We start from the raw sequence: 72,089 nt of genomic DNA, 5'->3' as shown, positions 1-72,089 counted from the left end.
TGGAGGGGGAAACGAGGGTGGGGAGGAGATAAGGAAAAGAGGGGGGAGATGGGGAAAAGAGGGTGGGAAAAAGAGGTGGGGGGAAGAGGGTGGGAAAAAAGGTTTGGGTAGATGGAGGGGGAAAAGAGGGTGGTGAGAGGGAGGGTTGCCAGAGGGAGGGTCAGCAAGAGGGTGGAGAGGGGAAGGAGGGAAAATAGGGGAGTGGGGAAGAGAGTGGAAAATGGGAGGAGGGAATAGGCTGTGGGAAAGACAGTGGGGTAAAGATAGTAGGGAAAACGTTTTTGGGTGGATGGAGGCAGAAAAGAGGGCGAGAGGGAGCAGGGAGAAGATGGAGGGAGAAATGCATCTGGGTGGAAGGAGGGGGAAAAGAGGGTGGGGAAAGGGAGCGGGGTGAGGCGGGAAGAGGTGGTAGCTGGAGGGAGGAAAAGAGGGAGCAGGAAGAAGACCGTGGATACGTTTTTGGACAGATGGAGGGAGAAAGGGTGGCAGGAGGAAGTGGTTGAGGGAGGAGGGAATGAGGGTGGCCAGGAGGAATGGGGAGAAAGTTTGGGACAAAGACGGTGGCAAGAGGGAGGTGGGAGAAGGCAGTGGGGAAAAGAGGGTGGCAGAGTGGAGGGAGTAAAAATAATGAGTATAATAAAGACATTTTCAGATATGTGAATTCTCAGAAAATTGACCTGCCAAGTACCGTCTCTCAGGGAACTCTGGAATATGTCTTACCCTAAACTGAAAAGTGATCCAAAAGAGAGAGAAAGACACAGGACCAGGGAAACAGAATCGAAATCAGAGCAGATGTAAAGGAAATTCTCCTGGCAAAGGTCAAAAGAACCTTTGAGTGACTGTTGGCAGAACCAGAAAAAATGCCAGAGTTTTAGAATTAAAAAAAAACCAAACCAAAAACCAAAAAACAATAGGCCAGGCACGGTGGCTCACACCTGTAATCCCAGCACTTTGGGAGGCCGAGGCAGGTGGATCACGAGGTCAGCAGATTGAGACCATCCTGGCTAACACGGTGAAACCCCGTCTCTACTAAAAATACAAAAAATTAGCTGGGCGTGGTGGCAGGTGCCTGTAAGTCCCAGTTACTCGGGAGGTTGAGGCAGGAGAATGGTGTGAACCCGGGAAGCGGGGCTTGCAGGGAGCCGAGATTGTGCCACTGCACTCTGGCCTGGGCGACAGAGCGAGACTCCATCTCAAAAAAAAATAATAATAAAAGAACAATAACAAGAGTCTTACGAATTTGCAATTCAACAATTACTGAGGGCCTAATATAATCAATGGGCTGGATATAAGATGTTTTTACCTAGTAATAATTCCTAGGATGATGCTACTACCCTAGTTCTGTTGAGTTTTTCTTCTGTGCTCTCACAGTATTTTAACATTATATGAATTAGGATTAAAGACTCTGGCTGTATTTTCGTATTACATTTCTATCATGGATTTCTTAAAATCATATGAGAAAATGAAGTGAAATAATTTGTATAAATTTGGAAATAAAGCCCTATGCTTTTTTGTGTGCAGCTTCGGTAACTATCACTTAGGAGCTTTTTCCGTGTTCACTTGTATTTTTCAAATGTTCCTGTGATGTAAGTGATTTGGGGAGAGATAGTTCTGTTAAAAAAATGGCAGTAGGGATGTCATCGGCTGGTTCTCTGAACTCTGAAGCCTCTTGAGACCATGAAGCTGGAGCTCAGAGAGAGGGGACAGTGAGAGATGTAAAGAATCCAATCATGTGTCAGGGAACACTGTCTACTCTTCCAGTATTTTTAAGGTTGGAATGATCACACTGATTCCCCCCAACATTCATTCATGTTGACCTTTTCTATGATGACACCAAATTTAAATGGAAAAACAATGCAGCTCATAGTAGCTTTGATTGACTTTAATAATCACTTGACTCAGAAGTATGCACGCTCCATGTAGTACTCCAGACACTAGGGAGTCACTTGGTACGGTGCTAAAGTTAATCAACATGTCTCTATCAAGCTTGGATATTTTGAAGTCTAGAGTCCTATGCGTTCTACATGAAGGAAATGTTTTTCAAGACGTGACAACCTCTGAGCAGTAGTCATCAGATGTGCTGTCCTTCCTAAGCAAAACTGTAAGAAAGCAGGTTCTCAGTCCCAGAATGGAAATTTAAGTGTAAGAGTTATCAGAATTCTCTGCTAGGTTGCCAAGGATGCAGCAGTGATAATACTTCTTTCCTCAGGCTTAAATTCTTCTCAAACTAATTCGACTCTGCCTTTCTCAGAAACAATTTTTCTTAAAAAAATTTCTTTTAGCTACAATCAAAGTATTGTATTCATCAGTGGTCATGAAAATTCTTTACCACACTGAGAGGGTGGCATGGATTTTTTTCATTCGTGTATTTCATTAATCTGTACCTATACATTCCATCGCTGACTAGATGATGACCATCTTGCATTTTCAGAATAACTACAGAGAGCTTTTTGGCATTAGGATGAGGTTATTGGCTCATTAAAAATACTCCCTGGGCTCCATGATAGCTTCTGCAGTGAAAGGTAGGAGTAGCTGAATTCTTGAGTCTCTTCCTATGCTGAAATTCAATTAAGCTACATATGAGAGATAGGATACGGGAACGAACTATCTTAATGTCACAAAACAATTCCAAGAAAGTTGATTTTCTTTTTACAAAACCATTTGACACTAGGTATTTTGATCAGGCCACAGAATCAGATCAACTGTTTTGTTTTTGTTTTTTTTCCATTTTCTTATTTTTTTTTTTCCTCTTAAAAAAGGTCGTGATACCAAGGAAACTATGAGCTGTCCTTTGAAAACCGAACACAAATATTAGATAAATTCACATTAGCTTCCTATTCTTTGAGTCATACTTTGACTATCAGTCTTAAGTCACACCCACTTTGGAAGTCTAGGCAGACATTTTAAAAAGGGGAGATTTTTGCTACATTAAGTAAGACTAAAGATATTCATCTCTGTTCACTAACTGTCTAGACATGGGAAACATCTGGGAAATACACCAGAATTTTAATATAAATTTCCTTCCGTGCTTCTCTTGGGCCATTCTCAGGAAACTGCTCTACTGCTAGTCTCTGTGATAAAAATCCTTGTACTCACAACTCCTTTCTCATGTGCTCATCAGCTCCTTCCTTTTATCTTCCTAGTAAGTGCAAATGGGAAAGAATCACCTTTTCTCAAACTAATGATCTGTGCAAATGTTTTCCTTTTTTCAATGAACGTTTGCGTATAATCTGAGTAACAAAGTGTATTAGTCTGTTCTCACACTGCTCTGAAGAAATATTCGAGACTGGGTTAATTTATGAAGGAAAAATGTTTAATTGTCTCACACCTCCACATTGCTGGGAAGGCCTCAGGAAACTTAAATCATGGTGGAAGGGGAAGCAACTATGTCCTTCTTACAAGGCAGCAGGACAGAGAAATGCCAAGCAAAGGGGTAAAATCCCCTTATAAAACCATCAGCCCTAGTGAGAATTCAATCACTATCAAGAGAACAGCATGAGGGTAACTGCCCCCATGATTCAATTACGTTACACTGGGCCCTACCCAAGACATGTGGGGATTATGGGAACTACAATTCAAGATGAGATGTGGGTGGGAACACAGCCAAACCATATCACACAGGATCATCACTAATTAGTTGTCGCTTTCTAATGTAAATATCTTTAGCTGTCGCTCCTTCAGAATACACTAGTTCAAGCAAGAAAATGTGTTTTCTGCCCCTAAAAATTAGTTTGATTTTGCTCTCTGGAAAGAAATTTCCAGTCTGGAATGGTGGCCTCCCTCCCTCAGCCAATCTAAATCACAACCATTCTTCTTGTTGATTTGATTCAGACTTGTCCATGAAGGTTTCCCGAGACTCTTCAGAGGTCATAGCAGTCGCTATATAATTAATTGTCCCTGACAATTTGTTGTGCTGTATTATTAGGTTTTTAAAATGTGGCTATATCTCGTTTTATCAAATAGTTTGTAAGAAGACAGATAGTGAACTGCATATAACTTTGTATGTTACTCAGGGTGTGGCCTGAAGGTGTTCCATAAATAGGGCTCTTGCTGTGTTGTGTCAGAAGACAGGTACATTCTCCTTCAGTGTAGATTGCTGGCTCCTCATGTGGAAATTCAATACTACAACACTGCAGTGAACCCACTGGATGGGAGAACTACCTGAAAATCTGCATAGGATCCTTACTTGCTACAACTGATGGTGTAGCCTAAATATGTTTCATTTTTAAAGTTGACATGGCAGGATTATACTTTAAAGACATCATGATGCTTTGTCAACTTGCTTGTGAGTGATTGAATGATGCTTTATCAAGTGGTTGTGAGTGAAAGTATCTGAGATCGTCTGGTGAAATGGTTCCCAATATAAAATTGAAAAAAGGGATCTAAGCTTTGTTGGTGCTGATGTTCAGACTACTTTAAATATTAAGACTTTTTTCTTTTGACTAAAATTACATCAATTAAGAATGACAACAATGATTATTTCATTCTCACAGGAAACCCTAAATAGCTAGGCAACTAGACATGCATCTACTATTGATTAACCAAAAGGTAGACATGTATTATTAGTAACAGTTGACAACAATAATTATTTCATTCTCACAGGAAATCCTAAATAGTTAGCTAGGTAACTAGACATGCATCTACTATTGATTAATAAAAAGGTAGACATGTGTAATTAGTAGCAATAAGACTTTCAGCATAAAATATACTTAAAAATAGAGCTACCAATATGGATAAGAATATGTCAAAAATTGTAGGTGTTGAAAAGCTTTCAATTACACATCAAATCCAGCTCCATTTAGATGGGGCAGTGTTGGGGATAAGAAATCTGAAACCACTGGCCAGGCGCAGTGGCTCACATCTGGAATCCCAGCACTTTGGGAGGGGGAGGCGGGCAGATCACAAGGTCAGGAGATCAAGACCATCCTGGCTAACATGGTGAAACCCCGTCTCTACTAAAAATAAAAAAAAAAAATTAGCCGGGTGTGGTGGTGGGTGCCTGTAGTCCCAGCTACTTGGGAGGCTGAGGCAGGAGAATGGCATAAGCCCTGGGGGCGGAGCTTGCAGTGAGCTGAGATCGAGTCACTGCACTCCAGCCTGGGTGACAGAGTAAGACTCTGTCTCAAAAAAAAAAAAAAAAAATCTGAAACCACCAAAAATTAATTCTAGTGGGGCATAGAGGTGAACCTGGAAGAACTCACATCTTATAATTACAAATGCATTGCTTTTTAAATTTATTTTTCTGTAGACTTTCAGAAATTAACCAATGACCTAGTGAAGATGACAGAGAGTATTTAGCATCCTGTTAGGTGTTTAAATTGCTTAAGAATGGAGTAAAAGTCGTTGTGTTGAAAGAAAATTACCAAGAACAAACTTTCATCCATGGGCTTAAAGTATAATTCATATTAAACTATTTCTCTACATGGTGAATTATAACATTTGTCTTCATAATAATATTTCCTTATTCTGTAGAAAAGTTTATAATTCAAAAAATCTCAAGGAAGTAATTAGTGGGGAATAAATATATCACTGATGTATTGGGACAGTGGTGTTTGGTCAGGCACAGGCTTGGTGTTGAGAGTAGATTTCTTTATGAAAGTGATGGATTTCAGGAAATAGCTGTAATCTGGCACTTTGGGAGGCCGAGGCAGATGGATCACTTGAGGTTGGGAGTTTGAGACCAGTCTGACCAACATGGAGAAACTCCATCTCTATTAAAAATACAAAATTAGTGTGGTGGCACATGCCTGTAATCCCAGCTACTCAGGAGGTTGAGGCAGAAGAATTGCTTGAACCTGGGAGGCAGAGGTTGCAGTGAGCTGAGATTGCGCCAGTGCACTCCAGCCTGGGCAACAAGAGCAAAATTCTATCTCAAAAAAAAACACACAAAATTCCACACTTTTCATCTCATTTAACTTCAAAATTGAGACCGTGAGCCAGCATGCAATTTTGTCCAGTGAAACTGTTTAATCTCCATTGTCTTTCAGAGAATCCATGCTACAGCTGATAGGGTAGAAATTCATACTGAATTCTAAATATAATGCTCGTGAAGTTAGATTCATCACATGCATAACTGCAAACACATGAAAATTATTTTTTCTATTAGCACATAATGGGTTTTAATGACTTTTGGAAGGTTTCATAACATAATTCTGTCCCACAATATAGAATATTGGACACAGGTGGCCAGGGGCGGTGGCTCATGCCTGTAATCTCAGCACTTTGGGAGGCCGAGAAGGGTGGATCATGAAGTCAGGAGATGGAGACCATCCTGTCTAACACGGTGAAACCCCCTCTCTACAAAAAATACAAAAAATTAGCTGGGTCTGGTGGCAGGCGCCTGTAGTCCCAGCTACTGAGGGAGCTGAGGCGGGAGAATGGTGTGAACCCGGGAGGCGGAGCTTGCAGTGAGCGGAGATCGCACCACCGCACTCCAGCCTGGGCAACAGAGCGAGACTGTCTTTAAAAAAAAAAAAAATACACACACACACACACACACACACACACATATGTCACAGGTTTAGAGAAAATAAATATTTTCTCTCTTTAGAAATTCATACCTCTACATAGACACAGAAAATATAGATACAAGAGTGAAAACCAAATTAATGCTTCTATTTTACATAACTTAGGGGAAAATATATTTGCATGACACTATGTTAAAGTGAAAGAAGAATGAGTAAATAAAAAAAGTTGAAATGTCATTTCCCTTTCAAACTACAATCTGTACTTATTTCTTCAGGGGATATTTCTCTGTTGAGTCTAAGATTAAGTTGAAAATGATTATCACGGCAAGGTCTCTGAATCCCCATTAAGCATAAATATATGGGAAGGGAACTGCAAGGCCATTTGATATTTAGAGTCACCTCTTTAAAAGATCGCATTAACTGTTACTCATAGAGGAAACACATATTTTTTAAATAAAATTAAAAGTTGTGTTATTGGCATAATATTTTATTGAATACTTTTGCTGACTGGAGGATATTTTAATATTTCTCTTGAATGAGCCTAGTTTTTATTTTATTGTATTTTTAGCATCTTTCAACCAAAACATCAGATTAGAGTTTTTAAAGGCTCTTTTATTTAGAAGTCATTCTTTGTGATTCAAATTCTCCAATTAACACCTAACTGCCCAGGCTGATGATGGAAGTGATATGGAAAGGAAGTGCTGGGAAGGGAAGAGCTGGTCCCTTTAAATGATATGAAGTGGGGAAGGGAAGTGCTGGGGAGAGGAAGGCATGGTCCCCTGGGTGAGGACGGGCATTTTTGTTGCATTTTCCAAGATCACCTTGGCGGGCCACACATGTGCCTATAACCAGTCCCTCGACCCCTGCCCCCGCCCCGCCCCTGGCAGGCAGACACACACGCCCAGCAGGCCTGGAGAGGAGCACATAGGCAGAGGAGCAGAGGGGCGGCCGGATGTCCATAGGAACACAGCGACAGGCACTGGCATGCTGGCAGGCCAGGCCACCGACTGGCAGAAGCAGAACAACGTGGAGTTCGGCTGGGGCAGTCAGAGGAGAGAGCCTGGGCCCCGAAGCCGCCCGACTCCACGGGAAAACCTTCCCACTCCATTCCGTCTGGCTTCTGCCGTCTGCTGCCTCCACTCGATAAAACTTTGTACTCATTCTCCAAGCCCAGGTGTGATCCCATTCTGCTGGGGCAAGAACCTGGGGATACATAAATCCCTCTGTACTCGCAATAAGCAGGGGTCCGATTGAGCTGACTCACACGAGCCGCCTATGGGCGGTAAAACTGAAGCACACTGTAACACATGCCCACTGGGGCTTCAGGGGTTCGAGCCCCACAGCCTGCCCCTCTGTATGCTCCCCTGAAGGACTGAGCAGTGGGGCGCTGAAGAAGTGAGCCACACCCCCATCGCATGCCCTGCGAGGGGACAAGGGAACTTTTCCCATTTCAGAAGTAGTAAAAGAATTAAATGAAATCTACAGACAGGTCCTAAATTTTATTTTAGCCCTAGCTGCAGTATTCTACTACCCCCGAGTCTTTATACTAGAAATGCTAACAACTGGTAAAAAACAAAAAAAAAAACAAACAACCAAACAAACAAACTAATTGAATCTTTTTTGTAATTCTCCGGAAACCCTGGTTAAGCTTGATAAGCAGTGGGAACAGTCTACATTTGTGTAAAGATAATATGGGACTTTATTAGTACCCGCAATAGATAATCCTATAGACAGGGTTGGATACAATAGATGGGGACTAGCAGAAAATAATAAATAGTTCTAAAGATTGACAGGTTGATAGATAAATACGAAGAATGGATTGATTCGTAAACAAATAAGATCACTAGGTGGACTATCTGTAAAATGGAGCCTTCCGTTAATAGAAACTTGAGATCATAAATAAGTATGAAAGTATGTTTTACTTTATTTTGCTTTCGTGAAAAATTTCCTAATACGTTAACAATTCATGTGTATCTTATAGTTGTGTGAAGTTTAGCAAATAATCTAATTTGCTTGGCCTGTGATGATGCAGCAGCACCAAAGGTTTGGAATTTCAGTGGTCAATATATGGGGCTAAGGTTGTTAAAAAGTATAGGGGAATGGATAGCAATGACAAAACCGAATGGATGCTACTAATGAAATGAGTTCCAATGAGAAAATAACCGATATCCTCAACTTCACTATGGTTCTACTTAAGATTTTTCTACTTACAATGGGTTTATCAGGGAAGTAACTCCATGTAACCCGGTGAGCATCTTAACATGTCAGGGGTGGGAGGCATTACCAGGGCTGGTTGATAAAGGAAGGAATGAAGTTGAGGCTGAGTTGACCTGATAAATGAGCAGTGTATTAGGCCATTCTTGCGTTGCTATACAGAAATACCTGAAACTGGATGATTTATAAAGTCAAGAGGTTTCACTGACTCCTGGCTCTGCAGGTTGTACAGGAACATGGCACTAGCATCTGCTCAACTTCTGGGGAGGCCTCAGGGAGCTTTTACTCTTAGTAGAAGGTAAAGCAGGGGCAGGCATGTCACGTGGCAGAGGCAGGAGCAAGAGCCAATGGTGGAGGTGCCACACACCTAAACAACCATATCTTCTGAGAACCCGCTCACTATCACGAGGACAGCACCAAGGCAGGAGGGATCCTCCCTGTGACCCCAACACCTCCCACCAGGACCCACCTTCAACACTGGGGATTACATTTCAGCATGAGATTTGGGCGGGGACAAATACCCAAACTATATCAAGCAGCTTGAATGGATTGAAATTATTCTTCAATTCTAGGGTATTCTGTTTTCAAGAGCAGAGTGCTAATCTCATTCTGTAAAAATCCCTACCACAGTAATGAAAACAACAATAGTTATTGAATATTACCAAGTGTTGGTCACTATTCTAAACCTGTTAGGTTCGTGTCAACATTTAATCATCACAACAACTCTCTGTGATTGATTCTATTATTATCAGCATTTTGCCAAGAAGAAAAGGAGGAATGGAGAGATTGTGTGATTTACGTTACAGCCCTGGGATGTGGTTCAAACTCAGGAGCCCAGTTTAGGAATCTGGATTCAACCAGTACAGTCTATTAGTAAAGAAGCTAGTTTTCCAGTGTATGAAAATATGTACTGTTTTCTAAAAAGTTTAATTTTGTTTTTAGTTATATATAATATACATATTTATGGAATACGGTGATACGGTGTGATGTTTCAATACATGTATACATTGTGTAGTGATCAAATCAGAATATTTAGCACAGCCATCACCTTAAACTTGTACCGTTTCTTTGTGGTGGCAGCATTCAGTATCTTCTGTCCTGGGCATTTTGAAATATATGAAAGTTTATTATTTATTATGCTAACCTTACTGTGCAATAGAATACCAGAACTTATTCTTCCTTTCTAGTTGTAGCTTTGTAATTACTGACCAACCTCTCCCCATCCCCCACCTACCCCACCCTCCCATTCTCTGGTAACTAGCTCTATTCTACTTCTATAATATCAACTTTTTTTAGATTCCACATATGAGTGACAGCATGAGGTTATCTGTCTTTTTGTGTCTGACATCTCACATTAATAATGTCCTCCAGGTTCATTCATGTTGTTGCAAATGATAGAATTTCATTGTGTTTCATGGATGAATAGTATTCCATTGTGTGTAGATACCACATTTTAAAAATCTGTTCATTCCCTGATGGATACTTAGGTTGATTCTGTATCTTGGCTATTGGGAATAGTGCTTCAATAAACATGAGAGTGAAGATAATCTCTTCAATGTACTGATTCCATTTCTTTTGGATATATATCCAGTAGTTGCACTAGATTATATGGTAGTTTTATTTTTATTTTTGTAACCTCCCACCCCAAAATGATGTCTATTTAACACTTTGAAGGAAATTTAAACACACACAGAGATACACACACCCACCCACACACAGATATACCACACATCACACGTATTTATTAGTAACACCAGGTTTATGATTCTCTTTTCTTGTACTGTCTTTACCTGATTTTGGAATAAAGAGTTAAGCGGCTTTTCTTCTTTTCCTACTTTCTGGAAAAATTTCTTTTATTGACACAAAAATTAAAAATATTGGTGAGGTATATGTGATATTTTGTTACATGCACAGAATGTGTAATGATCAAATCAGGGTATTTAAGATATTCATTACCTCAAACATCTATCAATTATTTGGGGAATATTTAAATTCTTCTCTTCTGCTATTTTGAAATATACAATAAATTATTGTTAATTATAGTTATACTACTGTGCTGTCAAACAGTAGAATTTATTCTTTCTAACTGTATGTTTGTACCCATTAACCAATCTCTCCTCATTCCTTCCACTCCCATCCTTCCCAGCCTCTGACGACCATCATTCTACTCTGTACCTCCAGCCTTCCCAGCCTCTGACGACCATCATTCTACTCTGTACCTCCAGCCTTCCCAGCCTCTGACGACCATCATTTCTACTCTGTACCGCCAGCTTTTTAGCTCCTACAGAAGTGTCTTACTTACTTAACACAATAACCTCCGGTTCCATCCATGTTGGTGCAAATGAAAGAATTTCATTTTTTATGGCTGAATAGTATTCCATTGTGAATATATGCTACATTTTCTTTATCCAGTCATTCATTGATGGAAACTTAGGTTGAGTCCATATCTTGGCTATTGTGACTAATGCTGTAATAAACATGGAGGTGCAGGTATCCCTTTGATATACTGATTTCCTTTTCTTTGGATAAATACATAAGACTGTACTAATTTTACATTCCCACTAATGGCTATAAGAGTTTCCTTTTATCCACATTGTCAGCGGCATTTGTTATCTTCTGTCTTTTTTGATAATAGCCATCCTAACTGGGTAAAATAATATCTCATGGTGGTTTTGATTTTTATTTCCCTGATGATTGTTGATGTTGAGAATTTTTAATACACCTACTGGCACTGGAATGTCTTAACAAATGTGTATTCAGATCCTTTGCTCACTTCTTAATGGGATTATTTTTCTTTCTCCCTGTTGAGTTGAGTTCCCTGTATATTCCGGATAGTAGTCTTTTTCAGATGAATAGTTTTCAAGTATTTGCCTTGATTCTATAGATTGTATCTTCACCCTATTTATTGTTTCCTTTGCTGTACAGAAGCTTTTTAGTTTAATCTAGTCTCATTTGTCTATATTCAATTTTGTTGCATGTGCTTTTGAAGTCTTGAACATAAAATCTTTGCCTAGACCAATCTCCTGAAGCATTTGCCCTATTCTTTTTCTTCTAGTAGTATTTTAGTTTGGGGTCCTACACTTATGTTTTTAATTCATTTTGAGTTGATTTCTTATGGTGAAAGATAGGGGTCCAGTTTTATTTTTCTGCATATGGTTATCGAGTCTTCCTAGCATCATTTATTGAAGAGGGTGCCCTTTTCCCATTGCACATTCTTTGCACCTTTGTCAAAAACCAGTTGGCTGTAAATATGTGGATTTATTCCTGGGTTATCTATTCTGTTCCATTGGTCTATTCCAATACCATGCTGTTTTTGTTATTATAATTTTGTAGTTTATTTTGAAGTCAAGCAGTGTGATGCCTCCAGCTTTTTAAGTTTTCAGTCAGGATTGCTTTGGCTATTCAAGGTCTTTTGTAGTCCTATATAAATTTTAGAATTTTTTTTTTCTATTTTTGTAAAGAACATCATTGGTATTTTGAAATGGATTGCTTTGAATCTGTAGGTTGCTTTGGGTAATATGATCATTTTAACAAGATTAATTCTTCCAATCTATGAGCATGGGACATCTTCCCATTTGTTTGTGTTTTCTTCAGTATCTTTAATCAGTGTTTTGTAGTTTTCATTATAAAGTTATTTCACCTTCTTGATTCCCAATTTTATAATGATATACAATGGCAATTATTCTCAGTTCAATTGCCCCTCCTTTTCTTCTTTCTCCTCTTTCTAAAAAAAAAAAAAAAAAAAAAAAAAAAAAAAGAATCAATGGCTCTTTTTGGCCATCTATTATAGTTTACCTAAGTGATTTGACTTTGAGTTAGATTATTTTCATAGTGAGGTCATCATTTACATTTAAAGGATCAAAACTGCCAAATATTTATCCTTCAATTATATTTCAGAGCCAGGCACAAAAAAAATACTTATTGAGCATCTGCTATGTTCTTAAAACTATTCTAGAAGTAGACAGTAATAAATTAGAATATTTTCTGTCAAATAGTATCTAATTTGGTTGAAGGAACAAAACTGGACCATAATAGAAAGTCTAAATACTAAATAGTATAAAAATGGAAACACATTTGAAAAATACTTGCAATTGGCAGACAGGCAATATCTAATCTTAGTCTCACTACAAACTGCTAAGGATGGTAATCCATTTTATTGATACATAGATTTTCTAAGATTAAGAGATTTGCAAGAAGTCATCTGGTTAGAAGTACTAGGGTTGAAACTTATGACTTCTAAATTTAAATCCATACAATTCTTCATTTTATCATGGTACCCTTTAAATGACTTGAAAGTCTATAGTTTCCCTTTACATAATCTGAAAGTCCAATCGTGGGATTCTTTAGAAAATAATGAATACATTATTGGGGCTAGAAAATGAAAAGTTCATTAATTTAGACTAATTTATTAAAAGTGACAGAAAATACATAGTTAGGCAAAAAAAATGAGACTATTTTGGAGAATAGTCTGTGTTTAAACACATTTATCTCTGCATACTATTTCCAGCTTGGTAGGTTCCTACAACACATCGGTAAGAAATATGAAGTGGAGCATTTTTTGCAAAGCACATGTGGGTTTCTTAGAAATCAGGCCAGATGGGAGAAGTTGAGGCCAGTAGGGTGGCCAGGATAAGGTCAGTCATGTTCAGGAACTGGCTTAATATTTCAAATTAGGCATTGATCAGAGAGGTGCAAGATTAACAGTGTAAAAAGGCATGAGAATTTAGAAACCAGGAAGAAGATCAGGGATCTGGAAAATTGTGAAAATGAAAATTACAGGAGAGTATCAAGGAGAGTCTGGTCATACTATCGCCAAGAACCATCTTGCCCTATCCATGAGAAGTTGTATTGAAGTAAGAATGAGTAAACCACTGGGTCAGCCTGAGGGCTTGACTAGAGTTGACAGGAAGAGAGGTATGGTGGTCTATGCGCCCAATAGTTAGTACACTTTTGTTATAATTATCCTTGTAACTGAACATATTTTTTTGGTAAAAAACCAAACAAGCCCACTTTATGTGTTTGATATGCTTGACCTCCCTCCTTTTAGCCATAGACATGGCCATGTAATCTTAGTTTGGTTTCTCAAAGTTCTCTATCACCCTGGTCTCAGCAACTGGTTCAAACATGACCTGACTGGACCAAAAACAACCTTCCTAAACCTTTTGCTAGAATTTCCTGGAAAAAGATAATTTCTTCTCTCTAGATTTGTTAGCTTAAGTGATGTTGTAATCCTGGAACTCCAATGGGCAACTTTGCTCCCTACGTTACTTGAGAAGTTTTATTGAAATGAAGGAGGAAGCCCACCTAACAATGAAGCCAGAATATCTGAAAGCAGAGTCCAGAGACGGAGAAGAGAAAGATTCCTGAGGAAATCATTCGCGTTGCTGAATCCCACCATGCCCAAGGCAGATTTGCTCCCTTCTTGGTTAAGGAAGCCAATCTATTCTCTACTTAGTTTAAGCTGGTTTGCATTGAGTTTCTGTCACTTGTACCTTTAGTGTCTGCTAACACAGTTAGTAAACGCAGGCAGCTACACCGACCAGGTAGAGTTCTAGGCAGAGTTTAGATTCTACATGCTAGGTCATCGTAAGCCACTGAAATTTTGTCAAAGGTGAATTACATTAGAATTAGTAACTAGAATTCAGTAAACTAGGTTTTTATGGAGAATAGGACATAATCTTTTTTCTTTTTAAGTTTTTCCTTTTAGTTATGCATACATATTGGTTGTACGTATTTATGGGGTACATGTGTTGTTTTGTTACAAGCAATGTATAATGATTAAATCAGGGTAATTGGGGTGCCCATCACCTGAAGCATTTATCATTTCTTTGTGTTAGAAATATTCCAATCCTGCTCTTTTAGTTATTTTGAAATATGCAATAATTATTGTTAACTATATAGTTGCCCTATTGTGCTAATGAACACCAGATCTTATTCCTTCTAACTGTATTTTTGTACCCACTAATTCCTTTTATCTCTCTTTTGTCCAACCCTTCCCAGCCTCTAGTATCCATCGTTCTACTTTCTATCTTCATGAGTTCAATTTTTTAAAATAATATTTTATGTGGAAACAAATGAAGAATGGAAAAATAAATCTAAAGCTGAAATAGGAAATAAAATTCTTAAAGAAGTTGCTTATAATTTCTATCTCTTGGCTACTTGGTTGTTACAGTTACTTAATGATGTTTTCCTATTTTCTACAACACAGATATCTGTGAATTTGAAATAAATTGGATTGAATCTGTGTAGCTGTGAAAATGAAAAAGAAAGTGGCATTTAGGATCACCTACTGGTGCCAGACAGTGTAAAAAACTGGTTTCTAACTTTGTGCCATTGTTTTTCCCACAATCCAGTGGGAAAGGCATTTTCATTTTCATTTTGCAGGTAAGGAAATTAAAGATGAAGTAGGGGAAGTGATGACGGGCATCACACAGAGTTGGGATCTGAACCCAGTTCCTTTGACCTTTCTTTCTTGCTGCCTGTGTGTGCTCCTACCACCTTCCTAGGTATGGATTCCAAAAAGAAATAGCTCCGCATAGGGGATAATCCCTCTTGTTTCAGGATTAATTCTAAATTATGAGAATTTGTCTCTGATGGATCCACATTACTGGTGGTCCTTGTTAAGAAGTAAAACAGTAGTGGGTGCAATCACAGGTATTTAACCTCACCTCTCTGCTTGGGAAACCTGGTTGTGTTTGGCTCCCTGTCTCCTCCTGTAGGCTGTGGTATCAGAGCCCAAGGCATGCACAGAGCCAAGTTTCCCAGGTATGTGTTACTTTACAACCACTTCAAATAAGAGGCCATTCCAGCTGACAGCAGCCGAAAAAGAATGTGTTCCTGGTAAATTAAAGGAGGGCCACTGATCAGTGAAGGTAAACAGGTGATGAAATTCCTCATTAGTACCTCATTCGTAATTCTCTCCTGAAGTAGCTGACACAGAGTGAGGCCTGGAGACGCGGCTGCTCAGAAGTGCGGGCTGGGGGGTCACAGGGCGGCTTCATCATGGCCAGGGAGGGCGCCGAGAGCGGACAGCAGGCAGGGTCTGCTCTTCCTCAAGATGCAGCCACACATTTTGGAGTCACTGGGAGGTGAGCGCGAGCTCCTAGCCTCGGGGGTGCAGTGACAGCCCAAGTCCTCCGGCCCAGGAGGGCTTCAAGCCGTGCGCCCAGGGGCTGAAAGAGGGAAGAGGGTGCAGGACCCACACAGTCGGACGCCTGGACGCCTGGGTTTCTCTCCCTCTGGGGAAGTAAACTGCGATGTGCCCAAGAAGCCACTCAGGACAGGTGCAGCGAAGGGGCTGTGGGAGCCCAGTCATTGCTCCACTGCAGAAGGCCTGGCAGAGTCACCAGTCAGCAAAACCGGTGTCACCTTACCTGAGACGGTTCATTGAAATGAAGCTCTTTCTAATGGAGGCTTTCTCTACCAGGGCCTGGCAAGGCCCTGTTTCTTTTTCCCGTTCTTTCAAAACCACACGTGGCTTTCCAACAGCCTTTTCACATTTTGGTCTTTGCAAGAGCACTTTATGGCACAGACTGGCGTGGATTCGACCCACGGAACCCGCATCTGAAGGAGGCGTCAGCTCTTCCGATACAGACCCTGTTCTGGTGTAGAAACCTGTAAGTGCTGTAAATAGATGTGGGGATGCCACAATTCCTCATAAATACGGTAAAATGAAGACAAATCATTGCAAATATTTTATTAAGAATGGTTGAGGAAAAAGGGCACTCCCTCCTGAGACGGCTTCGTGTTCCTGTTTGGACTGCGTTTCAGGCGGTTTTGAAGCCCAGCACCCTGAACCCACACCCCACTGCAGGAGCCCTGCTGCCCAGCACGCACGCCTTCCCTGTGCAGAACGCCGCTTTGCATCAGCGCGAGCGCCCATATGCAACAGGGCCAGAATATTGAGTCCCTCTTGTCATCTGTACATAGGCCTCTACTGGAAATATCTCAGCTTTGGGCGCTCCCCTCTCGCCCCAACGTGCTGACCAGTCTGTGCTCTGGTAATCATACTGTGTGTTGAAATCTATCTCAGGATTTTCTCCATTTGCAAACAGGCAGTCAAGCGGAGGTGATGCTGTGAAGCTCGCATTTATCCCGCTGGATTTTTAAAAGTAGCCCTTTCCCTAGACCCAGCCTGTTTGTCATAAATCTTTCCAAGGAGCCAGCCACATGACAGAGAATTGCCGACATGAACCTACTGTTATCTCAGATTTATCACAAAGGAAAAAGATCCATTTCAGGATTAATAATAGGTGCTAATGCATTGAATTAAGTACAGATTTTGCTTTCTTAAAGAATCTTCAAAGCTACTTTTCACAAATCTAAGCACAAGGAAGATTTAACACATTCCTACTCCCTCCTGCAAGGTAGAATAAATCCAAACAATCCATACATGATAAACGACTCTGCGGGATAAGGGCATGAGCACCCCTGTTTCTGATTTATTCTTCCACTTGGTAGCTTTCTCAACAGATCTGATGAGCCTCTGCTCCTTGTGGCCTGTGTTTACGCACACACAGTTCCATTTGGTGATATAGAAAACATATTTCTTGGAATAAAGGAAAATTGCAGGCTCCTAATTTCTGTGAATTTTATGATGGTAAAATATTAACAACTCATATCATGAATTCCATTTTCCTCTTCATCATCCACAGCTCTGGTAGATATTTATTAATACATGAAACATTTTGGAAATGAATCATTTTCCACATGAATCATAGATAGAAGGCTCAGAGCCTCTCTTGTCATTTCTGATTCCTGTAATTATTCAGTTAGCAGAACATTGCGTTCTAAAAAGCAGTCCCTGGACCATCACTGACCTTGTGAAGCTATGGAGTTCCCTTTATCTGTAACGTGGTGATTGCCCTCCATTGTCAACTATTGGATACAATGGAGTAATCTCCAAAATGAGCTATTTCCACAGTACAAGGTCCCCCAGAAGAGACTATTTTGTATAATTCCTAAATTTGATCATCAACTACTTTAACAGCTCATAATGTTTTAAAACTTTGGTAAATTTTGTCAACTCGTTTTTACCTACATGCTTCATTAGTCACCTGAAAATAAGCTTAGGAAAATACACAATTTTACAAAATTAAATGTAGGACATATTTTGTCCAAGTTTCAGCTCTATCTCTTATTTGATGAGATTGCATACAAATCTTCATATTAATTCTAACATACTGAAAATGTTTCTGAGTAAAAATTATTCAATTAACAAGAGAAAGCATTTTTAATCCACTTCTTATTTTAGAATAGATTTATATTTACAGAAAAGTTATGAAGGTAGTGCAGAGAGTTCTCATATACCTCGTACTGTTTCCCCTATTATTATTTTTATTGACAAAGTGTGGTTATACCTATTTATGGGGTACAATTTGATGTTTTGATACACATATATGCTGTATAATGATTAAATCAGGGTATTTAGTGTAACCATAACCACGTGCAATTGTCTATCATTTCTTTGTTATAAGAACATTCAAAATCTTCTCTTCTAGCTGTTTTGTAATATGTAATACCTTATGGTTAATCATAGTTACCCGACCTCTCTACATCCTTCCTCCCTGTTCCTCTACCCAGTTTCTGGAGTTTTTGGTAACCACGGTTCTACTCTCTCCTTCCCTGAGATCAACAGTTGATATTTATTTATTTATTTAATTTTTTTTATTTTTTTGAGACAGAGTCTTGCTCTGTCACCCAGGCTGCAGTGCAGTGGCTCAGTCTTGGCTCACGGCAGCCTCTGCCTCCTGGGCTCAAGACATTCTGCCTCAGCCTCCCGAGAAGCTGGGATTAAAGATGTGTGCCACCACGCCTGGTTAATTTTGTATTTTTAGTAGAGATGGGCTTTACCAAGTTGGCCAGGTTGGTTTTGAACTCCTGACCTCAAGAGATCCCCCCACCTCAGCTTCCCAAAGTGCTGGGATTACAGGCGTCAGCGATTGTGCCAGGCCCAGTTCCTGTTTTTAGATTCCACATAAGTATGAGATCATGTGGATTAGGTGGTATTTGTCTTTCTGTGTCTGACTTATTTCACTTAACATGATGTTCTCCAGTTCCATCCCCCAAAAGACAGGATTTTATTTTCCTTTAAGGATGAATAGTATTCCATTGTATATATAGGCCACACTTTCTTTATTCATCCATCCATCAGTTTTCCCCATTATTTACATTTTATATTACTATGGTTCATTTGTCGTCGTTAATTAACCAATATAGATGCATTATTATTAACTAAAGTCCATAGTTTATTCAGATTTCCTTTGTTTTTAGCAAACATTCTTTTTTGTGTTCCAGGATCCAACATTATATTTAGTCATCATGTCTCTTTAGGCTGCTCCATAATGTGAGTTTCTCAGAATTAAGGACACATTCTTAAGTGTTTAGTCTTAGCTTTTCCTTTTGATTTTTGTTAGCTAGCATACATTTAGGTAGTTTTGTTTGTAGAAACAGAGTTGTTTGGGACAGAGATGGGAAGAGGTAATTAATTCAGTTTCACTGTGAAATTAGCCAGATGGATTAGCTAAACACCTTTTGGGAAAAACTTAAAAAAAAAAAGTCTCTAGCAGGAAACAATTAGAAATTCAAGCATACACTTGATGAAAAATTTCCATGTCGGAGAGCGTATCACCTTGCACCTCAATACCGATTTGACTCTCCATTATGGTGATGGAGATAAGAGTGTTTATTCACCGATGCATTGACATAGTTTCAAGGCAGTGTCTTACATGTCATTTTTCTGCCTTAAAAGATAAAAAGAAACACTTTGTGACCATTTTCTATTTAAACAGAGTAGTCTCAGATATAAGATAAACAAATACACCAAGGCAATGTATACTGCACACCACAAATGCATTTATCTAAGTGTTCAAGGCAATTTTGAGCCATCTAAACTAGTATCATTTCTTTTATTAAGTACAAGAAAGCTCAAGTAGGAGCTGCTAGAGAAATGGGACTAAAGAGGTTTGTTTTATTTTGTTCTTATAATCTTATTTTACAATTAAGGAAAAGTACCAGCATGTAAGATATTCAGGACATTTAAATGTTCTAATAAGCATTACAATTGAGCACCAAGGACTAAAAAATTCTCACTTTTATTTATAATCTTGCTTTTAATCTTCAGATAGTACCAAGTAAACTTGGCTATTTACTAAGTTTCATTCCTTTTTTGTAGATGGTTCAGATTTATAAGGACTATTCCCAAATCAAGTACAATAATATAAAAAATTTGGAGAGTTCCTTAATTTTACCGTGGGGAAATTTATTCTCAACATCACCTTATCCCATAGAATTATGGCTTTAGGGGTTTGCTATTCTTGAACTGAGAAAACTCATCCAGGCTCTCATAGAAGTTTTATGATGAGTGAATACATCAGCTGGGGAAGTGGGTGCAGGTCATTCCTGCGTATCCATTCATTCATTCAGTGAGTCACTGACTATTTAACAAGTACTAACTACATGCAGGATTCTGCGCTTGGGGATGGGAAAATAGTGATGAAATACATAATTTGTGCCTTGTGGTGACATATTCTAGCAGCGGGAGGCGGGGAGCCATGCATGTGTGGATGAATAGAAGGGAAATGTTAAGACATTAAAACCACGATAGTGCAGACAAGGGAACACATATGATGTAGCCATTATGTTCTCAGTGGATACTTCCAACACTGGCTTCTTGGGAAACTGGGAACAGAAACTCCCATCAGAGTTCAGGAAACAGGTCAGTCTGTGCACCACCACCAGGCTGGGAAATGGCTAAGATTCCTCCCTGGAAAGAAAATTCCATCAATATCCTTTGGAGGCAAGTCGACACACATGCTGTAGGTTTACGTATTACGTCAGACGATAGAACAGAAGGGTGTGGGAAGATGTTTGAATCAGTAAAGGAAGAAACTCAAGGAATCATGTTGATATTTATCTCTGTCTTTTCACATCATACTGTCTGAAAGAATCCAGCTTATACAAAAGCCAATTTAGGGTGATCTTTTTTAAAAAATGCAAACTCAGTATTTTTTTACTCTAATGAAATCAGCATTTCAAAGAGAATAATTCAAGGAGTTTGTTCAATATGGTAGTGGTTTAATTATTATAATATTTTTTGAGACAGAGTCTCTGTCGCCCAGGCTGGAGTGCAGTGGTGTGATCTCGGCTCACTGCAGCCTCCGCCTCCCAGGTTCGAGGGTTTCTCTTGCCTCAGCCCCCCAAGTAGCTGGGATTACAGCTACTTTCTTTAGAAAGATTTAGAAGAGATCCTGCCTTTCTTGTGAATCTATTTTCCTCTTTCAGTGATGTTTTCTAATTATCTCACATGCTATCTTGCTGATCTTCTCTTTTGCATATTCCATACCTATTAATCCTTTTTAAAGGATTAACTAAATCCTTTAAAAGTAGCTGGGCCCATCACCGTGCCCGCCACAATTGCCCAGCTAATTTTTTTTTTTTTATTTGTATTTTCAGTAGAGACGGGGTTTCATCATGTTGTCCAGGCTGGTCTTGAACTCCTGACCTCAAGTGATTTGCCTGCCTCGGCCTCCCAAAGTGCTGGGATTACAGGCATGAGCCACCGTGCCTGGCTAGTTTAATTATTTTTTATTTTTCTAGCAGTTCGAATACTATATATATGTAAGATTTTAAATTTTGTGATAGTGTCTTGGTTTCTTTAAATATACTTCTATTAGAGATTAAAATCAGTATCATAGCCATAACCCTAGATTAGTTGATTTTTTACTCAGATTCCTGATGACAAATACAATTCATAAATGATGGACACCTAATTCCTGATGCAAACCAATATTTACAATGATCAAATTCTGAAAATTTCACTTGTTGGAAATGAAATCTAGCTTACAATGTCTACATTAAGGCCTAGAATTTCCTACATGATTCAGCTCCAGGGTAGTTGTGGTGTCACCAACAGACTTCGTCTTAGGATCTGTTAGGGCTCAACGGCTGGATCAAACTTGAGGAAAATACTTCAGTAGGTTCTAGAATAACTCATTGAAAGTGACTCACTTCAGGAAGCAATGTGAATACAGAAAGAGCCACTCATGTAGCGCATGCTGACCGGTGGTCTGATAGACTGGATTTAGCAGCAATGGCTGGATTGTAAAGAGAGGCATGTTAGGCCCTCAGACTGATAAAACTAGGAAATGGGCAATACTTAACTGTTGATGAGATTCTGCCTTTCTTGTGAATCTATTTTCCTCTTTCAGTGATGTTTTCTAATTATCTCACATGCTCTCTTGCTGATTTTCTCTTTTGCATATTCCATTCCTATTAATCCTTTTTAAAGGATTAACTAAATCTAAAATATCAGACCATAATTTCTATTATAACTTCTTAGAGAATAGTAGATCATTTGTCTTAACCTAAACTCTCAGGAAAAATGCAAATTTTTTTCATACGTATTTCCTGTTATGGTCTATTCTTAAAATACATTTTTTACAGTTATCCTTTTTCTATTAAAAACTTCTTGATTGGGCCTGGCATGGTGGCTCACGCCTGTAACCCCAGCACCTTGGGAGGCCGAGGAGGGCGGATCACAAGGTCAGCAGATCGAGACCATCCTGGCTAACATGGTGAAACCCCCTCTCTACTAAAAATACAAAAAATTAGCCGGGCGTGTTGGCAGGCGCCTGTAGTCCCAGCTACTCAGGAGGCTGAGGCAGGAGAATGGCGTGAACCTGGGAGGTGGAGCTTGCAGTGAGCCAAGATCGCACCACTGCACTCCAGGCTGGGCGACAGAGTGAGACTCCGCCTCAAAAACCCCAAAACAACAAAAAAAACTTCTTGATGATATGGCTATGTTCTGACGGTGTTGTGATGTTCCAGCAGTATGGAAATGCTGTTACGGTTGGTAGTGCTGTAATGGTGTGATGATGTGTTGTGACTGGTGGTGCAGTGATGATTGGGGTTGCAGTGATGGTTGGTGATGGTGGTGTGAAAATCTATTCATTGCTGCCATAATCATTCAGTGCTGTGAATGACTATAAATGGCTGGCTATAAATGACTGGGTACCAGCCCTGTATGTAACATTCAGAATTGTGAGATAATAATAAATGGGTTAAATTAACTTTATTTTAAAATTAATCAATTTCATAGATATTTGCCATCAAGAGGAATATTTTGCACATGTACATAAATATAAACTAGGAAGAGAAAAGCATAGCAGTAGGAAGCTGATAGCATAGAGGAATATCTTCCATAGAGCTCTTTAATTCACTTTGGTTTCTGAAGATTCCGGTCCTGATGTCTGAATTTACCATAGCCCACCTGTATATCAAAATATTCACTGCTAACAAACAAAAGCCCATTTAAAAATTATTATTTTTTTATAAATATATTTACTGAAATGAGTGTCCAACGCAACTAGTGATTCCACTGCAATAATTGGCAATTAAAATCAATGAAACTATATTGGTTGTATATAGTCTCTGATTTATTGTATTAACTCATCCTATTAGATAAATCCAGATGTTTTCAAATGACTGAAAATGACATCTTGACATCTACTTAATAAATATATGTGGTCCTATGATATATTTATATTGAATTAAAGATTTTCTAACAGTTCAACTTTAAAAATTGCTTATTTCTTGTGGATTTTAAATTACATTTTTATACCAATCCTTACTAGGTAATTTTGTTTTGACTTTTTAGAAATTTTTATTTCCATAGGTTTTTGGGGAACAGGTGGTATTTGGTTGCATAAGTCAGTTCTTTAGTGGTGATTTGTGAGATTTTGGTGCACCCATCACCTGAGCAGCATACACTAAACCCAATTTGTAGTCTTTTATCCCTCACCCCTCTCCCACCCTTTCCCCCAAGTCTCCAAAGACCATTGTATCATTCTTATGCCTTTGCATTCTCGTAGCTTAGCTCCCACTTATGAGTGAGAACACACAATGTTTGGTTTTCTATTCCTGAGTTACTTCACTTAGAGTAATATTCTCCAGTTCCATCCGGGTTGCTGCGAATGCCATTCATTCATTCATTAGTATTCTATTTTGTGTGTGTGTGTGTGTGTATGTGTGTGTATACACAGAAATATACATATATATATATATATATATATACACACACACCACAATTCCTTTATCTGCTTGTTGATTGATGGGCATTTGGGCTGGTTCCATATTTTCGCAATGTGAATTGTGCTGCTATAAACATGCATGTACAAGTATCTTTTTCATATAATCACTTCTTTTCCTCCGGGTAGATACCCACCAGTGGGACTGTTGAACAAATTGTAGTTCTACTTTTAGTTATTTAAGGAATCTCCACACTGTTTTCCATAGTGGTTGTACTAGTTTACATTCCCACCATTAGGAAATTTGGTTTCCTAATCACCACATCCATGCCAACATCTACTGCTTTTTTTTTTATTATGGCCATTCTTGCAGGAGTAAGGCAGTATCCCAAGGCAGTTTTGATTTGCATTTTTAAAATTTTTATAAACTTTGAGGCTTGATGTATTCCAACTCTAGAAATGTCCTAAATTCAGAAAACATATGGCTTTCAAAACTGTCTCCCTTTCTGTCTGTGTGTGTAGGGTTAGGTACACACACACACACACACACACACAAATATGTATTTACTATATCCATATTCCATCAGAAGCTATCTGCAGCTCATACGAGGGTCAGGTGAAAATGTGGCATATAGCTTCTGAATTTCAGTCTCCCCTTGGTATAAATCTTGTGTCCCAGAACTTAACATTCTAGGTAATCCCAATTATTGTCATTAAAACAAAGAGCAAACACACACTCCTGAGATTTTAATATAGCAATGCACACACTATTGTTCATGTCTCTTCAATTCAATAGGAGGCCAGATACGGAGAAAGAACATTGCCAGATTTCCTTGGACCCAAGCCCTGACAGTAGTTACTGGAGCTAGTCCAACTCATCCCACACGGACCCTGCCTCTTCCCATGTTCCCTCAGCTCCATTTCTCGTTTCCACCTCACTGACTCCTTGTCTTTTGGCTTTTCCCTTTAGAGTTCGAAATTCAAGCTGTCAGGTCTAATCATGACATCTGCCTACTGTGTATACAAAGGAAAAGGAAATGCCAGTGGGGACTGCCATTTCAGTTTACCACCATGATACCTCCTCTTGGAATCTGCAGAATTTATGCACAATAGAGCAAAAAATGCAAAGCAAAGCATTCATTTTATGTTATAAGTTCACTCTGTATGTGCATGACATTTTGTCTTAGCTTTTAAGGGGATGAAGAAGTTAGTGCAGTCATTATCATATATTTTTGCTCATCCTAGAAACTTAAGGGATGCTTGATGCATTGAATTATTAAATAGAACTTTAAAGGGCATTAGCTGATCAAAAGGATGAACATATTCAGAATGAGCCACTTTAGCCAAAAATAGGAACTAAGGTGATGAGATAGATTTTATAGTGACCTACAGATACATGTAAGACAGACTATTAATGTAATAAATATAAATCATGCGATATGATACTGAAATTAAATTTGAGCTATAGAAATGTAGCGTGACAATATCTTAGTAGAGTGACAATATCTTAGTAGAGTGAATGTGGCTCAAGGGACATAAGAATTCAAAATGAAACATTACAAAATACCTCTGGAAAGTTTATTAAAAACATTTCGAGTGTGATTCTTTGTCTCATGAGTTCAGGGATGGTTTCTTTCACTCAGATCAAACGTTGGGAAGAATCGAACTGTAGTTTGCTAATAGACGTGGCATTTATAGTTTTGCACTGGTAACTTGTGTTTCATGGGATCATCCTTTTTGTGCCACTTCTAATAAACTGCATGAGTATATTTTATGGTGAATGTTGGTTGTCTTCATGTAAGTTATTTTCTGTTAAAAAATTGGGCTGGGCACAGTGGCTTATGCCTATAATCCCAATACTTCGGGAGGCCGAGGAGGGCAGATCACGAGGTCAGGAGATCGAGACCATCCTGGCTAACACGGTGAAAGCCTGTCTCTACTAAAAATACAAAAAATTAGCCGGGCGAGGTGGTGTGCGCCTGTAATCCCTTTTTTTTTTTTTTTTTTTTTTTTACCTATACAAGAATAGCAATTGTTCTAATAGACTTCTCGACATCAACGATCTAGGGCAATAATCTAGGAAGTGGAGTGACAATACCTTTCGGATTACTGAGGGACAAAAAAAGTCAAGCTCCAGTCCATACTTAGCTATATTATCATTCAACAAAGAACACAAAATAAATATATATTCAGACATGTAGGGCCAATAGAGTTTCCAAACCACAGATTCTCGCTAAAAGTACTACAAAAGGTAAACTTCAGTAAAAAGCAAATAAATACAGACAGAAGATTTTGGATTGAATGTCTGTTCCATGCCAGAGAAGAAAGTGAACTGAAAAATGATTTTTAAAATGTTTACCAAATTTAATTAATTTGTGATCATGAAAATACTAATGTTTCACATAAAAATGAGAAGAAATTAAAAGACAAAGAGCAAAGTTGAAATATACCAAGATCCTGGCTGGGCGTGGTGGCTCACATCTGTAATTCTAGGACTTTGGGAGGCAGAGGCAGGTGGATCACTTGAGCTCAGGAGTTTGAGACTAGCCTGGGCAATGTGGGCAAAACCCTGTCTCTACCAAAAATACAAAAACTTAGCTGGGTGTGGTGGCACGCCATCTGTGGTCCCAGTTACTTGAGAGGCTGGGGTGGGAGGACTGCTTGAGCCTAGGAGTTCAAGGCTGCTGTGAGCATGAGCGCAGGAGGCAGAGGCTGCAGTGAGTCCTGAAGGTGACCGCACCACTGCACTCCAGCCTGGGTGACAGAATAAGACTCGTCTGAGAAACAAACAAAACCCCCCCTCCAAGATCCTTGTAGTTTTGGCAGAAGGTTAGAGATACTGAATATTGTCATACTTTGTTAGCAAAATATACAATTAATACATATTTATATAAATTATAAAATTATAAATTATGTTTAACTATAAATATTATAAATATATAATTATAAATATTATAATTATATAATAAAATTATATAATTTCATTCAACAAATTATAAATTATATAATTATAAAATTTATATAAATTATAAAAATATATAATTAATACATATTTATCTTAGAGAAAAGCTCAAATTTTTCTCTGAGAGGTTGAATAAACTATCCTATGAACAGAATGACCAGGAGGAAATCAGTAACAGGAAATGAACAAATGAACAATGGTGAGAATTATAAAGTAGGCATAACTATAATGAGCAGAGAGATGTTTTAAAACAAGAAAAGTTTGAAACTACCAATGAAATAAGAGATATGTAGAAAAACATACCTTCCATGCATTATCTTAAGAAAAAGCTATCTTTTTTTTTTTTTAAAAAAAACTTAAACCAACAACTTTTAAAGCAAATAAATTTTTATTTTAGTCTCTCATTAAATTCCTCCAGATGACAAGACTAGATATTTTTACAGGTAACTTCTAACAAAACATTAAGGCAAATTATTCAGAGAACATAGCAAAAAAATACTAATGCAATCTATTTTATAAAGTGAATGCAATTCTATTAACAACTTTAGACAAGGAAAATTAAAATGTAGATCAATTTTACTTATGAATACGTTTTAAACTCACCAGAAACACAGAAAAGAATAGCAATATAGTAGTATTTAAAGGAAATACAGCATGGGCAGGTGAAAGTTATCACAGGAATGCAAAATTGGTATAGCAATAGAAAAAACATCCTTGAGATTGTTCACTTTAGTAGGGTGAACGACAATATGCTCAGCACAATAAATGCAGAAAAAGCATTCCAAAATTTGGCTCATATTTATGGTAATAATCCTTAGTAAAGTGGAAATTTTTTTTTAACTTTAATATCTATTAAAAGTGGTTATTTTGTGGTAAAAAACTAGATGCATTCTCATTCTATTTAGTAATCATCCCTAGCACTTAGTATTGCTCTAGAGGTTTTAATCAGATCTAAGACATTTGAATTGGAAAGGAAGATGTAAAACGTTTGGTATTTGAAAATAGTAGAGAATTTTTGTAAGATGGAGAAAAATAATATAGTAAAACAATAGATACCATTCATATTAACAAAAACCCTATACGATATTGGGAATACATTTAACATAAGTTGTTCAAGATCTTTTTAGGAAAAAGCTATACAAAGGTTATAAAAAGGACAAAATCAGAATAAATGGAGATGTATATCCTTTTGCTAAATGGGAAAAGCAAATACAAAAATGTCAATTGTACTCAGATTAATTTAAAGATTCAATGTCATTCTACTCCAGTTAGCAATGGGCATTTGAAAATAAAAGGTGACCCTACTTCACATGGAAGAGAAAAATATCCAAGAGAATTCTAAATAAGATAAAAGAGGAGGAAAAGGAGAAAATAGAGCAGATGAAGTCACCTTACCATATCTAATAGTTTTTATAATGCTAAAAGCATAAGTGGTAATTAAAATAATATTTTCCGGGGATAGAAAATTGATAAGGAGAGGATCAGAAGCCATGTAAATTTGGAGCATAATATGTAATACTGGTGACACTATTAATCATTCAGGGAATCATTCAGGGAATAATGGACTAGTCAATAAATAAGAGCTTATATCAGGACCTTATAAAATTAATTCTATATGGTTAAAGTTTAAGTAAGAAAAGCAAATCCTCAAATATTTAGATGATAGTGTAGAATTACATTTCTATGACCTTGGATTAGGAAAAGTTATTTTTTCACTGTTTTTTGTTTGTTTGTTTGTTTTGTTATATTAAGACACAAAAGCAAACACCTACAAGAAAAAATTAATATATTTTACAAGAATAAGTTATTAAAATTGTGTACAACCAAAGATACTATAAAGTGCAAAAACAAATATCTAGAACAATGTATTTGCAATATATATAATTGAAAATGCATATATAATTATATAATATACATATAGTTGTAAAAGAATATGTAGTACATACATAGTACACAGATTATCTATCTATCTATCTACCTACCTACCTACCTACCTACGTACCTATCTACATTTACTGTAGCGTTATCTACGATGGCAAATATTGGAAAACACCTAAGTGTCTATAATTTAGAGAACATATTTTAGTGTGTCTATAAGATGTGATACTATATAACAGTCAAAAAGTGGAAAATAGAGTTATTTATTTTGCATTGGTTGCAAGAAAACTCACAACCAAATACCTCGCCTGAAAAAAATTTAAAAGATTCTGTGGTTTGTCTTTTATATACTAATCTTACAAATAGCTTTACATTTTCCTGCACCTATTTTATTTCTTGGGATCACATTGGAAGGAAGTAACAGTAGAAACAGGGGCCTAGGTAAAACACTGCTACAGCCATCTTAGCAGTGGATGAAGATGGCCAATCAGAGGGGTAGTAGGCAAGGAGAATGACGTTGAATCCACAGCCTGTAGGCAAGCTTGGGTACATAAGTTGCAGGGCTTAGTGCAAAAATAAAAATGTGAGGCCCCTTGTTCAAGAATTTAAAAGTTTAGGGTACAAAAAAATAGAAAGAATGAATAAAGCCTGTGATTTGATAGCATAATAGGGTGACAATAGTCAATAATAATTTAATTGCAAATTTAAAAATAACTAGAAGAGCATAATTGGATTGTTTGTAATACAAAGGATAAACGCTTGAGGGGAGGGGTAGCCCATTCTCTGTGATGTGATTATTATACATTGCATGCCTCTATCAAAGATCTTATGTACCTCATAATATATATATACCTCCTAGGTACCCACAAGGATAAAAAATAAAAAAGTCAATCTCTCTCTCAAAAAAAAAAAATTAAAAGTTGAAAATGGCAATAGCCAAGCATTAAATGAAGCATGAGGGCTTTGTAAGCAAGGATTGTCCCTGTGTGACTCCATGGGTCACGTGCTTGTGAAGCCAGCCTTGGTGCAGAAGACAGAAGGGATATGATGGTACTTGGTTTGTGTCTTGGAAAGTAGGTGAATTGTGGTGCAAATATTGCCCTGGAACAGAGGGGGTCGAGCAGAGCGCCTACAGTGGGAAACTTGAGAACATTGACATTTCAGGGGTCGGCAGAGGAAGAGAACCGTAAGGTAACAGGTAATGACACTCACTATGGAAAGAAGACAACCAAGAGAGCATGGTACCATGGATGCCAAGAGAAGAGAATTGTTCTCTGAGGAAGACCTGGTCAACAGTCTTCAGAGATGGCTAAGCCATGCAGTGAATGATTAAGTCATTAGATTAACATTTAAAAGGTATGTGGGAACTTTGAGGAATAACTGTTTTAGTGGAGCACTGGAAACCAAAGCAAAATTGCATCAGATCGAGGAGTCAGCTGGAGGTGTGAATGTAATAGGAGGAGAGAACAACTGAGAATGCATTTAAATTGGCTTGGCTGTGAAGGAAAGGACAGAGATAGGCCAATGGTGGGAGGGGAATGTTGGGCCAAAGAAAAGTTTGTTTTTGTTTTTCAAGATGACAGAGGCATACAACATACTAACATGTGCACAGGACATGGTGAGTGGAGAGGGAGAGCTGAAAATCCAGAGGCAGTGGAGGAAATACTTGGTAGAGGGAGAGTCCTGAAGGAGGCAGGAGAGTCCAATGCAGAGCAGGTAGAGGAGTCGTGTTTAGAAGAAGTCTCTTCTCCTGCATTTTTGGAGGAACAAAGCAAGAGAGCACTGGTGTGGGCCAAGTCTGTTTGTTAATTTACAAACAGGAAGCTGCAATGGTTCCCATCTCACTTCCGTTTTCTCTGTGAAGAGGTAAGGCCATTTGTGGGAATGATAAGGGAAGAGGAATGGTCACAGGCTTATAGGTGTGGAGAGTTTCCCTTGAGCATGGGAGGAAATGACGACTAGGAATTCCAAATGGAATCAAGGGCCCAGGGGAGGAATAGGACTGTGGATCTGAAAAAATATCTTCCTGTGTGTTTGTGTGATTTTTCTCCAATCACGCTCCCATACCAAGTGTGTGCAGGGAAGAGGTACAGCTGAACTGATCCCAAAATATGGATTCACCATGTGGAGGGAAAGAGATGGACAATGGCTTCAGGATTTGGGTATTGGCATGCGTATGGTTGAAGTAGTAAGACTTGGAGTTCGAGCTGAATAGGAAAAAAAGTGAATACAGTAAGAAACACATGGGAGTGAGGCAGAGGCTTATGGAGTCATTGAGAGATGGAAGATTTCACATAGTCAGAATTGGTGTGAAAATGCAGAAGGGAGGAATAGAAAGTGGGAGGGAAAAGAAACTGTGGCCACAGGGACTTTGGTGGAGTTGGACCATCAGGGTGATGGCCAGAGCCAGACCAGGCCATGGTTTCCATGAGTAGGATGAACACCAGGCCAAGAGGCTCAAGCCTCTCACAAAGCCTGGAGCGGAAGGAGGGGAGGCCATGACCCGGGTGGCCATGTATTTGAGGAATGAAAGACGTAGCCAGGAGACTGGTCACTCCCAGAAGCAAGGGGAGGGATTTGATAACACAGTTGAGTAGTAGAAGCATCGAAAAAGAAATGATTTGTGCAAGAGAGCAGAAGAATAACAGCTTGGAAACAAACATTAAGGACGTGTTGTCCTGAAGGGTGCAGTGTGGCGGGACATGCAACCTCTGCAAAAAGAACCATCAGAGCATCTAGCAGAGCCTCACTGAACAGAGGAAAGCCTGTGCTCGCTAGCACAGTTACAGTACACCCCGGACTGAGGATCAGTGGCAGGAGGGGTGAGCACAACTTCTCTGATAGTCTGGCTGAATGCAGAACTCATATGGAAAGTAGGCTCAGGAACGTAAATAAGAACTCTTCTTGAGATAAGCCGATATAAATATCCTTTTTCTGAAATGAGAGTGTGATAGCCACAGTGGTTTTGATATTATTCTACACAGTCCCCCTCTGGAGTTTTGGTATGGTAGTTACACGTTGAGTTAATTTAAGAAGCTGCCGAATTGTTTGCCAGAGTGACTGTCCCATTCTACTTGCCCACTAGCAATGTCCACATGACCCACTTTCTCTGCATCCTCACTAGTATTTGGCAATGTCACAATTTTTTATTTTAGACGTTTTAATAGGTGTGTAGTGGAAAGGCAAAGGAGCTAGAAGGGCTAAAGCAATTTTGAAAGAGAAAAAATAAAAAGGCATCAGGCTGCCTGGTTTCAAAATTTATTATTCAATGAGAGTAATCAAGACTGTGTGGTATTGGCAGAGTTAGATGCATAGACTAATGGAACAGAGGGGGGACCTCAGAAAGACCTACACAGATATGCCTGACCGGTCTTCGACAAAGATGCAAAAGCAATTCATTGGAGGAAAGATAGTCCTTCATCAAATGACGCTGGGACAATCAAACATTCCAGACCCAATCTTCACACCTCATACAAAAAATTAGCTCTAACTAATCATTTCATTTGAAACTTTTAGAAAAAAAAGGGAGAAAATCTTTGAGACCTAAAGCGAGGCAAAGAATTCTTGGAGGAAAAACTGACAAACTAGTCTTCGTTAAAATCAAAAAGTTTTGCTTTGCAAAGGATCCTTTAAGAGGGTGAAAAGACAAGTTACAGATTTGGGAGAAAAAATTTGCAAACTAAAAATCTGACAAAGGACAGGTGTCTATAATATATACAGAAATCTCAAAACTGAACAGCAAAAACAGAAACAATTCCATTAGAAAATAGCGAAGGCTGGGAATTGGTGGCTCCGATGTCTCCCCATAGTCAGAAGTGTGGTGCTATCCACCTTAGCTTAGTACACAGGACAAAGGGATTGCTTTTACCCATCCACTGATTAATCCCAAACTTTGTAATGTGGAACACCCACAGAGACACTGCTTTGGAGAAAAGGTCTGGAAGGATAGAAGGAACTCCAGTATGAGGGAACACAACTGCTAAACTAATTAGAACTTAGAATTCTAATTCTAAATTCAAATTAACAGTTGAGGAAACACCAGAATCTTTTAATTTTGCATTTCGGATCCTCAAGCATTTCTAGATAGTGCAGAAGCTAAAGATACCAATGAGAGGCTAGCAGACCACTAAGGGGCCACTGTTCGTGCACCAAGGGGCTGCTAAGATGTGCCTCTTTTGGACCCCATTTCCCAGGGGCCTGGTGTCCAGTGGTGAACTACACATTGTAAACATCCGAATTGAGCTTGATTATTATTGCGTTATAAAGCAAGATGCAGGAGTATTTTTGGTCACTTGAGGCTTGCGCTTTCTTAAACATGCAGTTAAGAACAATATTGTCCTTGGTCCACCTTCTGTTATTTCTTTTATGTTGATGATTCTATAGAGGTGAAGAGTGTTTAGAAACTTTATGGAATAAAATCTTGGCTGTCTAAAACGAAGACTTCCCCAAATTTAACATTATTTCAAAATCTCTTGAGGAAGAATATAGCTATACATTTCTCGAGTATGAGAGTACCCTTTATCTTTGCTTATTTACCAGTGTGGAGGCTTCATAAATGAACTCCTAACAATGACCTTGCTATTCAGCTTAATATTCTGCTTTAATTCTTGAGTCAATTGCTAACAGATAAATACATTTTATTGTCACAGACCAATGAACTTATTGTTAAACTCTTGAGTAAAAACAAGATTTTGTTTTGTTTTTATTTTTCAACACAGCTTTTATCGGTAGTCATGATACCGCATTAGATATTTAAAATATATGTGCTTATGTTTCTCTTGTTTGAAAGCAGAATGAGTTTTTGAAACATAGAAATAAACCCCTACATTACAGATAAAACCACTCAATTTGATGAGAGTTTATCCCAGGTGAAAAACCAGAAGATTGGATGCATTAAAAGTAACTTTAAAAGGAGTCAAAACTTTTACATAGTGAGGTTTAAAAGAGAAGCTATAACTGATGTTAGCAGGCTTTTCTACTTCTGAAACACAGCTCATTCCATCAACCCTATTTATGTCTACATTTTGTCAAACACACCTTACAGTTACTAAGTCCAGGCAGTCATGGAGTTGAGCTATTGTCAGCTTCCTTGGTCTCCCTTGTAGTCACCAGTAATTGTAAAACATAGAAAATGCTTCTGTTGGCTGCGATTCTTACCAAGGAAGAGACTGTGAAGACAGCTGTACATAGCAGATGAATTGGTAACTTAATGAGACCAGAATGTTATAACAAGTTTAGAAGTGAACATTCTTGAGAGGAAAAGTAGCTCAAGTTTGTGATAGGAATCCCCCAATTAGTAATTTAAACAGAAGCTCAGTTAATTATAGTATATTAATAAAACTATGAGGTAATCTTTAAATTCTGAACTCACTTTCCTGCAATATTATGGAAGAATGTGTCTTATCCTTTCTTGTGTGTTTTTATAAGAACTAGTTTGAACTAATCCTGTACAGAAAATCCACCTCCATCTGAAAAGCAAGGTTCTTTCTGTTGCTGAACATATCAGATTTCTGACAATGAATCCATTGTTCAAGATAGAAAATATTTTCATAATAAACCTGCAAGAAGTATTCAAGATGTATAAACTTGTTCACATATACGAGAACAAAGTGATCTTTTATCAGTACTTCTGATGGCACTATTACACATTTAAAATATCTGCATTGTGCTTATACCATATTCACCTGTCTAATTATGTGTTGTAAGCAATTTTTAAAACAGTAATTGTCATTGTAAAAGCTGTGCACTTCATTTTCTAAGAATTAAATCAGCCTAAAAACCTATGACCCGTGGATTATCCAGTAAAATGCAAGAGAGAAGCAGAGAAATTTGAACCTGTCATTCCAATTAAAAAGGAATTTATAGTCCAAACTAGCATTCATAATTTCAGAGAAAATATAAAAAAATAGGGCCAGGCAAATAGGCTCACTTATTTTGTCCAGTTGTTCAGGGACAGTTCAGTTTAATGATCATTTCATTTATTTATTCAGCTCTTCTATCATTCATTCATAAGTTACTTATTCCTTGGGGGACAGTAATGAAGACAGTAGCGAGTAAAGAGTAGGGAAAACTGCCCTAGAGTACCTTGAGTAATTTGGTGGAGGAAGCACAAGGAAGTGCCTTGTGCACTTCCACGGGAACTCATGAATTAAGCCAATTCAGAAGGTCAGGGAGAGAGGTCTCTGAGGAAAATGTGTTTAAGTATAAATGGATGAGATTGTTTCGCATTTGAAATGGAATCGATTATGGATTTCCATGTGAAATGTCTTGGTGTAAATCTGAAGATACTGATGTGACCAGAGTAATTTAACAACCGACTAGCCCAGATCCCTTGAGGACAGGACCATGTGCTGTGCGTCTTTGTGTTTTTGGCACCCAGCAGTCTGTTAAGAGTGTGGTGCACACATAGTACATGCTATTGAAATAATTAATAAATAAACAAAAGTACTGCCCAGTTTGTTGCTTTTGGAAAACATGCCAATTTAGGTAACATATATTTTCAATTATCGATAAATTTTTTTTTTTTTTTTTTAAGATGGAGTCTGGCTCTGTCACCCAGGCTGGAGTGCAGTGGCCCCATCTTGGCTCACTGCAAGCCCTACCTCCTGGGTTCACCCATTCTCCTGCCTCAGCCTTCCAAGTAGCTGGGACTATAGGTACCCACCACCACACCTGGCTAATTTTTTTTTTTTTTTTTTTTTTTTAGTATGGCTTACCATGTTAGCCAGGATGGTCTTGACCTCCTGATCCGCCTGCCTCAGCCTCCCAAAGTGCTGGGATTACAGGCGTGAGCCACCACGCCCGGCCAAAGAGCATGACTTTTGAAAAATCTTATTTTTAAATTTTGTTTTACACTGTATTTCTGATTTACTGGATTTGTTGAAACTTAACGTGTCTGTAGACTGATTTGTATTTCCTCAAAGCTAAGCTGGATTTTGATATAAGCCGTTTTGCTACTATCATTGGGTAATACTGGCTTAATCTAGGCAAATACAAACGGATCTGGTTTCTAGAATTGCCTGGACTCCATTTTAAATGTGAAAGTTCTTCTATGCCTTTTTATAATCCTTTTCTTGAATGTTATTTATTTTGATCATGATGCTTAATTCTTACTCAGAACTTGCTAAGTAGAAAAAAATTAAAATTTCTTTTACTTTATGAAAAAGTCAAATATTTCCACTTTTTATGTTTTCTTCTTATGTTTCCCCTTTTCTCTCCAATATTACCATCTGCTTGTTTTATTCCTGTTCCCAGTGATACCCGCAGTGAAATTTCCATCCACAGTCTCTGTTGATTTATGCTCGGCTGTGTTTATTTCTGGCATTGCTAACTTTCTTGATATGTCTGGGACTTGGGCTTATTACACTAACTCTAGGTTCAGGTTTCCTTCTCACAACATTTACTCCACACCTACTTTGAACTTTTCTTAAGATGAGAGCTTAAATTACTAAATACGTTTCTTTCCCACTACAGATTTCAGGGCGGAAAAGAAGTGGTTACAGGGGAGAAAGAGAGTTCAAAATGTTCAAAAATGCCCAACTGTTTTCAAAACTTGGAAGTGAGGACAAGCATTTTTCTTTAATTGAACTTCAGATAGATCAGTCACCCTAGCAGTGGTTACCCTGGGGCATGTTCCCAGCATCCATTAGGCTGGTTGGCATTTGAATTGGTGACGCACTTCTCTCCAAACCCCGATAGATACCTGATGTTTAAATGGGCTTGTGGATTGCAAACCTTGCAAATGTCCTTAGAAGTCACAGAGTGTGCCTGGGTGAAAAGGAGGATCTGCTCATGGGTGGCCAATGTTTGTTTACAACAAAGGCCTGGGCTGGGAGTTTTAGTGGTGGCCAACCACTCACTTTGCAACAGATCACTGATGAAATTTGACTGTGGAACTTTCTTTTTGAATCCAGCTGTTAGTTTACATCCTGAAGGATAAGACTTGATCACTCTGCTAATTTTATCCTCCCTGATATAACCGCAGATGTTATTCAGATTTATAGGCAACTGACTGTCCTAAAATTTTACAGTTAATTGTCTCCAGAGATGTCATCTACATATGTGGATATCAGGGACAAGGTGCAGGTGATCACTGTCGAGAATTCTCGTCCAGGCCTTTGCAGCAAGCAAGTATTTGCTATAGAAGAGCAGGTTGCCTTATGACTCAGGTGAACCCTATGGTTTATAAGGAAGATGACTTGTTTAACCACACAAGTCTTCGCTTCAGGAATATTTACAATGCCTCCACAAGGTGGAAAACCTTCAGGTATTATCCCCATATACCTCCGTTCGAGAGAACGATTATCCACATCCTATGATTAAAGGATGTGGATAAGCTTCATACAACGCAGCAGCGGCCAAAACAGCAGCAGCAGCAGCAGCAAAACTTTGACAGTGGAAAAAGCTCCAAGTCTGCGGTTTTATTTTTGTTTAGTTAGAGATGGAACGCCACACAGTAAATCTATCAGTTCCAAGTGCCAAATTAATAGAAGTGTTAGTGTGGCATTGAATTAGCAAAATGAGAAGCAGGGAATTGACAAAGAAAATGAATTATCATGCATCTTCTTATAAATTCAATAAGGAGATGCAAGAAATAAATCACCTGAACGGAACAAGGGCCAGATGGTGAATATGCATGTGCACGCGCATGTGTATTTATCATCCTCTGACATGGAGACTTAGCATAAGGTAGGGCTGGGGTACAGTGGGCCAGGAAATAAGCTTGCAGTTCTTCTCGGTGTCCTTGAGCTTGAGGTAGTACTGCTGCGGTGTGGACAGCGTGCACTTGGTCTCATCATCCACACACACCTCCATGGGATCCTACGTGGACTCCCTGCACACAGGCCAGATCTCCTTGCTGGAAGTGGCGAGGCTGAGGTGGTGGCTACAGTGATGTTTTGTGAATAAAGGAGAATGACCTAAAATGTGAAACGTTGTAATTACTAGTCACCATCTTGACAGGATTTACTTCTAGCTATAGCGCTCCAAAACTGGAAGGAGGGAAGAGAGAGATACGAAGATTTTTTCTTCCCTTGGAATACTTGGGTAAAATGACACATTCCAGATACACCAAGGGCCACCTATGTTCACAGAATAGCATCTACTCAAAGCCCATCTATTGTAGGATTGAGGCTGCTGCTAACGCAAGTTACTTGTGAAATGGGATAACATTTTAGGGTATGTATATAGGCTTTGGGGTCTAAATTTTCTTCCTTTATTCCATAAGTGGTGGTTTTAAAGTCTACCCGTTGCCTGAGTCAATTTCAAGATGTAGCAAGACACAGTCCCTTCCTTCACAAGATGAATATACTATCCAGTGTGACATATTTGTAATACCACTTGATAAATGCTATGGTGGACAAGCACAGACTTCTGTAGCATCACAGTCTAACTCAGGATTAGGGAAATGCTGAGGTCAGGAAAACCACTCAGAGAACATCATGTCTGACTCAGTCCCCCTGTGGATTCCTACTCTTCTTTCTGACCTTGAAATGTCAGAGCACTGTGGCACCCAGTCTTTGGTTCTCTTCCCTTTTCTATCTTTATAACCTAAGGCTGAATGAAGACCTATCATTTTAAATTGCATTAATGCACCAAACTCACGTCTCAGCTCTGCCATTGCCCTTGGTGTGGAGCCTCAGAGTTTCACCCGCTCACGCCCTCTGTAGGTGTCTGCAGGTAACACAGATTAAGCCTGCGCCAAACTGACCTTTGGTTTTGTTTTTTTACTTATATTCTTGTTCCTCCTCTTGTATTCCCAAGTTCACACCATTTATAGTGCTGCGTAGGCCAGAATGCCTAGAAAACACTCTTAACTCTTTGCCCTGCTTATGTTTTAAACAGATCACTTCTCACTATGTCCGTCAGCACCACCCCAATTCAGACACCCAGTCCCCAGAGTCAAATACCTAAATCGTCTTTTAAAGTCTCCCTGTGTGATGTTGTTGCCACAGGGTTCAAGCTTTGTCCTCTAACTCCTGCAGAGCTAGTAGCAAGATTCCATCTGTACCCTCTACTCATTGGTATGGCAATGACCTTGGGAATTGCATCCTCTCAATTCACAAAGTAGGAGGGCTTGCAGGATGGTTCCTGTTGACGGGGGCTGCTTTCTGAGAAGTCTCGCCAGCTCCATCCCTGCTTAACTTCTCAGTTTGGCTGTGTATTCTATTTTATTTTATTTTATTTTATTTTATTTTGAGGCAGAGTCTTGGTCTGTAGCCCAGGCTGGAGTGCAGTGGCGCAATCTCAGCTCACTGCAAGCTCCGCCCCCCGGGTTCACGCCATTCTCCTGCCTCAGCTTCCCGAGTAGCTGGGACTACAGGCGCCGCCACCACGTCCGGCTAATTTTTTGTATTTTTCGTAGAGACGGGGTTTCACCGTGTTAGCCAGGATGGTCTCGATCTCCCAACCTTGTGATCCGCCAGCCTCAGCCTCCCAAAGTGCTTGGATTACAGGTGTGAGCCACAGTGCCTGGCCATTAGCTGGTAATTCTTATAATAGATGTAAATAATTAGCAACTGCATCCCCTCGGCGGCATGCGGAGGAGAAGGAGGAACCAGGGCCCTGCCTCTCTGCTCTCAGCAACACGGCAGAACAGGATGTGGAAAATGAGCTTTTGAATTATGAAGAAGAGCCCCAGGTCTCTCCAGGGAGCGCTCTGGTTCCCCGTAAGAAAGATGTCAAGGGATCCTACGTTTCCATCCACAGCTCTGGTTTCTGGGACTTTCTGCTGAAGCTGGAGCTCCTGAGGTCCAGCATGAGTGTATTCTCCAGGCCACCCTGGGCATGGACGTCCTGTGCCAGACCAAGTCTGGGACGGGTAAGACGGTGGTCTTTGTGCTGGCCACAGTGCAGCAGATCCGGCCCGTCAACTGACAGGTGACAGTCCTGATCACGTGCCACACAGGGGCACTGGCCTTCCAGATCAGCAGGGAGTACGAATGAGCACTTCTCCAAGTAGATGCCCAGTGTCAAGGTGTCTGTGTTTTTCGGAGGCCTCTTCATCAAGAAGAATGAAGAACTGTTGACGAACTGTCCCCATGTCATGGTGGGGACCCCGGGTCAGATCGTAGCACTTGTGCAGAACAGGAGCCTCAGCCTGAAGAATGTGAAGCACTTTGGGCTGCATGAGATGCTGGGGGGGCTGGACCTGTGGCAGGACATGCCGGTGGCCTCCCACCTGATGTTCCGGCAGAAGCAGTGAGTCGTGTTCAGTGCCACCATGAGCAAGGAGATCTGGCCTGTGTGCAGGGAGTCCATGCAGGATCCCATGGAGGTGTTTGTGGATGATGAGTGCACGCTGCCTGCACTGCAGCAGTACTACCTCAAGCTCAAGGACACTGAGAAGAACCGCAAGCTTTTCGATCTCCTGGACATGCTGGAATTTAAGCACGTGGCAATCTTCATCAAGCCGGTGCAGCCCTGCAGTCCCCAGCCCAGCTCCTCATGGAGCAGAACTTCCTGGCCATGGCCCACGAGGAATGACTGTCACACTATCAGCAGTCCAGGGATTTCCAGTGGTGGATCCTGGTGGATCAATCTGTTTGCAGTCAGTTGCAACATCCACAAGGATATGGAGGCTTGGGAAGATATTTGGCATAAACCATTGGCTGCAGACATTTTTCTTTATAAAATCTTCGACGGACTCTGTGCATATCTGTCGATAACTTCTCTTCTACTCTTTTGTCATCGTCCACACCATGATCCCATCCACTTCACTGGAGGAATTTACCGAGGCGGCTCCAAGCCTATGTCTCTGCAGGTTTGCTCAAAGTCCCCGTATTCACTTTCAATCACTTCCTAACCATTGTAGGAACTGAGTGATTCAACATCTTCTTAACTATGACATGCCTGAAGACTCAGACACCTACCTCCACCCAGTGGCTCGTGCAGGTTTTTTTGGCACTAAAGGCCTGTCCATCACTTTTGTGTCTGAGGAGAATGACGCCAAAATCCTCCAGGACATCCAAGACCGGTTTGAAGGTCATGTGACAGAGCTGCTGGAGGAAAGCAGCATCTCCACACATGGTGAGTAGAGTCCTGACCATGGGCCTCGATGGCCTGGAGCGGCCCTGCTGCCCGTGTGTGGCTTCCTGTGTGCCAGCTGGGTCTCTCTTTGGACTGTCCAAAAGCTGCAGATTCGTGTAAGAATATTACTATGAAAAAAAAAAAAAGAAAGATATTTTATAGACATCTCCCCCTTCCCTTTAGGATGTGAGGTTATAAGGGAGGTGAGGAAAGTTTGTTTTGATTGTGCTAAGAAAGAAGCCAATCTTTTGGTTTACCCGAATTTACAAGGATATTATATCATTTTTCCTTTTGAAATGGGTCTTTTTAATACAATGCAGGCACTTAGTCCATGTCTACACAAATGCCAAACATCTGGATGAGAATAAAAATTTAGTCAAAAATAGATATTTCCAAATAACTGGATGTTTGATCTAAAATAAATCAAATAACCTCTTTTTTTTTTTTTTTTTGCTGTATTTTTCACACTGAAATTGGATGCTTTGTACTTACTTGTTGGATCTGACTGTGAAAGCCTTTTAAAAAAAATGAATAACTGAAAATTAGGACGAAGCTCTCAGAAATACAATGGGAGTGGCTCTAGGTGACGTGAGGAAAGCTTCTAGAAACATCTTTCCAGTTTTGAGAAGCTCTCTGCCAGTCCTCCAGGCTGACAAAACTGAGTCAGCCAGGGAGGTTTGAGAGGTTTACTCACCAGTTTCCTAAGCCTCCAACAGGTGCAGGATCACTCTCCTAGTTCTTACTGGAACACACAGAAGATCTCCTTTAATCAGCGAGGAGAAAGCACCTACAAAGCGGCCTCCGAGGAAGCCTGGAGGCTTCAGGGAACAAAAGGGTTATGTTGTCCCAGGGATAGCGTTATCCTTTGTTATGTGTATTAATTAATATGGCGGGAAAGGCAGGACTACATTTGTTAAAACGGTTTGTGGTAAGTAAGTCAGCCGCTGTGCTGAGTGATTTACAGTGGGCAGAAAGCACAGTGGCCTATGACTAACATCCAGGGCTCGGTGTGATTAGATCATAAAACTTTATTGTATGGTTATTTATTTATATTTCTATAAATTAAACAGGCATTTGACCTGAGTGGTATACAGATTTTTAAAAGAAAAAAGAAAAATTACTTATTTTGATAGTGTTTGATCCAGAGGCACAAATTTGATGACCATCACCATGAAATTTGAAGCAGCACAAATTGATTTCTTGCTTGCTCAACTACTTATCTTATTTTTTGTTTGATTTCAGGAAATGGATCAAAGCACACACAATACTTAATTGTTAATACACTTCTTAAAATATGCTAAATGTTCTTGTTTGTTTAATTCGCTGGTGGGGCAGCAAAGATGATAACACTTTTTCTAATCTTGCTTCTATATTGTTTGACATCTACCAATACATTGTGAGAAACATTGTAGTGGTAGGTAAAATGGTTTTGTACAAAAGTAAGGTTTTTTCCTTATTGTGGATAAGCATTTCTAAGAAATATGATTATTTATACATACTATATACCAGAATTAACTGCCTGAATATTTTATATTTGGGATTTTGCTGGTATCCTGGGAGCCCCAGCCCTTATTTTCTCCAGGTGAGTTAGATCCAGGAGGTGAGGAGATAGTGTTCCCATTACCAGGGATTGGTGTGGGGATCCGGCTGTCTGATAGGGCCCCAAATCATTCCCATCAGTCACTTGACAGCAAGAGGGAGACAACTTCACTCCTGGTTGCCTTGAAGGTATCCTAGTCTGCCCTAAAGGCAAAACCTATTCTGGCACCAGCCAGGTTGACCTAGGGCAGCCATCCTCAGCTCTCAAGTGCTGCCAAAACCACGGAACGCTCTCCTGAGTGTTCTATTTACCCAGAAAGATGAATCTGGTGACCATTCAGACCTTGCAACTCTGGCTGCTTTGAGGAAGGGTGCCCTCAGTTTCCCTGAGCGCAGGGTGTTCTATTGTGACTGAAAGTTAGTGCTGAAGGAGAAGGATGCCAGTGTAAATGTTCCCTCATGCCCCTCCACTGCCCCCCTGCAGTCTGCAATGTCCATTATACCACTCTGTATGTATTATACCACTCTGTTTGCCTTTGCCTACCCATAGCTTAACTCTCACTTATGAGAACATATTTGGTTTTTCTCTTACTGAGTTACTTCACTTAGAATAATGGCCTACAGCTCCATCTAAGTTGCTGCAAAAGACATTATTTTATTCTTTTTTATGGCTGTGTGGTATTCCATGGTAATATATATATATCACATTTTCTTTATTCAAAAATCAATTGATGTACACTTATGTTGGTCCCACATCTTTGCAATTGTGTACTGTGCTGTAATGAACATATGCATGCAGGTGTTCTTTTGATATGATGATATATTTTTCTTTGGGTAGATACTCACTAGTAAGATTGCTAGATTGAATGGTAGATCTACTTTTAGTTCTTGGAGAAGAAAAACAATTTAGTTATAATGATTCAAAATAATAGTCAAAGGAAAATCATGGTCGAGGAAAACAGAATGACCCTCAGTTTCCTTTTGTCCTCTGGCCCCCCAAAGGTGTTGCTTGTTGGGAAAATAAAATTGCCACAGAGAATCAAACATCTAAACTTCCAGGAAGTCAAACAGTAGTTTGTTAAATAAAGGACTTTCCTGCTCTAAGTAAATATGGTACGAAAAAGCTAACCACCTTTCTTTGGAAGGGCCTTTTGGAATTGACTTTGCTTTTATTAATTTGGACTCGGGCTTGGGTTGAGGCAGCTAAAAGTAGTTGTTATTCTCAATGTTGTTTCTACATGAATCTCTAGTGGAAAAAAAAACTTTGCATGAATTGATTAAAACAACTGCAAAGGCATTTAAGGCAGGTGGTTTAAAACACAGACCGAGTGGCTTTGCAACAGATTATTCCTGTATGCATGTGCAAAATGGTCACTCCATTGCTAGAAGTACAACAGTGTAGATGGAAAACATCAGTGTATGTGGGGAATCTGAAGACCACCTTCTTTGCTGGCTGTGGCTGAAGGCAGAAATAACTATAATCACTTTTTACTGCCTAAAGATTTTATAGAAGCAAACTCCAGCCATAAGCCTTGAAAGTGGGATTGTTTTCTCAGCCTTTTCTCCAACCGCCCTGGACCACTTCTTCTTATGCTTTTTTGCCAAGTTTTCATAGGTTTTGGTAGTTTGGTCTTTGCAGCTCACCAACTAGCATTAGGGAAACACCCTTTACTTTTTAGTGTGGCCTCTGTTGATTATGATTTTGGTGGCAAGGTAGAAAATGAGCATGTATTAACAAATAATAAAAGCACATCTCTCAAGTTCATTTGCACTCTGAAGATGAGATTGTGAAAGGTTAAGCTGTCAAATAAATGGGAATGCACTGAGATGGCTGGACCTTGTCCAACGGTACCTGTAGCAGCTGTCAACCTAATTAAGCCAGATGTGTGTTCAATGTAAACGGACCTCCCAAGAGGAATAATAACAGATTTCAGGCTCTGGAAAGAGACAAAAGATGGGGGAGGGGATGGGTAGAAGAGAGGTGAGGCTGAGATCTATAGAATGTTTCTGATGTCAGTGTGACTCCTACCTGGAAGACTCTTAGCTCATTAGTGTCACCTGGATTGAACTTGGTTGAAACAGTTCTATGGGTGGGTGAGAAAAGAGGTTTAAGTGAAGTCTGAGTACATTTTCATAGTCAACAAACTGATATTTGCTAAACTCTTTCATCTTCAACACATACACACATGCATGCACACACACACACACACACAAAACCTTAGCCTGACTTTAAATCCTTAGTAATTTAAAAAATGACATTTAAGCCATGCCAACTTTGACAGCCCTTCAAGGGAGTATGTGAGCCATGAGCCAAGAAAAGGACACCAACAGGCTTTCAGATGCTCTCAGATTACATGCGATTCACAAATCAGGATGCATGTTGGTTATACTTTCTGCAACCCTACTGACGACTTAAAACAAACATTCTGTAAACCATAAAATGTGAGGTACAATAGTGTTATGTTAAAAAAACACTATAACTTCCAGACAATTTTTTCCATTCATGCTATAAAATGTCATATCTCCAAAACAGAAGTGTTTGAGAAGCAGACCTTTAAGCTTAGCCAGGAAAATGCTTCTCAGAAAATTTTCCTTCACGTTGCTGAATTTAGTAACTACCTTGATGAAACCAGTTCTAAGTTGCTATGTCTCTAAGAAAACAGCCAGCCCCTTTTGAGAACTTGGTAGCTGCTTAATACTTTGTTTATAGAGAAACTTCATTGATTTTGATTGATTGACATTAAATACTATTTATTAAACAAACATGTATTTACTCTGTGCCAGACACAGTTTTGAGTACTTTGTGAAATTATTTCATGCTTATAGCAACCGTACAAAGTAGGTACCATTAATAACCCCATTTTACAAAACAACAGAGCCCAAGAAAGATTAAGTGGCTTACTGAGGTCGCACAGTTACATGCCTAATATACAGAAATGTTGATGATCTAGTAGGATCCTCTCTTGTAGGAGGGACCAGAGTAAAGAATGTTGATACAAATCTTTCCAGAATAGCATAGATTCAACTGCAAATGGCAACCTTCTGTCTCAGTAGATGGAGATTTTGAGAACAATCAAACAAGTGAGATTAGACCCCAGTGTGATGTGCAACGCTTCTGTGGCACACAAGAGAACTGAAAGTCAAGGCTGAGTCTTAAATCTTGCTCAAATAAAGTGGGCATTATTTAACGTATCCACCTCAACTTGACACTTACCTCTTCTTATTTGACAGAGTTAGTGATGGAGGAAAGTCACTAAATCATTCATTCATTCTAGGTGCCAGGCACTGTGTTGACTTCTAGAAGAACCACACATGGTACAGACCTTAAGGAACACAGAAGCTACAGAGTGGACTGAACAGCGTCCTTCCCAAATTCACATCTACCTGGAACCTCAGAGTGTGACCTTATTTGGAAATAAGGTCTCTGCAGATATAATTAATTCAGATGAGGTCATACTGGATTACATGGGCCTCACATTCAATGATTTGTGTTCTTTTAAGAGGAGACATTCGCAGAGACAAAGACACACAGGGAAGAAGGCCGTGAAGGCAGAAATTGGAGCGATACATTTGCAAACCAAGGCACGCCTTGGAACAGAGGCATTGTAACCCAAAAGGCATGGAACAGATTCTCCCTCAGAGTCTCCAGATGGAAAATGACCCTGCCAACGCCCTGGCTTCAGACTTCTGGCCTCCAGAACTGTGAAAGAGTAAGTTCCTGTTGCTTTAAGCCGCCCCGTTTGTGGTACTCAGCTATGGCAGCCCCAAGAAACGACAGGTTTGGGTACCAGGAAATGAGGTGCTGCTGTAACAAATGCCTAAAAATATGGAAGTGGGTTTGAGACTGAGTAATGGGCAGAGGCTGGAAGAATTTTGGGGACCATGATAGAGAAAACCCAGATTGCCTCAAGGAAAGGATTTGTGGCAATGTGGAGTGAAAAGCAATTCTGGTGAGAATTCAGATGGCTGTGAGGAACAGGGTAGAGAAAGCTTACGGCATCTGAGAGAAAACATGACAGCTTGGCAGAAATATGAATGTTAAACATGCTCCTGGTGAGGTCTCAGAAGGAAATGATGAACATATTATTAGGCACAGAAGGAAAAGCCAGCCTTGTGACAGGAAATTTAGCTTGATTTAAGATCTTGAACCATGGGTCCTATCTCCTTTATTATTGCTAGTTAGAGAAATGATTGTACAGCAGACATTTTTTGAGCTAAATACTATGATATAATAAAATTATACATATTATCTTTTTTCCAATTTCAATCCTTCCCCCAAATCGTAAAAGAGGCAAATCAGTTCAATGTTTGATGTTCCACAAAAATAAATTTTAAGTTATTAAATGAGAAAGAAAAGCAGAGATCTGACTTTATACAACATTGTTTAATCTCAGAGTTTTAGAATTGGAAGAAATCTTAGAAATCACCTAGATTTTTCTTGGTAGGATGTGTTTAACCCCTTGATACCATCTCTATGAAATCATCAAATAGTTTTGTTTATACATTTTTTACTTTGTATATTAATTTGTCTGTGACAGTACAATTCCAATTATTAAAATGTTTTTCATTCATATGTTGACCAGTTGGGATTCTTTCCTCCATAATGACCCAGGATGTCTCTTAAGCCTGTGTGTTATAGACTTCTAAATATTAGAAAATGTGTTACCTGACAAATCTTGTCTTCATTTCAGTCCTGTGAATTATTCTTCGCAAACAGTGTTTAAGAGCCTTTTGCTATCCTAGTGACACTGTGTGCAATGTTATAATTGATGTTTCCTTTAATGTATGATGTTTAAAGCACAGTACCAAAATTGAAGTAAGTCCTGATCACAACAGAATATAGCAGGATGTGCACATCTCTTGTTCTGGCACTCTACTTCTATTAATTCATATTAAAACTACATTTTACTAAACCAGCCACTTCACATAGTTGCATCACATTATAGTTTAAAGCAATTGATTTCACTCAGTGATATTTACATACATTCTCAAGATGACAAAAAATTGTCACAATGAAAAGTTTTGGATATTATATAAATATACATGCTAGGTAAAATATAATATGGAAAATATATTTCTATAATATATTGCATATGTTAATCACTGATGAAATATAACTATTTTTATACCCAAAAGTATTCTGGCACATGAACTAAAGGGCAAAAAGTTTTCTCTATAAATCTGTGAAAAAATAAAGTTTTAATTAAAAATTATGTATTTCATATTGATAAATATAGGATAAAATGTTTTTGGGATGTGCAAAGATTACACATTTGACTATTATAGATAGCCAAATATTAGCTACATTAAAAAAAAAAAGTTGAATTTTTTAGATTTTATAGTGCTACTGGTGACTGGTGATGAGGTATTCACAGGAAGCTATTGCATTTGAGATACGCTGCATGCCATACTAAAAGCTAATGCCCACCTCAAATACCAGAACACCTGTAACAGATAAGGGTTTTCAACTTTTGGTAGTCAGTTGCCACTTTTGCCTAGTGAAAACAGTGTAGAAGCTTTGGTTCTATGGAATTAATGCATCAACGACAGTAATAATTGCAACAATTATACAACATTTTTATTTATCAACTATTCCTTGAAACTTCTGCTTCCATTCATTATGGGGTAGCTTACAGAAGACCAATAAGCCAACTTGAAAACAGAGAAAAATTTGACTAAATCATTTGTCTGAATACAACAGAGAGCTGCCAAACCAACTAGAAATTGAAAGATGAGGAGTTTGCAGGGAAAAAAAAAACCTCAGAGACTTACAAGGTCACTCTAAGAGTCACTCTTCTTTGGGCTTTTTAAAATTGGTCCACAAATTAGAAGCCATGGTTATAAGTAGAGAAATACAAATAAGAAGCAAAGAAATCAGCAGACTATTTGGTAATCTCACAGGACTAAAGAAGAATAAGCTAAAGTTTGTGACTTCAAAACAGCTGAGATGTGAAATCAAGTTATTGGTGAGAAAAAGAGAGATAAAGAATTAGGACATTTTTTTTTTCTCCCCTAGAGGCGTTTGCTGAATTCTAAAGAGGGATAAGAAGCTCATCAGAAAGCCACTGAAAAACATAATGGAATTTTCTGGAAATATTTAGAGACAATAATCATACTCAAGAACCATGACAGAAGAAACCTCAGGATTTCAGGTTGACCAACTGGAGGGCAGTGTCCTAGAAATGAGTGTAAACTACAAGGAGACAGAGCCTTAAACACATTCTAACCTAGCTTCCAGTTAGCCTTGTCCTAAATTAGATTAAGATGATATGCCTTGACTGAATCTCACCATCAGAGGACATGTTGTAACGTTTCTGGAGAACAATCCAGAGTCTCCCTGATTTTTTATAGATAATATTTAATACTCAATAAAAAAATTAGCAAACTTCTTACCAATGATCCAGTTAATAGAAGTATGAAAAACAGATACAAAAATAACCAAGATTAGTGTGCTCCAAAATGTAGAATTCGTAAAATAATAAAAATCTTAGAATTGAAAAATGTAATAAATTGAAACTAAGAAGTTAAAAGATGAGCTCATAGTAGCTAGGATATAGTAGAAAACAGAATTGGTGAACTGAAAAATAATCACTGAAACATTTCCAGACTAAAAAATGAGTGGAAAATAAAAACAAAAAACAAAAAAAAGGGATATGGTTAAGAAAAATCAAAATAATTTTTCTCATTAAGATTTGTTTTAGGATATTTACAGGGCAGAGCAAGATGGCCGAATAGGAACAGCTCCATTCTCCAGCTCCCAGCGCGAGCAACACAGAAGACAGGTGATTTCTGCATTTTCAACTGAGGATACTAGGTTCATCTCACTGGGGAGTGCCAGACAATCAGTGCTGGTCAGCTGCTGCAGCCGGACCAGCGAGAGCTGAAGCAGGGCGAGGCATCCCCTCACCTGGAAAGCACAACAGGGAAGGGAATCCCTTTTCCTAGCCAGGGGAACTGAGACACACAACACCTGGAAAATTGGGTAACTCTCACCCCAATACTGCCCTTTACCAAGGGTTTTAGCAAACGGGTACATGAGGAGATTATATCCCACACCTGGCCGGGAGGGTACCAAGCCCACAGAGCTTCCCTCATTGCTAGCACAGCAGTCTGAGATCTAACTGCAAGGCAGCAGCGAGGCTGGGGGAGGGGCACCCACCATTGCTGAGGCTTAAGTAGGTAAACAAAGCCACTGGGAAGCTCGAACTGGGTGGAGCCCACAGCAGCTCAAGGAGGCCTGCCTGTCTCTGTAGACTCCACCTCTGGGGACAGGGCACAGCTAAACAACAACAGAAAAAAAAAAAAAAAGCAGAAACCTCTGCAGATGCAAACGACTCTGTCTGACAGCTTTGAAGAGAGCAGTGGATCTCCCAACACGGAGGTTGAGATCTGAGAAGGGACAGACTCCCTGCTCAAGTGGGTCCCTGACCCCTGAGTAGCCTAACTGGGAGACATCCCCCACTAGGGGCAGACCGACATGCCACACCTCACACGGTGGAGTACACCCCTGAGAGGAAGCTTCCAAAGCAAGAATCAGACAGGTATACTCGCTGTTCAGCAATATTCTATCTTCTGCAGCCTCTGCTGCTGACACCCAGGCAAACAGGCTCTGGAGTGGACCTCAAGCAATCTAACGAGCAAAATAACCAGTTAATATCATAATGGCAGGATCAAGTTCACACATAACAATATTAACCTTAAATGTAAATGGACTAAATAGTCCAATGAAAAGACACAGACTGGAAAACTGGATAAAAAGTCAAGACCCATCAGTTTGCTGTATTCAGGAGACCCATCTCACATGCAGAGACATACATAGGCTCAAAATAAAGGGATGGAGGAAGATCTACCAAGCAAATGGAGAACAAAAAAAAGCAGGGGTTGCAATACTAGTCTCTGATAAAACAGACTTTAAACCATCAAAGATCAAAAGAGACAAAGAAGGCCATTACATAATGGTAAAGGGATCAATTCAATAGGAAGAGCTAACTATCCTAAATATATATGCAACCAACACAGGAGCACCCAGATTCAAAAGCAAGTCCTTAGAGACTTACAAAGAGACTTAGACTCCCATACAATAATAATAGGAGACTTCAACACCCCACTGTCAACATTAGACAGATCAACGAAACAGAAAGTTAACAAGGATATCCAGGAATTGAACTCAGCTCTGCAGCAAGCAGACCTAATAGACATCTATAGAACTCTCCACCCCAAATCAACAGAATATACATTCTCAGCACCACATCACTTATTCCAAAATTGATCACATAATTGGAAGTAAAGCACTCCTCAGCAAATGTACAAGAACAGAAATTATAACAAACTGTCTCTCAGACCATAGTGCAATCAAACTAGAACTCAGGACTAAGAAACTCAATCAAAACCACTCAACTACATGGAAACTGAATAACCTGCTCCTGAATGACTACTGGGTACATAATGAAATGAAGGCAGAAATAAAGATGTTCTTTGAAACCAATGAGAAAAAGATACAACATACCAGAATCTCTGGGACACATTTAAAGCAGTGTGTAGAGGGAAATTTATAGCACTAAATGCCCACAAGAGAAAGCAGGAAAGATCTAAAATTGATACTCTAACATCACAATTAAAAGAACTACAGAAGCAAGAGCAAACACATTCAAAACCTAGCAGAAGGCAAGAAATAACTAAGATCAGAGCAGAACTGAAGGAGATAGAGACACAAAAAACCCTCCAAAAAATCAATGAATCCAGGAGTTGGTTTTTTGAAAAGATCAACAAAATTGACAGACCACTAGCAAGACTAATAAAGAAGAAAAGAGAGAAGAATCAAATAGACGCAATAAAAAATGATAAAAGGGATATCACCACTGACCCCACAGAAATACAAACTACCATCAGAGAACACTATAAACACCTCTACGCAAATAAACTAGAAAATCTAGAAGAAATGGATAATTTCCTGGACACTCACACTCTCCCAAGACTAAACCAGGAAGAAGCTGAATCCCTGAATAGACCAATAGTAGGCTCTGAAATTGAGGCAATAATTAATAGCCTACCAACCAAAAAAAGTCCAGGACCAGATGGATTCACAGCTGAATTCTACCAGAGGTACAAGGAGGAGCTGGTACCATTCCTTCTGAAGCTATTCCAATCAATAGAAAAAGAGGGAATCCTCCCTAACTCATTTTATGAGGCCAACATCATCCTGATACCAAAGCCTGGCAGAGACACAACAAAAAAAGAGAATTTTAGACCAATATCCCTGATGAATATCGCTGTAAAAATCCTCAATAAAATACTGGCAAACCAGATCCAGCAGCACATCAAAAAGCTTATCCACCATGATCAAGTGGGCTTCATCCCTGGGATGCAAGGCTGGTTCAACATACGCAAATCAATAAACGTAATCCAGCATATAAACAGAACCAAAGACAAAAACCACATGATTATCTCAATAGATGCAGAAAAGGCCTTTGACAAAATTCAACAGCCCTTCATGCTAAAAACGCTCAATAAATTCGGTATTGACGGAACGTATCTCAAAATAAGAGCTATTTATGACAAACCCACAGCCAATATCATACTGAATGGGCAAAAACTGGAAAAATTCCCTTTGAAAACTGGCACAAGACAGGGATGCCCTCTCTCACCACTCCTATTCAACATAGTGTTGGAAGTTCTGGCTAGGGCAATCAGGCAAGAGAAAGAAATAAAGGGTATTCAGTTAGGAAAAGAAGAAGTCAAATTGTCCCTGTTAGCAGATGACATGATTGTATATTTAGAAAACCCCATTGTCTCAGCCCAAAATCTCTTTAAGCTGATAAGAAACTTCAGCAAAGTCTCAGGATACAAAATTAATGTGCAAAAATCACAAGCATTCTTATACACTAGTAACAGACAAACAGAGAGCCAAATCATGAATGAACTTCCATTCACAATTGCTTCAAAGAGAATAAAATACCTAGGAATCCAACTTATAAGGGATGTAAAGGACCTCTTCAAGGAGAACTACAAACCACTGCTCAGTGAAATAAAAGAGGACACAAACACATGGAAGAATATACCATGCTCATGGCTAGGAAGAATCAATATCGTGAAAATGGCCATACTGCCCAAGGTAATTTATAGATTCAATGCCATCCCCATCAAGCTACCAATGAGTTTCTTCACAGAATTGGAAAAACCTGCTTTAAAGTTCATATGGAACCAAAAAAGAGCCCACATCTCCAAGACAATCCTAAGTCAAAAGAACAAAGCTGGAGGCATCACGCTACCTGACTTCAAACTATACTACAAGGCTACAGTAACCAAAACAGCATGGTACTGGTACCAAAACAGAGATATAGACCAATGGAACAGAACAGAGTCCTCAGAAATAACACCACACATCTACAGCCATCTGATCTGTGATAACCTGAGAAAAACAAGAAATGGGGAAAGGATTCCCTATTTAATAAATGGTGCTGGGAAAATTGGCTAGCCATAAGTAGAAAGCTGAAACTGGATCCTTTCCTTACTCCTTATACGAAAATTAATTCAAGATGGATTAGAGACTTAAAATGTTAGACCTAATACCATAAAAACCCTAGAAGAAAACCTAGGTAATACCATTCAGGACATAGGCATGGGCAAGGACTTCATGTCTAAAACACCAAAAGCAACGGCAACAAAAGCCAAAATTGACAAATGGGATCTAATAAACTAAAGAGCTTCTGCACAGCAAAAGAAACTACCATCAGAGTGAACAGGCAACCTACAGAATGGGAGAAAATTTTTGCAATCTACTCATCAGACAAAGGGCTAATATCCAGAACCTACAAAGAACTCAAACAAATTTGCAAGAAAAAAACAACCCCATCAAAAAGTGGGCAAAGGATATGAACAGACATTTCTCAAAAGAAGACATGCATACAGCCAACAGACACATGAAAAATGCTCATCATTACTGGCCATCAGAGAAATGCAAATCAAAACCACAATGAGATACCATCTCACACCAGTTAGAATGGCAATCATTAAAAAGTCAGGAAACAACAGGTGCTAGAGAGGATGTGGAGAAATAGGAACACTTTTACACTGTTGGTGGGATTGTAAACCAGTTCAACCATTATGGAAAACAGTATAGCGATTCCTCAAGGTTCTAGAACTAGAAGTACCATATGACCCAGCCATCCCATTACTGGGTATATACCCAAAGGATTAGAAATCATGCTGCTATAAAGACACATGCACACGTATGTTTATTGCGGCACTATTCACAATAGCAAAGACTTGGAATCAACCCCAATGTCCATCAGTGACAGACTGGATTAAGAAAATGTGGCACATATACACCATGGAATATTATGCAGCCATAAAAAAGGATGAGTTTGTGTCCTTTGTAGGGACATGGATGCAGCTGGAAACCATCATTCTCAGCTAACTATCGCAAGAACAGAAAACCAAACCCCGCATGTTCTCACTCATAGGTGGGAACTGAAAAATGAGATCACTTGGACTCGGGAAGGGGAACATCACACACTGGGGCCTATTATGGGGAGGGGGGAGGGATGGCATTGGGAGTTATACCTGATGTAAATGACGAGTTGATGGGTGCTGACGAGTTGATGGGTGCAGCACACCAACATGGCACAAGTATACATATGTAACAAACCTGCACGTTATGCACATGTACGCTAGAACTTAAAGTATAATAAGAAGAAGAAGAAAAAAAAGAATTCAAAGCCAAACAAAGAGGAGAAAACAAGTCCCCAAATACCAAAAGTAGGCAAGTAAATGGAGTAATTGATATTCTCATTCACTGTTGCTAAAAGGGTAAATTACAACCAGTGTGCTGCTGATATCTATTAAAGCGAAACATTCACATACTCTATGACCTAGAATTCTACTACTATGTGTTTATCCAGTAAAACGTTCATCTGTGTGCAAAAAGTGAAAAGTAAAAACAGAGGGAAGTTCATCATAGCACTATTTGCAATATCCCCAAATGGAAAAATAACCCTAAATAGCTTTATCAACAATAGAATTAAGAAAATAATATTTTTATAGTCATATGATAGAATACTATATAGTAAGGATAATAAATACACGACAGCTAAAAGCAGTAACACTGATAAATGCCAAAAGCGTAATAATGACTGACTAAAAGAAGCCAGGCATGAAAGAAAATATATGCTATATAATTTCTATTTATACAAACTTTAAAAATAAAATTAGTCTTCGGTATTAGAAATCACAATGGTGGTCACTGCTGTGAGACACGTCAGAAGTCACAACAGTGGTGGTTCCTGTGTGAGGTTGTAGGAACCGTAAGTCTGTGTGTGTTTCCAGGATTCCTACTACAAGGGAGGAACTATTTGTCTTATCAAGGAATTAAATTGTTATGAAAACAGAAATGTAGCAAAAAATGGAGAGAGTGCCTTGGCAGCATTTAAGTCCTTGGTTCTAGAGTAACTGCATCTGGGATGCACCCTTGCCCTTCTTGAATCTTCGTTGTTCATTTTTTCCCTAGATCTTTTATCCAGTCTATTCTCTCATTTGCTTAATCTGCTTTAAGACAGTTTCCTGTCACGTGAAATAGAGACAATCTTGGTTAATACAATTACGGACGCTGGCACGTACTTTGGTGGATTTCCACCCCCTCCACCCCCATCTATTGCACAACAATCTTGCTCAGTCCAGAGACCAGTATGTTACACAGAATCCTCACTCAAAATTGTGTTCAAGTCATTGGGATGGCTGTTGTATTTTTTCTTTCTTTTTCTTTTCTTTTTTTTTTTTTTGAGCCGGAGTCTCGCTCCGTCGCCCGGGCTGGAGTGCAGTGGCCAGATCTCAGCTCACTGCAAGCTCTGCACCCCGGGTTCACGCCATTCTCCTGCCTCAGCCTCCCGAGTAGCTGGGACCACAGGCGCCGCCACCTCGCCCGGCTAATTTTTTGTGTTTTTAGTAGAGACGGGGTTTCACCATGTTAGCCAGGATGGTCTCGATCTCCTGACCTCATGATCCGCCCGTCTCGGCCTCCCAAAGTACCGGGATTACAGGCCTGAGCCACCGCGCCCGGCCAGCTCTTGTCTTTTCAAACCCTAACAGATAAAAGTGTCATCTAAAGCCGACTGAAGTACTGAAAATAAAAGCCAGTGCAAGAGAGGAGGAGAGATGAAAATATCCCTGGAACTATCACTGGGGCACTTGGACTAAGGCTACCAAATCGACCCCAGAATATAAATACAGTTAAGAAAAGTCAACTTGTGTAGTTCTACCAATAATAGCTTTTCCATGGCTACCTTGTTTTAATTTTAAAGTCGTTAAGCTTCCTGGAGATGAGCATTTTAAACGATCATATATATATTTCTTTCTTAAACAAGTATTAACGCCTATTATGTAATAGTCCAATTGCCCGGTGGAGATAGGCAATACTGGCCTTGAGAAAACTGACCAAAAGGGCCAGAGGGTGGAGATTGTGAGATGAGAAGTTGGTTGTTTGACTTTGCTGCTTCACTGCTTTACTAATCATGGTAGTGGTTATATTTTTTCATCATATGTAGAGGAAGGTTTCTCTCCTGAGTATCAAATGGAAAGCTAAGGTTACAATGGCTGTCCAGTTGTTACTTTACTCAGTGCAGCTGTTTTCTGTTATGTGATAGCAGTGACCAATCATGGAAGTATTTTCAAATATGTACGTGCGTGTGTGCACACGCGAGCGCATGTGTGTGTGTAAGGGTGTGTAAAATCTTCCATCCCAGACCCAGGGTACATGAACTTCCACTTTTAACTCTGGCAATTATTTCCTTACTGAATATTTTTGATGATTTTACCTAATGGTCTCTGAAGTTATTTTTGGAAACAATTTAAAATCAAAATAAAGCATTTCAATGAATCCCAAATAACGGTGCCAGACAATGTGTTAAGCCTCCCCAGCTCAGTTCCACTCAAGGCAAGACAATTTTAGCTACAATAAGAATGGCAGATTCAGAAAGAGTTATGACAAAATTCAATCCTTGAGTCTCATGGAAAGATTTGATCCAGCAATTCTGTATTCCCCATATAGAAATTCTACTTCACACATTAGAGTGAGGACTCATATCTAAAGGCAGTATGTATTTGTACAATGAAAATTATTCCCTGATTTTATGGACTGATGAGGTCCCAGTACCATTTCTTAGTAGTAAACATCTATGTCTATTTTTACTTATAGATACAGAGATATAAAGAAAACTAACCCTCATTTGTCTGAGTAACTGTTCTGTTATCTAAACACATCGAGTTTAACATGAAACAACTTAAAATACTCATTAAATAGTGAAAAAAATCAAGGTACATAGAATGCAATAACCAGTTGATACTGTGATATTGGAGAAATGCTTAAATAAATAGCTTAAGCTCAGGAGTTCTTTGGAATAAAAACCCCATGCAATGTGAAAACAGAGATGTAAGTGTTCCTTTATGTTGGCCTTAGCTCCCTCGGTATGTAATTTAATATCCTTTCTCAAAGCCCAACAATAACTATATATTTATTTAAGCTCTTACCAATGTGTATGAGTTATGATGCTGATCTCCTGAGTTGGCAACAAGATGTTTAATAAAATTATGAGATTAGAAGGAATTCTGAGAGAAGATCTTATCTTTCTCCCAGTCTTGAAATAATACTATTCCAAAAAACAAGGCAAAACAAAAAAAAGTTCAAAAAAATGCAAACAATGTATTATTTGACAGCTGGAATTCTGTTTGTTCATCACAGAAAACCAAGTGCTGAGAACAGTATCTGTCCTCAATTAATGTTGGTAGAATAAGTGATTGCTTAAAATCTAGATGTGCTAGAAGATTTAATTAAAGTTGGTATGATTAAAGTCTGTATTTTTCTTGTTTTTCATTAGAATGTGTGATTTTCTGCATTAATATTTTAATACTTCATTTAATTCAAAACTTCAGAGGCTGGTTTTTGCTTTAATAATTAAATACTTAGTCCCACTATTTTTTTAAACATAGTTTTAAAAATCTCTGAACCTCAAACTCCCTGTTCCGTGCTCTTTTTTATAGTTCTAGACTTAATGTAAATGAAGTAATGAAAAAAAATTTGTATAACAATCCTGATCCTCTCCCATCCAAGGACAAATATACAACGTAAAGTCACCAGTTTTTTTTTCTTTTTTGCTTCATGGTCAGTGCTAAATCCCAGAGTGGTTAGTTTTTCTGAGAACTCCAATTTCCATGAAGAGTAGATTATCTTTCTTGTATTTCAGCAGGAAGAAGTTTTGCGATTTACCTGTCTTCAGGAAGCTGGATAATTTTCCCTATTTATTCTCAGAGAAGTTTAGTTTGTTAACTGTTTTGACTATTTTCTCTTGTTTTCTTATTGGTTTTCTAGAGATTTTCTCAAATTACAGAAGACAAAATGAGATGCAGCCACCAACTCATTAGATAAATAATGACCATGAGAATTGTGCCCCGATTTTTGTCCTATACACCATATTGTTCTATATGCCTTTTTACACATGCTTTAAACATTATAGTTCCATACTACCTACGGGTGTCCTTGGAAAGCCATAACATTTAAGGGGTCATTTCTTACTAGAGTGCTTCAAGGATTTAGCAAATCTCCAAAGATCACTATAAAAGGATGTACGATTTTTACATTGCTAGACTGGGGTCTAGAGGTAAGTGTGTTGGCAGGTATTAGTCAGCTCCTTGCATTCTATTTCTCCCAACTGGATGGCCATAGCAGTTAGATGCTCAATAAACTATTTTTAGTCCTTTATGAGGTCAGCACTGTTACTGTATATTCCTGCGGTTTGATTTTTGTTCTCTGCAGAACTTTAGTCTTCTGTTTCTGTCTTCTATGTTTTCAAGTATAATTAGTGATCTTCTTCCATAAGTGCTGTTCTTTCACTCACTCCATTTCATTGCGAAGGTCTTTTAGGGAAATTTAACTAAAAGCTCCCCAAAAACCATCTGCAACAACACTTGTACTGAAATTGCTTTTAACCAGAATTGTTAATGACTTCTTGGATGTTACATACAAAAGATTCTTTTTTGAAAAAAAATTCAATTAAGAAATAATTTACATAAGTGAAAAAGAAGACCTTAAGTTTACAGCTAACTGAATGTTATGAATACATCCTAATCAAGACATAGAACATTTTATCAACCACATAAATTTCCCTGGTACCCCTTTTAGTTCAGTCATCTGCCCCTTGATGCAAGCATTGTTCTGCTTCTAATTGCCATAGATTATTTTTGTCTATTTTTGACATGAATAAATATTACAGTATGTATACTTTTGTACCTGGATTCTTTCACACATCCTAATGTTTGTGAAGTTCAACTATGTTGTTCCTTGTCTCAGTTGTGTTCCTTCCTTTTTCTTTCTGTCCTTTTTCCCTAGAAAAATTGCTGAGTATTCATTAATATAAAAATACTAGAATTTATTTCACCTTCAAGGAGGGGATGCATGACTCCCTGCACCTAAGTGCAAGCTGTACAGAGTACCTTCCTCCAAAGAGCACAATATAGAAAGGGCAAAAAAAAAAAAGAGTAACTGCAGTAAAGAAACCTGAGAAATGTCACCTCAGTCAGGTGACCAAGGTCAACATCAACAGTGATGGATCAAGTTCACAGAGTATATATTCTCGATATATATAATGTGATCGACACTGCTCTTTCATCCCCAAAACCATAACACCAGTCTATACATAAGAAAATAATCAGATGAACCTCAATTAAGGGACATTCTACAAATTACATGGCTAGTACTCCTCAAAACTCTCAAGGTCATCAACAACAAGGAAAGAATGAGAAACTGTCAGAGTCAAGAAAGCCTAAGGAGATATGATGTCTAAATGTAATGTAGTATCCTGGATGGGAAAAAGGAGATTAAGTAAAAATAATATCTGAGTAAACCATGAGCTTTGGTTAATAACAGTGTATTAGTTTGTTACCGGATGAAAGTCTTGAGTGCAAGTTGTCCAGGTTCTTGGCATATTTAACAAATGCATTGAACAAAACACACAACCAAAGCAACAGAAGATTAAGGCATAGATTTATTGAAGCAAAAGTACACTACAGAGAGTGGGAGCAGGCCCAAGCAAGTGGCTCAAGAGCCCTGACTGTAATGTTTCTTGGGTTTTTAATTGAAATAAAAAAAACATGGTAAGACCCTTAAGTACCCTTTAGAAGCCTCTGATAAGTTACACGTTATAGAAATGAAGAATTTTGCTCAGGACCAGTCAGTGGCAGGATTCTGCCCAGGACCAATCAGAGGCATCCTGCCTGTGATATATACGCAAATGAAGGTTCCAGAATGGACCAATTACAAACATTCTCATTCACGAGGTAGGGGAAGAGAGGTTTGGAGAGAGAGGGGCATTTGGCCCCTTATATTAGTGTTCATGGAGAGGTGGGGTTTTCCTCTTAGTTCATTTCCAAGAAGGCAGCCATGGGTTGGCCTTAGGTTTCCTATTTCTAGACCCTATTCTTCTGCCTCAAGTTTGGTTCCTTGATAGTAATACCTACCATACCAATGTAAGATGATAACGGGGAAAACTGGATATTGGGTATATGGGAATTGTCTTTACTATCTTTTCAGTTTTTCTGTAAATCTAAAACTATTCTAAAAATAAAATCAATTTGAAAACAATAAACAAAAATGTGCATAAAAATATAATTTGATTATGCATTTTCTTTCTGAAATTTAAGGCTATTTCCAGGTTTTATTTATTGTGAATAAAGTTACTATAAATGTTATTATACACATCTTTCTTGGAAGATTTGCATTTATTTCTCTTGGGAGAATAGGAATAGAACTGTTAAGTCATAGGGTAGATGTACATTTAACTTTGTTAGAAACTGTCAGTTTCTTAAGAAGGTTTAGCATTTTACACAATAATCACCATATATCAGAATTCAGTTATTTCAACATTTGGTATTGTGAGTCTTCAATAGTTGTGAAATGGAAATGATTGTGGCTCTGATTTGCATTTCCTAGATGACTAACGTTAATTGCCTTTTCAGTTGTTTACTGTGTGTTCCTCTTTTTTTGGTATCTGGTAAAATCTTTTGCCCATTTTAAAATTAATTTTTAAATAATTATTATTATCACTATTATTGAGTTAGATGGGTTTTAAAATATATTCTGGATACAAGTCCTTTTTCAAATATGGAAATTTCAAGTATTTTGCATTGCCTACAAATTGTCTATCTGTACCTTTTGATGGGCACTTTTAATTCTGAGTAAGTCTAATTTATCGATATTTTCTTTATGGCTAGTTAATTTTATTTCTTTTCTAATAAATCTCTTCATAACAATATGTTATCTTTTGACTTCTTTCCTAGCTGCCTGATAACTTTAAATTTTATATATAAGTATATGACCTAGATTGAGTTAATTTTTAGATATGATATAAAGTACAGGTTAAGGTAGATTTTCTTTATAGGGATCTGCTACTATTCTAGAATCATTTGTTGAAAAGACTATCCTTTTCGCCATTAAATTGCGTTGTTTCCTTTGTTGAAAACAAATGGACCATAAATATGTGTGTGTAGGGGTGGGGAGGAAGTATTTCTAGACTCTTCATTCTTTTCCATTCATGATTTTGCCTAGCCTTATGCCAGTATCACTGGTAATTACTGTAGTTTTAGAGCAAGTCTTGAAATCAAATAGTAAAACCCAATTATTACATTGCTTTGGCTATTTTTATTTCTTTTTAGTTGCTTGTATATTTTAGAGTCAACCTGTTAACTTCTACAGAAAATGACTGCTAGGATTTTGATTGGGACTACGTTAAGTCTGTAGATTAATTTAGAAAGAAGTGATATCTTAACAACTTTATATATTATAAAACATGAACACACTATAGCTCACCGTTTATTTATATCTTCTTTGATTTCCTTTATATCTTCTTTGATTTCCCTCAGTATGTCTCCTATAGGTACAGTCTTGCACATTTAAATATGTTATTCTTAATTTAATTTTTAATGCTTTATGTTACTATGAATGGTATTCTTTTTAAATTTCATTTTTAAATTTTTGTTACTCACATATAAAAATATAATTGGTCTTTGCATATTGATTGCATCCAGTGAGCCTGGTAAATTTACCTTTATTGTAGTAGTTTTATTTTTTCTATTTTTTTTTTTTTTTAGATTCCTTTGGATTCTCTATGTACTTAATTGTGTTAGGCCTCCAGCTTTGTTCCTTTTGCTTAGGATTGTCTTGTCTATGTGGGCTCTTTTTTGGTTCCATATGAAATTTAAAGTAGTTTTTTTCCAATTCTGTGAAGAAAGCAATGGCAAGAAAAGTCAAAATAGACAAATTGGATCTAATTAAACTAAGGAGTTTCTGCACAGCAAAAGAAACTATCATCCAAGTGAATAGGCAACCTTCAGAATGGGAGAACAATTTTGCAATCTATCCTTCTGACAAAGGGCTAATATCCAGAATCTACAAAGAACTTAAATTTACAAGAAAAAAACAACTCCATCAAAAAGTAGGGGAAGGATATGAACAGACGCTTCTCAAAAGAGGACATTTATATGGCCAACAAACATGAAAAAAAGCTCATCATCACTGGTCATTAGAGAAATGCAAATCAAAACCACCATGAGATACCATCTCACGCCAGTTAGAATAGTGATCATTAAAAAGTCAGGAAATAACAGATGCTGGAGAGGAAGTGGAGAAACAGGAACGCTTTTACACTGTTGGTGGGAGTCTAAATTAGTTCAATCATTATGAAAGACAGTGTGGTGATTCCTCAAGGATCTAAAACTAGAAATACCATTTGACCTAGCCATCCCATTACTGGGTATATACCCAAAGGATTATAAATCATTCTACTATAAAGACACAAGCACACGTATGTTTATTGTGGCTCTGTTCACAATAGCAAAGACTTGGAACCAACCCAAATGCCCATCAGTGACAGACTGGATAAAGAAAATGTGGCACATATACACCATGGAATACTATGCAGCCATAAAAAAGGATGAGTCCTTGTCCTTTGCAGGGACATGGGTGAAGCTGGAAACCATCATTCTCAGCAAACTAACACAGGAACAGAAAACCAAACACTACATGTTCTCACTCATAAGTGGGAGTTGAACAATCAGAACACATGGACACGGTTTGGGAGGCCAAGGGGGGCGGATCATGGGGTCAGGAGATGGAGACCATCCTGGCTAACGTGGTGAAACCCCGTCTCTACTAAAAAAAAAAAAAAAAAATTAGCCTGGTGTGGTGGCGGGCGCCTGTAGTTCCAGCTACTCAGGAGGCTGAGGCAGGAGAATGGCGTGAACCTGGGAGGCAGAGCTTGCAATGAGCCCAGATCACACCACTGCACTCCAGCCTGGGCAACAGAACAAGACTCTGTTTTGTTTTTTTTTTTTTTAAAAAAAGGAACACATGGACACGGGTGGAGGCGGAGAGCATCACACACTGGGGCCTGTCAGAGGGTGGTGGTTTGGGGGAGGGATAGCATCAGGAGAAATGCCTAATGTAGACAACAGGTTGATGGGTACAGCAACCACCATGGCGTGTGTATACCTATGTAACAAACCCACAGCAAACCCACATGTTCTGCACATGTACCTCAGAACTTAAAGTATAATAATAATATTATTTTTTTCTTTTTATTCCTGTTACTTTATTTCATGTGTTTATATCCCCCTTGTCACTGACCTAGGAAATCGCATGCTTTCTTTTTCACTTAAAATTTCTTCTCATTGTCATCAAAATGATTTTCTAAACCTTCTGAAAAATAGATCCTTGATTATTGATTATTGTAGTTGACTGATTTCTTCTTATAATTAAACTAAATTTGTGGATTTTTGTGTGTGTGTGTGTGAGACAGAGTCTCGCTCTGTCGCCCAGGCTGGAGTGCAGTGGTGCCATCTCGGCTCACTGCAAGCTCCGCCTCCCGGGGTTCAGTCATTCTCCTGCCTCAGCCTCCCAAGTAGCTGGGACTACAGGTGCCCGCCACCATGCCTAGCTATTTTTTTTTCTATATTTTTAGTGGACATGGCGTTTCACCATGTTAGCCAGGATGGTCTCCATCTCCTGGCCGCCTGATCCACCTGCCTCCGCCTACCAAAGTGCTGGGATTACAGGTGTGAGCCACGGCGCTCAGCTCAGTGTTACAGCTCTTAAAGATGGCAAGGACCCAAAGAGTGAGCAGCAGCAGCAAGACTTATTGTGAAGAGTGAAAGAACAAAGCTTCCCCAGACTTGAAGGGAATCTGACCAGCTTGCTGCTGCTGGCTGGGGGTGACCAGCTTTTATTCCCTTATTTGTCCCAGTCCATGTCCTGCTGATTGGTCCATTTCACAGAGTGCTGATTGGTCCATTTTACAGAGTGCTGATTGGTCCATTTTACAGAGTGCTGATTGGCACATTTTACAAACCTCTAGCTAGATACAGAGCACTGCTCAGTGCATTTTACAAACCTTTTGTAGAAAAGTTCTCCAAGTCCCCACTAGAACCAGGAAGTCCAGCTGGCTTCACCTCTCAGTACTACACTTAAACCCAGGCAAGAAGGACTTGCCCTGGGCCCTGAGTTTTAGACAGGTCTCTGTTCTGGTATCCTCTGGTCAAGCACCTCTCTCCAGGCCAAGAAAGACATGGGGTTAAGGGTATGCTAATTGGTGCCTGCATGCTCCTTTTAGACCAAGGTTATCTGGGATCCTGGACCTTCCAGCATCTATGTGGCCTCTTCCTGTATTCATTGTTCACTCCTCCTGAGGGCAGACTGTGCAGCTTGTATGCGAACCCTTAGGCCTCAGGGATAATTAGAAGGTGGATTTGCAGAGGTAGAATATGGCTGGAATTTAGATGTTTAGACCAGTGTATCCAAAAGTGCAGGACAGAGATCTCCTGCAAGGTGAGGTGATGCGGAGGGAGGTTAGAGAAGGGCAGGAGCTGCTCCATGTTCCAGCTTAGACTTTTTAAGAGCCTGATGCTGCTGAATTTAAACCCAGATTCCAAGTTGTTGTTATAAAGCTATTTATTAGAGTGGAATGATAAACAGTTTGTTAGGTTGTTTTATAATTTTAAGATATTTAGACACCTAGCATGTGGGTCTCCATCTGAACCCTTACCTTGTATTCCACAAATATTAGGGTCCACTGACTTTGAAAAATCTATTTCCTCCACAATACTCTCTCCTCTCACCTCACTTAAATTCAATTTTTTTCATAGCCTATTTTAAGTTCTTATGAGACCTGCTTGACTTTATATTTTAGATTCTTTTATTTCCTGTGAACCATTGTGTTATCTGCTCTCTGCACAAACTGCATGGTATACATCCAATATTATTAGGATTTTAAAAAATCATTGTATTTGATAGCCCCTGCAGTAGTTTATTGTCAGAGACCATATTGTAACATCCTTTCTCTCTTCCCTCTGGTAACGTCACGAGCAAAGGCATTCAGATTGCGAGCACAATCTGACTCCAGTGGAGGTCTCAATACAAATTATTGTTTACTATTAGCTTTTTGGTTATTGTCTTACTGAAATATTTTAAATGTCTACTGTAACCCAATACAAAAACAATGTAAATTGTATTATGTAAGCTAATAGGTTTGTGGATTATTATTTATTCTATCACCTGCTGAAAGATTCCATTTTTTCTTTCATAGAAACTGAGGGTTGGAAAGACTGTGCATGTATGCATTTGATGGTGATGGTGACGGTGATGGTGGTGGTGATGGTGCTGATGGTGGTGATAATGGTGATTAAGGTTGTGCTGGTGAGGGGTGGTGAAGTGATGTTGATAGTAATGATGGTGAGTGAGTAAAGCTGAAAGGTGAAATGGGGCACAATAGAGGTGGTAGTGAGGGTGAGTGGTAATAATAAGTGATGAGTAGTGAAGTGATGGTTTTATAAAGTGAAAGTGAGTGGTTATATGCGTTGTAGTGTTGAAATTGATAATAGTGGTGATAGATGAAGAGTAGTAGTGGTGGCATGAAGGAAGTAGTAGAGATGATAAAGGTGGTGAAATGAGAAATGCAGTGAGTAGCAATGATAATAGTGAAGTATTGGCAGTAATTGAGTGATAGGTGATAAGTTTCAGTGAGTGAAAATTAGTGGTGGTAAAATTGGTAATAGTGGTAGTATAAAATTAGTTGTGGAGGCTGTGGTGGTGGAAGTGATGGTGGTGGAGGTGATGGTAGTGGTGATGGTGATGGTGAGGCTAGGTGTGGTGGTGAAGATGATGGTGAGATGGTGAGAAGTAAAAGAAGTGGTGGTGGTGATGGCAGTAATGGTGATGGTGGTGATAAAGTTGGTGGTGCAGATGGTGATTGTGGTGGTGGTGGTTATGGTGGTGATGATGCTGCTGGTGGTAACAGTTGTCATGGTGGTGGTTGTGATGGTGATGGTGAGGGTGGTGGTGGTGTCATTGTTGGTGGTGAAGGTGGTGGTGGTGGTTTGTGGTTGCCAAGGTAGGTGGTGGTGGTGATGATAGTAGTTGTGGTTAAGATGGTGGTGATTAGCAGTTGTGGTGGTGGTGATGGTGGTGGTTGTGAAGGTAGTGGTGATGAAGGTGATTGTGGTGGTGGTGATGGGGATAGGGAAGGGGGTGGTTGTGTTGATGGTGATAATAGTGGTGGTGATGTTAGTGGTGATGGTGATGGTAGTGGTAATGGTGGTAGTTATAATGGTGGTTGTGAAGGTAGTGTTTGTGGTGGTGGTGATAATACTGGTGATGATAGTGCTGGTAGTGGTGGTGGTGGTAATGGTGGTGGTAGGCAATGGTGATGTGCTTCATAGTAATGGTGGTGGTGGTGGTGTAATATGTGTTTTAAACTGGGAGCAGTATTTTATCTTCCCCCCATCCCATACCCACCTCTCCTTCCTTGGCCATGTATATTCTGCTACCATGCCTAGCCTCCTCACTTAAATTATAATACTGTGGCATTTAAGAGATTTATTTTAAACTATTAGAATTCTAATGCCTAGAATGTTATTCTGTTTCTAAGAGATACTTACTGAATATGTGTTCTTGATACTGATTCTGGAGCCAGTGTTTCTTCAGTGCCCAAAGCCAGGAGTTTGGGGCAGGGTGGAAAATGCAAATTTAAGGTTGGGCAAGTTGGGAGTGAAGCATGAGATTCACCATCTGATACAGTGGCATTGGAATTTTGGTGGAGTTTATTCAGACTTTATAAAAAGTTATTGTACTTTACTAGATGCCACTTGCTGTTATACACGTTTGAGGTAACATCTGTGTATAAACAGATAAGGGACCCAGACCTCCTAAGGCTCACATGTTATCACAAGAAGGCAGAACATTAACAGTAAACATAGTGGGTATGTAAAATGGGGACATGTTATAGAACAATAAACAAATCAAGATAAGGAGAAGGGATGTGAGCACAGGTAGGGGTTGGGGTTGAAATGTTAAGTGGGCTGGTCCCATTGAGAAGATGACATTTCAGCAGACTTAAATAAAGGAAGGGATTTATCCATCTGGAAGTAGAGGGGAAGGTCATTTCTGTCAGGGAACGGTGAGTGCAAAGAATTGAGATTGTGCCTGGGCAGAGTGGGGGGTGTTCTGAGAACGGTGAGGAGGCCACCGTGGCTGGAAGGCATTATGCTATTGGTATGTAGAACGAGATGAGATGGCAGGAGGAAGCTATCAAAGGGGTAGGGTTAAGTTGTGTATGGCTTAATGGTCATTGCAATAACTTTGGGCTTTTTTCTGGATAAAATGGGGAACAATTAAATGGCTTTGAGCAAGAGTGACTCTCTTGGACTTAATGTGTTAAAAGGACCCCTCTGGTTACTGGCTTACAGAATGAAGGAGTGAAGAAGAGAAATGGGAAGAGTGGTGAGATCTGTTAGGAAGTCACTGACTTATGCAGGAGAGAAATGAAGTAGCAGTGGAAATGGTGATAAATGGTCAGAGTTTGTATATAGTTGAAAAGTAGAGGCATTTTTGTCATTAAAAATGGAATGTTACAAGTGTATTAGTCAGGGTTCTCAAGAGGGACAGAACTAATGGAATATATATACATACACACGCACACACACACACACACACACACACATCCATACATTTAAAGGGGAGCTTATTATGTATTAACTCACACGATCACAAGATCCCACAACAGGCCATCTGCAGGCTAAGGAACAAGGAGAGCCAGTCTGAGTTACAAAACTGAAGACCTTGGAGTCTGATGTTCAAGGGCAGGAAGCATCCAGTACAGGAGAAAGATGTAGGTTGGGAAGCTAGGCCAGTCTCTCTTTTCACATTTTTCTGCCTGCTTACATTCCAGCATTGCTGGGAGCTGATTAGATTGTGGCCACCCAGTTTAAGGGTGGGTGTGCCTTCCCAAGGCCACAGACTCAAATGTTCATCTCCTTTGGCAACACCCTCACAGGCACGCCCAGGATCAATACTTTGTATCCTTCAATCCAATCAAATTGACACTCAGTATTAACCATCACAAGTAAAAATAAAAATGAAATAAAATAAAATGAGCACAATTAATTACAATACAAGTATAAAGGAAATATGCTTAATAAAATAAAGGTAAGACCCTAAGAAACTAGAACATTTCAGCTGTTAAAATAACCACCATTATATTATTGTCCAACATAAAGTTAATAAAAATACTCTCTTTCTTCCCAAATTAAGGTTGGGGTGGGGACAAGATCTGGAGATTGGACGTAATAAATAGAGAGACGTTAGTCTACAAGAAGGAAGGTGCTCACTCAATGCAAGATGAAGTTCGAAGTGGATGGTTGGAATATAAAGATACTAAACCTGATAGAAATGTTCTAAGCCAGAGTTTAAGGGTTTGAAATTTGGTACATTTTCTTTTATTTCTTTTTTTTTCTTTTCCTTAAAAAGGCATAGAAAGAGGACTATGGAAAGCAGGGAGAAGAAACGTCAGAAGAGAAAGCTTAGGGTGCACCAAATATCTACTTTGTGCTAATGTTGTATTACTACTCCAAGACATACCAAAGCCTGCATAAATTATCCTGACAGTCAATGCTCCTGCAATTACATTGGGAAAAAAATGACTTATGCTTAAATTGATACTTAACACATAAGCATCGAATGAAGAGTCCCCACCACCAGAAATATGTGCTAGAGGGGAGCTGGAGAAGGTGATGTCATCAGGGGATGAACCAGGGACAACAGCAGAATTTAAATAGTGTCTCCAAGACAGGATAGGGACTTTTAAATACATTTTTATGATTAGAAAAGTAACATGCTTTTATTATTTAAAAATACTTTGGGAAATAAAGAAAAGGAGAAATAAGGAAAGAATACTCAATTGTCCTATCAGAAAGACTGGAATTTTTAAAAGTCAACGTGAAGCTGTTACTATGTACCATTTAATAGCAGGTAAAAATATTTCCTTAATATTATCCACTGCAGTGAATACAGTATTTTGGCTGAATAAATCAATTGGTGGAATGCAGACACAGCAATGGCAACCACATCCACTTTTATTTTTTGAGACGGAGTCTCTCACTGTTACCTGGGCTGGAGTGCAGTGGTGTGATCTTGGCTCACTGCAACCTCTGCCTCCCAGGTTCACGTGATTCTCCTGCCTCAGTCTCCTGAGTAGCTGGGATTACAGGTGCACAATGACGCACCCAGCTAATTTTTTTGTATTTTTAGTAGAGATGGGATTTCACTATGTTTGCCAGACTGGTCTCAAACTCCTGATCTGCCTGCCTTGGCCTCCCAAAGTGCTGGGATTACAGGCATGAGCCACTGCGCCTGGCCCACATCCACTTTTAAGCAAACTGTCACCCGTTGCTTTCTGCAGTATTGACCTACCCTTTGTTATGCCCGAGAAGAGCCTTATTTGGTTTCCCAGCCCTCTGTTCTTCCATGGGTTGTCACAAATAGACACTGCATTTGTAAGCACCGTCATTTTGCATCTGGATTTTTGATTTAGCCAAAAGATGTGTAAAAATGTATGGAACCACATCTGAAGAAGCAAAGGAACACTACTTATTTTTCCAACCATCAGTGTGATTTACGATCACTAAACTGTTTCCCGATTCCTTATTTGAAACTTGGCCACAGCAAAAATGGAAGAGACGCAGATCTAAGGATCTGGAGTCCTTGGAAAATGGGTATCAGTGGATCAAATGCTTGGCACGGGCTTTGCTGTCAGCACCTCAGGTGCATAATGCATTTCAAATTTTAAAGTGACTACTTTGATTTTGAGGTAATTCACACTCAACTGTTTCTTTAGATAGGTCTGAGTAATAGCTATACAACAAGAAAGATATTACCTGGAATGGCTTACAACACACTTTTCAAAATTTTCCAACTAAAATTAATAGAAATATAATTTTTCTAAGGGTACAATACATGAAAATTCGAAAAAAGTTTTTAATGATCTTCTCCATCGCAGGTGCCAATATGACAAGGGAAACCACAAATCCCAATAGCACATCATGATGTTTTAAAAACAGGCAGGCAAAAACTGAATGCTTCTTGTCAACTTTTTCTGAAATGTAACAAGTTTTAAACACTGCTTATGAGACATATAGTATCTGAGCATTCTACAAGAAATGAAAATGCCTTCAAGATCTACAAGAAGTGAAAATGCCTCTCTAAATTCCAGTTTGAAAATGTTTCTCCAATAACAAAACGTCAGCTCCAAAATCCACAAAGCAATCCCGGCTTTTCATAAAAACCTTCCTTTCTGTCGCCATCCCCAGAAATGGGCCCACTCTAGCAGTTCTGGACCATCGCAGATCGCTTCTTGAGATCCACAGCTGCTACTTGTGGTTATATCATTCAAAGAAGGACGTCTACGGGTCTCTTAAGATATGCTGAAGTTTTATACTTAGGGAAACTAGGAAATCCACCAAGAGATTCAAAGAAAACAATAAAAAACAAATAAACCAGATAAAATGAGACATCAATTCATATCCCTGGTATATTACCCCGGTAATAAAGCCAATCCTCTTTTCCCTCCTCTGCATTAACTTCCATATATTTACTCTTAAGCTAGCCATTCCATGCCTTAACATTTCAGCCTCGTCATCCTAAGTCTGTTTCTTTACTGAGTATGTCTATATGTTAAGAAATCTTTCCAGAGCCTATCCTTTTCTCACATTTCGCAGGTAAGAAAAGAATATACGGGTAAGAATTAAGTAACTGAATACAGAAAACAACTGACTGAAGGAGAATCGTTAAATAATCTATCAACACACACAAATGTCCTCACCACTTTCCAGACCTCCTGACACACACACACACTTATATTGATAGTAGGTACTTGATTTTATTTTATATTTATATATTTTTATTTATTTATATTATTATTTTTTTATTTATATTTATTTTTATTTTTTGAGATGGAGTCTCGCTCTGTTGCCCAGGCTGGAGTGCAGTGGGGTGATCTTGGCTCACTGCAAGCTCCGCCTCCCAGGTTCATGCCATTCTCCTATTTCAGCCTCCCGAGTAGCTGGGACTACAGGTGCCCGTCACCACGCCCGGCTAATTTTTTTTGTATTTTTAGTAGAGATGGGGTTTCACCCTGTTAGCCAGGATGGTCTTGATCTCCTGACCTCGTGATCCGCCCGCCTCAGCCTCCCAAAGTGCTGGGATTACAGGCGTGAGCCACTGTGCCTGGCCAGCAGGTACAAGATTTTAGATGTGTCAATATCTTCAACCTGCTTTAGAAACCAAGAGATGGCCTGACATCTCCAACAACCTCTATAAAATAAATGGCCAATTAAAAAGCCCTGATATGCATTAAGATTATCTAAGAAGTTGGCTATTCTCAAAATAGAATTTTAGCAAAGCTGTTTCACAATATTTTTCACAGGAACAGAGACTGATGGCCTGACATTGGTGGGCTCATTGCAAGATGCGCTGCAGACAACGTTTCCAAGGCACACGCTGCCCGCGAACGGCGCGAACCGGGCAAGACCGTGAAGGCATCAGAGAAACGCTGCCCTTGAACCTCAGTGAAAACGACCTCACCAGGTACTGTGAATGACGGATGTTTCAGGAAAATTCAAGCTTTTGATCTTCAGATTCACATAAAAGACATACCTCACTGCTTCCTGACCAAGGATTACTTGGAAGCTTTCAGAAGCCACTGACTGCAGAAGCAGATATTTTCCACCCGAGATATAAAAGAAGATTAATTTCTGATTCACACACTTTTCTATCTCTTCGCTCTACCACTAATCTGGCCACCTTTATAGCACTAATACGATCATTATTTTTTATCACATACATATACATATAAATTTTAAAAATATAAATATATTTATATCATAATATATATTTATATAGTATATAGATATACTATATAAATATTTATATAATATATAAATATATTTATATATTATATAATATATAAATATATTTATATATTTATATAATATAAATATATTATATATATATTACAATATAAATGGTGTCCCTCAGTTGAACATAAACCACTTCAGCTTCAGGCCAGGCTACTATGATCATGGCAGATAAGTCAAAACCAAGACCACTTTGTAATATATAACATAACAAATATTTATATATTTATATAAATATCTTTATATAATATAAATATATACATATATTTATAAATATAAAAATATAAATTTATAAATATATTTAAATATTTATAAATATGTATTTATATTTATTTATATTTTATTTCTATGGTTTTCTTTTTTGATGTGAGGAAACCCAAAGCTCTGAACATTTTTCTAAGCCCATAGGGAAAAATGGGTTCTTAAATACTGTTTGCTGGGTCTGAGACCACAACCCTAAAGGTGTTCTTTCAAATCCTTCACAGAATAATTCCCTTTTTATATTGCCATCTAATACTCTCACATTTCCCTCAAATTTCCCTCACATTACTACTACCAACCTTCAGTCTTCTAGGATATGAACCTTAATTCGTGTTGTCAAAATGATTCTGCCGAGGTCATTACAGTCCTATCAACAAGGACTGGTCAATCCTGAGAACACTAATATTGGGGCTACCCTGACCACGTTGCTTAATT

At 38.9% G+C, this 72,089-nt stretch overlaps 1 pseudogene; it reads left to right on the top strand.

The window, feature by feature from the left end:
* Positions 1-36,872: 36,872 nt before the first annotated feature.
* LOC116270538 lies at positions 36,873-71,013 on the top strand (annotated as a pseudogene).
* The last annotated feature ends 1,076 nt before the right edge of the window (positions 71,014-72,089 follow it).

Source organism: Papio anubis, chromosome 15 (genome assembly GCF_008728515.1).
Source record: "Papio anubis isolate 15944 chromosome 15, Panubis1.0, whole genome shotgun sequence".
NCBI classification, from domain to species: Eukaryota; Metazoa; Chordata; class Mammalia; order Primates; family Cercopithecidae; genus Papio; species Papio anubis.
Note: the sequence above shows the minus strand (reverse complement) of the source record. Positions and strands in the feature narration are given on the sequence as shown.